The following is a 72,089-nucleotide window of genomic DNA, read 5'->3' on the forward strand; positions in this document are numbered from 1 at the left end:
AAAGGATGGTTTTGGTGATTGCTGATAACTGGTTTTAGGGGGTGTTAAGTTGTCATTGAGCTACCGTTAGGTGATTAAGCTGCTAGTAGCGATCAGGTTGATTAGAAATTGAGCGGATAGGTTTCAATAAAGTGGTGTACTAAGAGGTATAGGGAAAATTTTCAAAAAGGTGGGACCTTAATACCAGTGAGAAGATCTGGATACCAAGGATGTAGTGACGAACAACACATTCTTAGAGATATATTGAAAATATGGTTAAAATGCAACAAAATGGTAAATAAGGTTAAGCTTGGGATTCTCAAACCTGGAAGTGGTCAATTCCAGTACAATTCAATCCTTAGAATTTCATATCTTAGAGAAATTCATATCTCTGGATTGAAAATTCTTGTTAAACAAAAACTCGAAATCAGGTAGTCTCTAGTCGACATTTCCAAAGTCAGAGTCAGAGTCAACTTCGAGTTCCATCTTAAACCCAAGAGACACAAAGTGTATAATCAGATTAGATGCATAATTGGAACCTAGCCGGCATAACTTTGGCTCTCATTACTCCTAAAGTTTCCCGAAGTCTAGGTCTCGACAAATTCTCGGTCTCGGCATTGGGAACCCTTGCATTTGATCTATTCAAAAGAAGACAAAAATTAAGTTTTGCACCAGACAGAAAATATATGTAGCTTTGGCATTTAAATCTCGAGTTAACTAGTTAATTGATTAACCTTGCGTGCCTCCATTAGAAAACATCCTATACTACAGTTCAAATCGTACATCCTCCATAAAACTGCATCGTAACTGCAGCAGAATATGAATAATAGAACCTTAGTCTCCTATCTAATCAAACAATTACTCCTAATCATCATGTGCTGCTCGGAACATATGTACGTATATCAAGATATGTCCAACTGTGCGACGGGTCATACATATCCGAGAGAGTGAGTGAGTGAGAATGAAGGAGCAAAAAAAGAGATAAAATTTAATTTCCTGTGAAATCCTTAAATTCCTGCACATGCTTTTCATATTTAATTTATAGATTTTTCACTTAAAAGAATGTCCATAAAATGATTTGAAGTGTGAGAGATCCGGTATGAGAATAAGATGAAGAAAAATCCTTCGTCATTTAATGCAACATTAAAATTCACCACATCAACTCTCTATGAACGATTTTCACTCACTCTCGTATACCAGACCAAAGCCTTTTTCAAACTTAATCATTTGTGACATTATTTAAATAAATAGTTTTATAATTTACGGGACATCAGACAACCTGTATGGCATGGCACCAACAAAAAATTTTTAAACCCTTTTCATCCGTACATTTTAATTCAGTGGAAGTAAATAAGATGCTCACGAATGCTCCATTTATGGATTTATTTTTCACAAATGAGATAGCAGACGGTATGAATGAAAAAAAAAATTATGGTAAAATCCTGCATTATTTTACATCCTTTTTTTTTGGTCACTCTCTACTTGTGTTTACCCTGTCTCTCTCGTGTCCTGTGAACAGATGACTCTATGAATAAAATTTGCACACGTTTAACATTAAATTTAGAATGAGATACGAGTGATTTTTGGTAAATTGAATTTTCAATTTTTTCATAACGATGGCTTAATTTTATGTGGCATTTAATATGTTTATGCTGTATATTTCAAGCGGAAATGAGTTTAGTTGGTGAAGATTTGAGGATTGTTTTTAAGTTTTGTGGATGCATGTTACTTGAAATGTTGTGGATTATGAGTTTTATTAGATTACATGATAAATTACAATTTAGACACTTTAAAAATTTAAAAATTGTAACAGTTTTCAAAAATTTAAATCTTACAAGCTCATGGTGAAACCAAATTTTAGCAGTTTCTCAATTCAAGTTTTAACGGCTTTCAAAATTTTGAATGTTTTTGAAAATTTATTTATAACGGTTTTCAAAAATTCAAATTTTAACGGTCCCACGGTGTTTTCATGAAATTCTGTGTTTAAGGATTTCAAAAATTTCAATTCAAGGAATTCCATTTTCCAAAATTTTGTTTCGGTTTTCAAAAATTCAAATTTCATTTATTTTTCAAAATTCCATTTTTAACGGTTTTTAAAAATTCAAATATCAATTATTTTCCAAAATTCCTTTCTTAACGGTTTTCGAAAATTCAAATTTCAATTATTTTCCAAAATTCCATTTTTAACGGTTTTCAAAAATTTAAATTTCAATTATTTTCCAAAATTCCATTTTAAAGGTTTTCAACAATTTAAATTTAACGGCTTTCAAAAATTCAAATTTTAGTAATTTTGAAAAATTCGAAAATTCGAAAATTTTTCAAAATCAGCACTCAACTTATTAAATTAACTAACCTCCATTAGTACTAAAAATTGTCATCTAACCTTTTCTAATTGAATGCCTTCCACTAGCTCATAAATTAACAGATTTTGTTCCATTTCCACCTTTCTATTTAATCTTCTCAAACCATCCGTAAAATGTTGAATAACAGCTTATGTCCCCCCAAAAAATGTTGAAAAAAAAGGCCAAAAAAAAGATAGAGAAACTTCCACTTGTTCAAACACATCACAAACACTCAACATTTATTAATTTTCCATGCTTGTCTTTATTCCCCTAATTATCTGTGAAGTGACCTTTTTTAATGTCCTTTATTATGGTAAAGTATGGGTGACTAAGAAGAGTACAATGGAGTAGGACACAAAAAAGGAAGAGAAAGAGCAATGAAGATGCTGACTTTTCATATTCCATTCACCTTCCATTCCATTGTTAATGCCACAATTTATAATGATTTAAAGGTATTTAAGTATATAAGAAGTGCCATTTATTGTCTACGGAATATTATTCATAACTTTCACTTTGATATCCATTTTTTAAAGAAAATGTTGAAAATTCTCGTGTTTTGTTGAGGGATTAAAGCGCAATCCTAGCAAGTGACAAAGAATCAGGAACAGATTTAGCTCCATTTTTCATTCAATATTGATTCTTAAAAATAACGGTCAATTTTATTTTGAATATTAACAGTCAAATTTATTTTGAAAATTGACGGTAGAAAAAAATTTAAATTTCCGAGGAGACCAATTCACGAGTTTTTGTAAATAAAGTAGAAATATCATAATTTAAAACATTTATCCACGATTTTAAGCTTCCAAATCATTCAATTAGCCAGCCACTGGATGGAACGAAGTCAGAGCTTCAAATCCAAGCTCTCTACGATGTCTGGTTGTTGAAATCTCGCAGCTCATCTAGCCAACAAACCTCTCAATGTTGTCCTGTTGACATTCTACTACTTTCTTTGTACATGTTGGGTACGGAAATGAAATATTGTAAATCTTACCAATCCTATTCTGATTGTAGGTTCTGCCACCCTTCAGGCAGGATTTGGATAGCCTTTTAAATATCCCGGCACAGGTCTTAGTCGCCAGCGGTGCATTAAATGGTTACATGGTTCCTGTAGGTTTACGCTTGACATTTGGTCAGCTTCGGTTCCAAACTTCGGCTTCTTTAATTCCCCAAACACACCAAGTCGAACAAAGTGAATTAATAACCGTCATTCCAATAGAAAATACGCTAAAAAACTTTCAACAAGTTCATTGATGTACATAATATTCAGGACACAAAAAAAATCTACACAAAAGAAAAGAAAATTTATTCTTTTTTATATTTTTCTATGTCCACACAAAAAGACCACTGAATAGGAGGATAGCTTTATGTATGTGAGAAGCTCTGAATTGCAATATAAATGGGCTTATTCAATTCATTATATAGCACATTACCTCAATCATATAAAGTACCGAAAATGAAGCCGAAAAGACGTTAAGCAATGCTTGTCATATAATAGAATCGGTAAAGATTTATAATGTCAGCAGAAAAAAAAAATATGACAAAAAAGAGAGCAAGGCAAAGTCCCTTTCTGGTTGTTTTATTTTTTTCTACCCATCAGCAAGCCACTTATCTTTAGAACTTGATACAATATTCTTCGTTTTCTTTTTTATGTATGTGCTGTGCTGTATTATGAGGGGAACGAGTATTATCCATGTACTGAGCTCTGTGTAAACCTTCTTTTGTAAGGATGATTGAGGTATGATGTTGAATATTATACACGTTATTGGTAAATGGGATATTTTAAAAGTGATTCAAAGACTGTTGAGTTGGTGGAGGGTATGGAGAAATGGAAGTGGTCAAAATTTATGGCAATTTTATTTAAGGGATTTTTTAACTATGTTGAATATTGCTTGCTGAAAATTGGAAAAGTTTCCATTTTCATAACTCGACAAAATTTGAATTTTTGAAAATCGTTAGAATTTAAAATTTTGAAATTTCGAAAATTTCAAGATTCAAATCTTCGAAAAATGTCAAGATTTGAATTTTCGAATTATGTCCAGATTTGAATCTTCGAAAAGCATTGAACTTTGATATTTTAAGTTTTCGAAAATTTCAAGATTTAAATTTTCGAAAATCGTTGAATTTTAAAATTTTGAATTTTTGAAATTTCAGATTTTAAATTTTCGAAAACATTAAAATTGTGAATTAATCGAGTCATTGGGTTTTGTATTTTCAAAACAAAAATTTATTTAAATTTCAAAAATCGATTAAAATTTTAATTTACATTCGCATTAAAATTAGAATTTTTGAAATTCTTTAAATTTTGAGTTTTCAAAAACCGATAAATATTTTGCTTAAAATCGTTTGTATTTCATTTTGCGCCTTAATTAGTATTTAATTCAATTAAATTAAATTTAAAGTGTTAAAAAATTTTAAATTTTAAAATTTCTATCTTCGAAAACTTTCAAAAATTTAATATTCGAAAAAATTCTAATTTGAAACTTTCGAAGTTTGAATTTTAAATACCGCATAGATTTGATGCTTCGAATATTAGTAAAATTTGAATTTTCGAAAATCAAAATGGCTTAAAATTTAGAAAACCGTTAAAATTCAAAAATCAAAAAACTGTAATGAATGAATTTGAATTTTTTTTGAGATAAGCCAAATTTGGTCAAAATTAACCATCAAAGCTAAATTATTTCTTTAGTATAAACTCTCATTTTTGACCACAATTTCCCCATCATCCACCAACTACGTGACATCCAAAAATAGTCACATTATTACATTTTAAAAGCAGAGAATAATGCACAAAAAAAGTGTATATTTTCAAAGTTGTAAAACACTTTCTTCCTTCCTCACATATAATTTTTTTCCCATTTAAACCTGAATATTTCTATACATGTCTTCCATGTCATATCATGCTGAGGTAGTAAGTAGTAAAGTGATTGAAACAAGTTATTCACACTCACACACATTATCGAACATGACAAAAGTATATTTGCTTAGGATGATGGAAATTATTGAAGGACATAATATTAAATAAGTATCTTACTTCGCATATCATATTTGGGTGAGTCAACCCTCGATAATATGCAGCAAGCAGGAAAGAAAAGTGTTCAATAATAGAGAATTGAGTTATGGAAGTAACAAAGAACACGTATAAGACTCTCTTTTTTGCTTTATTAGCAGAAATTTCCACATCATCCTACATATCGCCCCATTCATTACATGATATACCTTATAACATGATGTAGGTACTTACAATAGATGAGAATGAGAAGCAATAAAGTCAGTAAAGGAAAAAAAAAGGTGAAATTTATGTAATTTTATGTTTAACATGAGTCTTTTATTCCATTTTCCTGTAAGGATATTGCCATAAACAGATTTTTGCATCGATGGCATAAATGTTATGTATCAAAAAAAAAAGTGTGTACTTGGAACTGGAGAGAGGAAATCTGTTTGAGGAAATTCATACCAAACGTGTTTTTAATCAGTTATATTTTATACACTATAGAATAAAAAACTTTATCTATTCAATTCACAGGGCTTGGTTTGTGGTAAACGTGCGACTTGTTCCATTCATACATACAACAAGCTGCAAAAAAGTCCATAAATTTTATCTCTCCTGTGGAGAAAAATTGAAAAACTTTCTTTTAAAATGTGCTGAATATATTAGAAAAAAGAGTTGTGATGATGGTTGCTGGCAATAATTCCTAAGACTACATACTGGATTTTTTGAAAATGTATATTAGACTTTAAATTTTTAAAAACCGTTGAAATTTGAATTTTTGAAAATCGTTGACGTTTGAATTTTTGAAAATTGTCGGATTTTGAATTTTGAAAACCGTTAAATTTTAAATTTTTTGGAATTCTTCTAGATATAAAGAGTTGCAAAATTATAATTTTCTTAAAAAAATTTGAATTTTTGAAAACCGTTAAAATTTGAACTTTTGAAAATGATTGATTTGAATTTTTAACAGTTATATAGAACTGAATTCACTATATAGCTACATAAACATCCAATAAAAATGCGCCCATAACATCCCTTAACTTCAAAATCATCAATTAAGCAACTTCATTCAAACTTTTCAATATGAAAATTCAATTTTCAGGTCGTATCATAAAATGTTTTCTTCACAGCGGTTTCATTCATTTCCTCACACTTTTCAATTTTCAAAGACGACCGAGAAAGAGAGCAAAAAAAAAATTGTGAGTATGTGCAAAAAGCATAAAAGCTTTTGATTCCTTGCCAAATATAATTTACATAAACTTCTCTATATCCACTCAACATGCTTGTACACACAAAAAAAAACCATAAGTCTGACAATTTTTCACCTTTTTATCTTAATGGATATATACATAAAGTTGATGTAGCAACAACAATGAACAAAAGGAATGAACAACAATTGCATTAGATTTTTATCTTAATTATTCCATCTCACTTTCATACTTACTTATTTGCTTTTACCACACTTTTCCTATACCATTCTACCTATCTACACTTTTATGTACACAGGAAACATCTCCGTGTACAAAAATTGGATAATTGAATTACATTTGGCCAAGCATGAGATTCCCATTGTGAGTATGCTATGGTAGCAGTTTCAATTTCACTAAGATGAAATGAAGAAAATTTCTTTATTCTCTTTACTGTTTTGTGTGTGTTCAACTAAAGGATGCCGAAGGAGCCACCATATAAATTCATTAATGGGGAGAAAAAAAAAGGAAAGTGGATTAAATGATCAAATGTGTTTATGTGGATATGCTCACGGTTGCTAAATAGTTTTCTGTGAATTCTTGCTGATTAAGCAGTAAAGGAGGTTGTCGTGGGTAGGATGATAGGCGCATGGTAGTTATTTAGTTGAATATGGCTTGATTTCAACAAATGTCAATGGTTAAAGCATCAGTTGCTGTGTTTAAGGCAATAAGGCTACTTTCTTAAAAGACAATGAGCATACTCTTCTAAATGAGCGTCTTCATCAAGTCTTCATGAGTATACTCAATCAAAATAATTGACCATACTCCTTTGGGTTGCTCTTGTTTGGATTTATGGCTCAATACTCCACATTTTACTAAATTAAGATACTAAAAATTGCATTTTTGAAGTTTATTAGTAAATAAGAACTGATCAAGTACGCTAGACGTTGTGCTAATTTATCATTATTGCTTGACATATGGCTGCAAATCTGTTTTGACACGTAACTACCCGATCGGCACAAATTGAAATGTTGCCACCACGGCGACGACTCGGTCGTATACTTAAAGCCAAGTGGCTGCCACTTGGCGAGAACAACCGAAACAGAGATACAGCAAAATAATCCTTTAGAGGACAAAAATACGTTAGAACTAGACGTTGACTAGACATCAACTAGTTACAACGTATTTTTGTCCACTCGAGATCGGGTTTTTGGGAATCGCTACTAAAGATAGATCCTCAGAATCTTGTAGACAAATGATCCAGAGGATTAACAATCGAAGTAAGTTTTGCTGAAAGAAATTGCTGAAAAGACGAGGTCAGAAAGACATTAAGCGATAATATGGTTGAATTGGTCACTCACTTCGGAAACGAAACACTAAATATGGTGTCGTAAATGGAATGGATACAAAAACTTGTTTTACGGATCTTGTTTGGAACACACAAGACCAAATGCGTCCTGATGCTTCACTAGCAACAGGATGTAGAAGGTTAATGCGATAATCTTATTTAGATGTAAAATCATAATTTGTGTAAGGTTTGTGATTCGGCAAGCAATAAAGTCAGATAGAAAGCCTCAGGATAAGCCTTTTACAGCAACCTAGACTCCAAGTTCTAAATCAGATCATGGTTTCAATAAGATTTCATAGTTAATTCCATTTCTTAAATTGCAATCCAATATTATTCCCTCAAATACAGACAAACCTTCATCAAACATCCACAATCACCCTTAAAATTCATGCTCAAAAAACTTTTACACTTTTCTATAATCATATATCAATTCTTAATGTTAGTTCTCTACATTCTACTTGAATAGTTTCTCTGTCTATGTCTTACCGAATCTACCAAGAAAGAAGCTCTTAATTTAATAAATTTCTACGAAAAAAGGAAAATTAATTTGCTACTTTTACCATTTACTTGAAGTAAACTAAAGGAGCAAACAGTTGTAAAAGAAGAACTTCTTAAATAAAGGTCAATTTTCATGATGATGTTGATGTTTTTTGCACTTAGTAAAGTCAATGAGTTCACCTCAATTGTAATTGAATTAAGTGAGTCCACATGTAAATGGCACAAAACTTTTCTGTGGCTTTTCTATTCAAGATGATTCAATGCAGTCAATGCAATACTTTAGTTCCGACATTTTAATGTAAATATATTCTGATTGCTCTATTCTGCATCGATTGATTTGATTCATCTTGCAAATACTTTTGAGATATTTATTCTGTATTTGAATTTTGAATTCAGATTGTCTTGCGATGTTAAAAGATTTTGAATTGAATTGGAAACTGTGTCTTGACTTCCGGCATGAACAGGAATATGAAATTGGCATGAATACTTAGAATTTAAAACTAAATCAAAATTTAAATGAATACAAAAACATTAGGAAATTAAAAAAATTTAAATTTACCTGAATCTCATTTTAAGTTTATTAAATTTAAAAACGTTAAATACCGAAGAATTTGCAATAAAATTATTAGTTCTCATCAGATTAAGATCAAAGAAAATTCTATTTTAAAATGTCATCAAAAATTACAAATTTTTTCAAAGTCAAACCAAAATCAACAAAAACTGACGAAGAAGTTTTAAAATCACCGAAAATTCGAGATTGTCAAGTAGAAATAAAGGATATTAAGCATCAATTTGGTAACAATGAGCTGAAATTATTTGAAGAAATTTCATTAAATGAAAGGAAAAGTAGCAAAAAGGGAAAGCGTTTTTGTAAGTATTGTGGAAAAGAATTCATTTTTGAAGAAAATTTAAGGAGACATATGAAGAATGTTCATCCAACTGAATTTAATCTTTTAAACTGTGAAATATGCAATGGACGATTTTTTAGAAAGCAATATTTGGAAGTTCACATGAAGAAGAAGCATCCTGATGGACAAATTGACCAATTTGAGTGCGATTTTGATGGAAAGATTTTTAAAACAAAAAGTATACTTCATAAACACATGGGATGTCATTTTCCATTGATTGAATGTAAAATTTGTCATAAAATGCTAAAATATTTTTACATGAAATCTCATTTAAAATACTTCCATGCTACTGGCAAAAACTTCAATTGTAAAATTTGTGAAAAAAAATTTAAATCTAAAGTTCATTTAAATAATCACGAAAAAATTCATGGCAAACAATTTAAATGTGAATTATGCAATAAGATGTTTGTAAATAACACAAAATTCAACCAGCATAAGAATACTATTCATGAAAATCCAGGAAGCTTCGAATGTGAAATTTGTGGAAAGAAATGCAATGAAAAGTCGAATTTGAAAAACCATCAAATAACACACAATAAAAATCGTCCGAAATCACTTCAATGTCACCGATGTGATCATGCAACTGATAATAAATATAGTTTGAAAAAACATGAAAATTTTCACAAAAACCAAGACAAAAAGTTTTCATCGATGAAAAATCCACTTAAATGTGAAAAGTGTCCAAAATTTTTCAGAGATAAAGATCCTTTAAGTAAACACATGTGGAGTGTACATCCAAAAGAATCATTTCAATGCGACTTGTGTGCGAAATTCATCAAGACAAAGAAAAGTTTAGTTTGTCATATCAATGTTCATATTAGAAAAATTACAAAAAGATCGCAATAAGGTTTTTTAACTTAAGGCCTTCTCACCTTGAATTAAGAAATTATTATTAATTGAATTAAGAAGACAAATAAAGACTAATTATTAAAAATTTATTTTCTATTCTTTAAATTCAGTTTTAAATCTTGTTTTCAAAAAAATAGCTTAATTAATCAAATTTTTTGGTCAATTTTTGGTTAAAACTCTACTTTAATCTATTTACGATCATCGATGCAACTATTCCATAACTCCAATATATCGCAGAACGAAATTAACAAAGACATTGAAAAAAAAATCGATCCTGGATCTTTTGTTTACTTTTACTGGATCTTTTCAGATTGCTTTGTACATTTTAAAAGTTTTTGTAATTCTACTTTACTGTGTAATTCTACTTTACTAAGTCTCAAATCTCTAATTAAAGTTACAATATTTTTATGAATGATCAAAAGTTCACAAAAAGTTTAAGTCTACCTGAAAATCTCATTTAAAGTTTTTAAAACGTAAATGTATAAGATGCATTGAAAATTGTTTTTAACATCAATCAACATCAGTATAGCATCAAGAAAAGTTTAACTTAACAATGCCAGCAAGAATTACAGACTTCTTTAAAGTCAAACCAAAATCATCGAAATTTGAAGAAATCCGAGACTGTCAAGTTATTTTGAAGGATATTAAGCATCAACTTGGTAACAATGACTTGAAATTATTTGAAGAAATTTCAATAAACGAAAGGAAAAGCTGCAAAAAAGGAAAGAATATTTGCAAGTTTTGTGGAAAAGAATTATTTTCGAAATTTTGTTTAAAGCATCCAACTGAATTTGATCTCTTTAACTGTGAAATATGCAATCTACGATTTTTCAAAAAACAATCTTTGGAAGTTCACATGATTAAGAAACATCCTGATGGACAAATTGATCAATTTGAATGTGATTTTGATGGAAAGATTTTTAAAACAAAAAGTAAACTTTATACTCACATGGGATGTCATCTTCCATTGATTGAATGTAAAATTTGTCATAAAATGCTAAAATTTAGGTCAATTGATTCTCATATGACAAATTTTCATGTATTTGAGAATCAATTCCAATGTAAAATTTGTGATAAACAATTTAAATCCAAACGTTATTTAAGTGTACACGAAAAAATTCATGACAAGCAATTTGAATGTGAAATATGTAACAAAATGTTTTCAATCAACTCACATCTTGGCCATCATAAGAAAACTATTCATGAAAATCCAGGAAGCTTAGAATGTGAAATTTGTGGAAAGAAATTCAATGAAAACAGAATTTAAAAATTCATCAAAAAACACACAATAAAAATCGTCCGAAATCACTTCAATGTCATCGATGTGATTATGCGACTGATAATAAGTCTCATTTCAAATTCCATCAAAAATTTCACGAACGTCAAGACAAAAAGTTTGCAACAATGAAAAATCCACTTAAATGTGAAAAGTGTCCAAAATTTTTCAGAGATAAAGATACTTTAAGTAAACACATGTGGAGTGTACATCCAAAAGAATCATTTCAATGCGATTTGTGTGCAAAATTCATCAAAACTAAGTTTAATTTAATTAGGCATATCAGGAATCATCTTCGTAAGATTGCAAACGTTTAAGAACAAAAATTAAAATCAAAAAGTGTAAAATTGAATAAAAAAAAATAAATTAAGAATTAAATTTCAACAAGTTATTCATTACTATTATTAATATTGCTGTGATTTCTACTACCACCATAGTTTCCTAATAGTTTCAAAATTTACCTTTAATTTTATTTTCAACATCATTCAATGATCTAATGAAAAAGTAGCATTGCATGATTCTTTTAGGTCCGTTATGTCAATAAATCATTTTCAGACAACATCGTTGCTCTTGTTCCTATTTTTTAAGCATTATTTTACCTAAAATTAAGAACAACTTAATTAAACATATTGACTACCACATCCGCATGACTAAAAAAGTTTGAAAAAATAATCAGTAAAATAAAAAAACTAAGGAATAATAAAAATATTTTAATTTTTTAAAAACTTGAGACAAAAAATTTATTTATTCTTGTGCTGTAGAAAAACTAGAAACTTTCAAATTTAGAGAATATTACAAATTTATTATGGTTTTTTTAACATTAAGGAAAGGATGCAAATAAATAACAAAAAGCAGCAACAAAAAAAAAATTCCAAACTTTTTTTTGTAAAATTTAAAAAATAAATGAAAATTGAAAGAAAAATTAAAAATTCTCTAACTTTCCCCACACGTCAATCAAAAAACGCGACCTTTCCTATCAACTTTTAACTTCTTTTATTTTAAATAGTAAGCAATATATACGGAACCGCATTTATTAAGTTTGAAATGCTTATGGAACAATCCAAAATCTCATTAAAATAAGCCCGAGTAGACTACTTACTTCCTTCGCTGGCCTTAGTTGGCATTTGAAGCTGGCTCTATTGCTGGTTGCCAACATTTCATTTATTGATCAAAGGTTCAGTAGGAGATAAAAAATACTGGCGTTATACTTGTATGCCGCGACACACAGGTTGACCATCACTGGACTAGATCCTAGTTATTAATTAAACATGATATCAAGTTACTTACTTATCAAATGATGTCAAAGATATAGAATCATATGAACACAAATGATCGAACATGAATCCCACCATCAGATTGATTTTTCCAGAAGCTAAAGATATTTTATGTTCTTAGATTGGACGGAAACTGTAAATCAGGCAATATAAGAAAAAAATTATTGATTTACAGTGTTTAAACAGCTTATGAAGGACTGGTCATGTTATTAGGAAGACCTGTGAATGTCAATCGACTTTGCAGTTGCCCGGAGATCATTAAAAACCTGGAATTTGATGGAATCTTTCGATTCAAAATTGCTCTTAAGTAAAGTAAATATGTTAGACTAGAATGTGAAGACTCAAAAAGGATAAAATAAATCAAAAAAATTTAAATTTTCTTATTTTGTTGTGAATTTTTATTTCATTTTTCTATTAAATGTTAATATTTCTGATTTTTATTTAAGTTTACAGCCTTATGCTAATTATTTGCAGTCTTACCAATATGATTATTGATATGTTTGACTAAATGAGACTTGATTTTGAAGAATTTTGCACACAAATCGCATTGAAATGCTTCTTTTGGATGAACTTGTCGCATATGATCGTATAAAGTTCTTTTATCTTTGCAAAATTTTGGACATTGTTCACATTTAAGTGGATTTTTCATCGATGCAACTTTTGCATCTTGACGTTCGTGAAATTTTTGATGTATTTTTAAAGAATTCTTATTATCAGTTGCATGATCACATCGGTGACATTGAAGTGATTTAGAACGATTTTTTTGGTGAATCTTTTGATGTAATTTTAAATTCGACTTTTCATTGAATTTTTTACCACAAATTTCACATTCGAAGCTTCCTGGATTTTCATGAACTTTCTTCATATGACAGTTAAGGTATGAGTTTGTTGTAAACATTCTGTTGCATATTTCACATTTAAATTTTTTGTCATGAATTTTTTTATGAACGCTTAAAAAATTTTTAGATTTAAATTGTTTGTCACAAACTTTGCAATTGAAGTTATTGCCAGTTGCATGGAAGTTTCTTAAATGAGAATTCATGCAAAAATATTTAAGCATTTTATGACAAATTTGACATTCAACTAATGCAAGGTGGCAACCCATGTGAGTATAAAGTTTACTTTTTGTTTTAAAAATCTTTCCATCAAAATCGCACTCAAACTTCTCAATTTGTCCATCAGGATGTTTTTTCTTCATGTGAACTTCCAAAGATTGTTTTTTGAAAAATCTTCGATTGCATATTTTACAGTTGAAGTGATCAAATTCCGAAGAATGAATATTCTTCATGTGTCGCTTTAAACAATCTTTCGAAGAAAATTTCTTGCCACAAAACTTGCAAATATTCTTTCCTTTTTTGCAGCTTTTCCTTTCATTTAATGAAATTTCTTCAAATAACTTCAGCTCATTGTTACCAAATTGATGCTTAATATCCTTTAGAATCACTTGACAAACTCGAATTTCCGATGGTATTGCTTCGTCTTCTTCAATTTTCGATGATTTTGGTTTGACTTTAAAGAAGTTTGTTATTTTTGCTGACATTATTAAGTTTTTTTAATTAGTTACTGATGATGACTGATTATGAAATAAAATTTGAATAAAATTAAGAGAATTTTATATGTTTAAGATTTAAAAACTTCTTTTGAGATTTTTCTTAGGTTAGGTAAATTAGCTAATATTTGAAGCATTTATAAGCTTTATAGTGTCAGTTAAATAGTTTCAGAATTGTACAGAATTATTAAAAATAATCTCAAATAAAGTTTATTAAATTTAAGGCATAAATTAGATTTAAATTTCTTTTTAATTACAAATATCATCGTAAAGTCAAGTGACAGTTTAACTAAAAAATGTCAAGAAAAATAACAAACTTTTTTAAAATCGAAGCAAAAACATCAAAAGTTGAGGAAGAAGCTCCAAGGTCACCAAAAATTAAAGAATGTCAAGTGATTTTGAAGGATATTAAGCATCAATTTGGCAACAATCAGCTGAAATTGTTTGAAGAAGCTTCATTAAACGAAAGGAAAAGCTGCAAAAAAGGAAAGAATATTTGCAAGTTTTGTGGAAAAAAATGTAATTCGAAATATTATTTAAAGCAGCACATGAAGAATATTCATCCGACTGAATTTGATCTCATTAACTGTGAAATATGCAATGGACGATTTTTCAAAAAACAATCTTTGGAAGTTCACATGAAGAAGAAACATCCAGATGGACAAATTGATCAATTTGAGTGCGATTTTGATGGAAAGATTTTTAAAAGAAAAGGTGAACTTTTTCAACACATGAGCTGTCATCTTCCATTGGTTGAATGTCAAATTTGTCATAAAATGTTTAAATTTAGGTGCATGAATTCTCATTTAAGAAGCTTTCATGCAACTGAGAAGCAATTCCAATGTAAAATTTGTGACAAACAATTTAAATCCAAAAAACTTTTAAGCACCCACGAAAAAATTCATAACAAGCAATTTAAATGTGAAATATGCGACAAAATGTTTAAAGTCAACTCAGAACTTAACAGTCATAAGAAAACTATTCATGAAAATCCAGGAAGCTTCGAATGTGAAATTTGTGGAAAGAAATTCAATCGGGCAGATCATTTAAAAAGTCATCAAAAAACACACCAAAAAAATCGCCAGAAATCATTTCAATGTCACCGATGTGATCATGCAACTGATAATAAGTCTCATTTCAAAGGACATCAAAAATTTCACGAAAATAAAGACAAAAAGTTTTCATCAATAAAAAATCCACTAAAATGTGAAAAATGTCCAACATTTTGCAAAGATAAAAAAAGTTTATATAAGCACATGTGGAATGTCCATCTAAAAGAATCATTTCAATGCGATTTGTGTGCAAAATTCATTAAAGAAAAGAAGCATTTAGTCAATCATATCAATAATCATATTCGTAAGAATGCAAACAAATAGAAAAACATTGAAATAAAATGTTTAAGATTAAAATAGGTTTAAAAAGTAATAAGGAACAAATAAAGAACAAACAAATAAATTTATTTTTAAATTAGCAAATTTTAAAGTCTTTTTCATTCATGTTGTTCAGGTTAAAGGCAACTAAAATTCTTGTTCTTAATATTTATTGTCAACTCTACTGATGACTGTCATTCAATAAAACCTAAAAAGCACGATTCAGTAGAATCTCATTAACCGACTCATAATAATAAGATCTTGTAAAATACAAAACAATTCCTAATAAATTTATAAACGTATAAAGAATTTAATCATTTAACGGTTATTCAAAATTCAAATTTTTCAACGGTTTGATTTAAATTTTTTCAAAGCATCGCTTTAAATTTTTTTTCATTTTTTTGTATTAAAGAATTTAATCGAATTGATAACGTTGATTCGAAAAAATTTGAAAATATTTCGAAATTTTTCAGAAAAAAACGCCATTTGATTTAAAAATGTTAGTTTTTCACAAAGCATTTAAATCAAGCTTTAAAATGCTTTTTTAATAATTTGTTGTGCTAAATTTATCAGCCTAAAGTTAAAGTTTTCATTAATTAAAAACATACATCCGAGATTGTTCATTTTTTTTTGGACAATCGATACATTCGAAATTAACTTCCGAAAATTGGCACATTACAGAGTTAGATGAACTTCGAAACTAGTTTAAGCTAGAGCTCTCTACGATGTCTAATTGCCGAGATCTCGTACCTTTTCAAGCCATCTAGCCAGTCAGCTAAACAACGTGTATTATTAAGCACAAAAACAATAAATAAAGTAAATCAGCACTTTTGAAATCAGAGATGAAAAGTGATAAATCATCCACCATTAAAATTCGTCTCTCAATTCACATCCAAACACAAAGAAAATCGCAACCAAAAACTGCATTTTCCTCAACAAAACTGACTAATTAGCAATAAATTCAACAAAAAAGATTTCACAAATAGTATCCACTTGTGTACAGTGAGCTGTTTAATATTATTATAATTCTTTATCTCCTTTCACTTAATTAATGTTCCTTTTCTAATTAGATGCCCGTCGTCGACAATGATACATTGTCGTAACTGAGAAGATGAGGACGGAAAGCGCAAAAAAAAGAGAACAAAATAACATTGGGCAGTCAAAAAAATATCTTCGTATAAGTAATGAGATGAGGAACGGATGGATGATGGCGGTGAATAATGGGATGTAAATTTTTCTTACAAGGAGCATTTTTAATAACACTTTTTTAACTGTAACAAATTATACCTTGTTAATTTGATTAATATCTTTTCCAAGTCCTCCTTTTTCCTTACCATCTCTTATTGCGTGTTACTTCGCGTACTCCTCTAATGAGCCCCAGTGCGGAAGAACCTCAAAAGGTTTTTTGTTTTTATTTGAATTTAGTATGAATTATTGCTTATTATTAATGCAGAGTTATTGAAGGGAGGTTGTGGACGGAACGCATTTTTTGAATTCATTAGAAGGTTTAAACGTTGAGACTATGGCTGAATTACTTAGCTATTTTAGAATTTAGATTCTGTAGCATTTCAATCTACTATGGGCGCGTGAGGTGATACTTTCAGGTGGTCCGTATTGTCAATATTCCATTCTAAGGAATGTCTGTAACTCTTGTCCCTATTTCTACCGAAACACTTCAAATCCTAATTGTTCCTTGATTTAAAGTTAGTCAGAAGGCAATCACTTGATCTTGACATTAAGGAATCGAACTATCCGTTGCTGTTCGAATAAATGGGAAATCGCACTAGGGCACATTGATGCATTTATCCTAACTGATCAAATAGACTACTTTTATAATATCGCAGAGGTCTTTCTGAACCATGAAAATAGCTCTTTGCCTGTTAAGGCTACAGTTCGTCGAAAGCTGGGTCTGTCTTTAATAACTTCTGCAAATCGAACTATCTAAAACTTCGGAAAAATGTACAAATTTGAATATGTCTGGGGAGATTTGAAACCACGACTTTCGGGTTACTATACAAAATTTGAGTCAATCACTTTACCTATTTGACCACTAAGGCACTTACCTGATTAATGTAATTTTAACTGTCGACCAACTTAAAATTCATTCAAACTCTTCATCAGGTAGAGTCAGAAGAACAACCATAAACACCGCAGTCATCTGACATAGTCACTCCAGACATCCCAAACATCCTTCACATTTGTTTTTCAACACTAAAAAAATCCACGAAGAAGAATTTAAATTGGGATTTTTTTAACATCATTTTCCTCAACGGCCTCATCTACTCCTTTCGTCTAGGTCATTAAGAAAACATTTCTCGTACAAAAAAAAAATATTCATGTTTACGACGACAGAACGAAGGCATTAGGATGGAGGAAAAGGAGTGAAATGAAAAGTGTAAGCACACAAAATAAAAACCGCATTTTAAATCTATGAATTATTGTTATGTAAATTTATATTTCATTTTTCAAACGACTACACAGCATGTAGTAGGGCAGTGGTGGGCAACCTTTGGATTAAGCTTCGCGGCTGATCGTGTTACTAAGCTTCGATTGAAATCACAAACGGCATGCGATACATGATAAAGTTGCAAAACAGGCATCTGGTACAGGCAAAAACCGTACAATTTCTTGATAATTTGTTTGGTTTTTGTAAGAAACCTCATACGCATTATTAAGAAATTGTACGGTTTTTGTCTGTGACCGGTCCCTATTTTGTAAGGAAAATCACACACATTTTTAAGAAATTGTATGGTTTTTGTCTGTGCCAGGTGCCTATTATGTACGAAAAACCGTATAGATTATCAAGAAATTGTACGGTTTTTGTGTGTGACATGTGCCTATTTTGTAAGGAAAACCATGCATATTATCAAGGAATTCTATGGTTTTTGTCTTTGACGTTACACTATTGTACCTCGACACACATGTTGCCCACCACTTGGGATATAGCATACAGCATCGGGAAAAGAATTACAACAAGCTAATGAAAAAAACGAGAGAAAAATTCTCTCAAGCGCCGCGTGTGTTCATAAGAAAAAATTGATGAAATCGTCATAGATGAGGAATAAGAATATATTTCATCAGAATTTTAATGTCACGATTGCTAAATATACAGCATGTTGAGCACACAAATATTCTCTACACGCATCGTGAACGAGAAAAATTGAAAATTTTATTTATTGTAAATTGTAATTGCTCATTTCTGTGTACATAGACATTAAAAAAAAAGTGTATTTGATAGCATAATGTTAATGCTCGTAAACATAATAGAGAAATAGAAGCATAAAAAAAAATCAGTGAATTATGACTTTTTGACATCCCTGATGTAACTCGAATATCATTTACAAAAGAAATAATTTTTTTTTGAAGAGAACAACTCAGTGCCGAGTCTTTTCCAGTTACACAGAAATGAAAAAAAGGAGGAAAGAAGAAAAATGTAATTTTTCTTCAGCGACGTAAGGAAGAAAATTAAAAGGAAATGTGGCATGAAAATTGCTAAAATACCATCATATTTCAAGTGAATTTTTTTCTCTTTTCTTCTCGTTCCATTACAGAAAAGAAGTCCATCAAGGAGTTGTGCTGAGTAAATTGTGAAAGATGTTATATATATTTGAAAAAGGTAGGGCTTGTTAAGAGTCATGAAGTGTACTTATTTATTTTCATTTAACCCAGCTAATAAGTTGTTGGATTTTCAGATGAGAAATCATTTTCTGGTTGTTGCTACATCTATTGATACACGTTGAAGTGCTGTCTAAAAGACAACAAAGCGAACAGTTTAATTAAAACTTGTCCAATCAACGTCCATACAACCTTAGAAATCACCTTTTAGTTCATGTTTTCCTGCGTTTTTCATTTGATAATTGCATAAACTGCTACAGAATTTCTCAAACTGTATATTGTCTTGAGAACTATTAGTCAACGTATGTACAACATTTCAATGTTCGCCGATCAATTAAAGATCATTCGTGAGCTTAATTCAGTCTATTTAAGCCTAAGCTCATAGCTTAGCTCCACAGATCAATTGTGATCCATTGCCTCTCTCAGATAGCGTTTAAAACTGGCTCTATCGCTTACTTCTGTCTGCCAAATACCAATACAAATATTCACACAATTTTGTGTGAATATGAAAGCAATACTGTCTTTATCGACAGATTCCTTCCAAGAATTCTGTGGTCATCTACGAGCTCTTTTACTATCTGCCAAAACTTATATGAAAGTTGCAAAAAATCATAAGAAGTATAAGTACCTTGATAGCTCAACTGGCAAGACGTAGAACATTACAATTGATATTGAATATGAATTTTCGAGTTCGAATCCCATCGTAAGTCTATTGATTTTCAAACATTTAGTTCAGTTTAGTTCATGGAGACTCTTAAAGTACAACAGATAACGCACCGAAACAGGCATTCGGCGAGATAATACGGAAAATAGTGTTTTTAGTCAGCGCCTTGAACACAGTAACTAGGCAAAGATCGCTTTAAGGTACCGTAGCAGCCTTTTTGTACCATGAAAGCATGCTTTTTGCTCGTTAAGGAAACAGAGTTGTAGCACGCCGACTAGAGAACACTGTTTAGGACTTTTCAAGTCGTGTGGTTTTCGAGAATGACATCAATGTATTGTAATATTTTGAACATTGGATGTGAGAGCTGATGTGAACAAGGTTGGTTCTCGAGCGTAAAAACCGTTATATTTCGGTCATTTGACCATCGTCCAGACGTCGAGACGAATAATTTTACACCATCCCGGGGCTCTTTGTAAGATTGCTGCAATACACAATCCAATCGAAAAACAAATGTTCAACAAAATTCAATCTAAACTCAAAGCAGTCTTCAATCCACTGGGAAGACAAAGCAAACCTTTATAAAAAAAAACTACAATAGAACTTAAATGTCTCACTAATAGACATTTAAAGAATGATTTTCCATTTCACTATTCACCATCAAGTAGCATTCTTTCCACTACTTTACTCTCTCTTTGAAAACGGTAACTTCCAATTGACATCCGAAGATTGCAAAAAATTATTTCTACCAACAAAAAAATTCTTAAAAAAGAGACGATGAAGAAGTTTTGTCGAAAAAAAGGAAGAAGGAAGAAAAAAAAACTTTTCTGCTTGAGTTGAGAAATGATATTATTTATTTTTGAGGCAGAGTAAATGCCCAAGCATAATACCTCACATTGCTATTTTCCCAAAAAAAATAACCCCCTTCATCTCTGTCCTTTTAAATGACTTCGACGACAATTTTCTTCCTGCTGACTTTCAGTCGTGAGCAGAATTTGAGAGTCAATTAAATGAATGTAAAAGTGAACTTTTGTCGGTGTTTGATGCTTCAGTGACTTCTCGTCTCTACTGTTTCTGCTCATTTGCATTTGTACAAATTAGTTTCCTTAGAAGATCTTTTATTTTTTTTTGTACTGTTACTTAAGACCACCTGCCGTTTTATGAGCATCACTCGCACATTTCCCATAGACAAATTAAAGTAAATTGCAAGACATTTTTCTTATAAGTATTTGAACGTGAAATTACTAAATGGAAATTACTTTGCAAGTTTTACTTTTTCTCACTCTGTTTTGAGGGGTGTTGATTGTTGATGTCACAGGTTATGGCTAGGGGGACAGGAGACTGAATTTAGGTGTTTAAGACTAATTGTAGATTCGGTTAAATTAGGATAGATGTGGTCAGAATTGGTAAGAGGTTGGGAGTCCCGATTCCAAAAAAAGTGGAGGAGGTGCCACATTAGAGTCCTGCCAATTCTGGATGTGGTCACTGGTGACGGATGAAAGAACGAAAGCTTGCATAATTTTGAAAAGTAACGGTCAAAAAATATTTGAAAACTTACAATCAAAAAATATTTAAAAAAAAATTAACGATCAAAAGTTATTTGAAAATTAACGGTCAAAAACCATTTAAAAAATAACGGTAAGTAAATATTTAAAAATTATCAGTCAAAAAATATTTGAAAAATAACAGTCATAAAATATTTAAAAAATAACTATCAACATTTTTTGAAAAATTAACGTTTTAAAAATATTTGAAAAATTAACGGTCAAAAAATATTTAAAATTGAGGTATATTAGGCATAGACCCCTCAAAATTCCCATTCCCCATGTCCATCACATCCAAACGATCCCCAACAAAAACACAATAAATGTGGAAAATTAACTGACATTACGAAGGCATTAACTAAAGTATTCAGGAAGATTCTTAAAATAATATTTTGTATAGAATTTTTCCACGTCAGTTCGAGTCATACTCGGCACAATTCAGTCAGGTGAAATGAGAAAAATAATAAAAAAAAAAGATATTTTTGACAAATAAATGGCATGAACATCTGTAGCGAACAGATACAAAACCATATGTCAAAAAGGACCGCTATTAACAAGGAAAAATTTTCACTTCTACATTTATCGCCTGTATTTCTATTCTTTCGTTTTACGGTGGAAATTTTGTGGATGAATGTTAGGGGATTCTGGTTGTATTTTGACGAGTTGGCTGAGATGTTGTGTGATTGTGGAGACCTAAGATGATATAGATTGTAAAGGAGAACTTGGACGACTAAAGAACTCTTGGAATGAAGCTATCGGTAGAGACAGTGTTGCACTTGTGTATTGGTAATTGACAGACGAATGCCAGCGAAACAATCAGCTGATTTATGGTTAATTTTGTACTCAACCTGCACTTACCTTCTTTTGTAGCCAATAGCTTACAACACCCTTGACAAACCCCAATTAATTCTTTTGATAGAACCAGCCTTAGACTCCACCTATGAGGCAATGTATCACAATTGATCTGGACGACCAGTGAAGGAAGTACGTAAGATGAGATTGGAGTATTGGATCGACTGTTATGAAGTTGAAAAACCAATATGTTTAGGCATGAAAATAATAATTTTTTTTTTTGAAAAAAAAACAAATATGTAAAGCTATACAGTTGAATTTAATCATCAATTTTAAGGTTTCGAACCTGTCTTATATTGCATATATTTAACATTTCTCAATCTTCACATGACAATCTAGCTTGCTGAATGTTATATTAAAGAAAAATCACACTATTGACCTTCCTTCTTTTATTGGCACCAAATGGAAGTCGCCTATTTTTGGCTGTCATATGGATTCTGGAGTTAATTAACAAGGTTTACTTACTTACTTACTTCCTTGGATGGGGCGCACGGGGACCCATTGACGCGTTTAACTTAAAAACAGCCTTACAGCAACCTTAAAAGCTCCATACCGAAGCCTTCTTCATTTTTGTCATTTACTACTCAAAATTCACCAATATTTCTAGAATTTCGTAACAATCTCCACAACCCTACCTCCAAATGCATTTCCAACTTGCCTCACTCCAATAGTTGAGGTGTGAAAATTATCTCCGAATAACACACAAAAAAAAAGTAGAAGTAACAACAGCTGAATGGAAGATTTTTCATCTCGAATCGGTTTCATAGATGACAGCATAAAAAGTAGCAAATTTTCACAGTTGTCAGCAAACTCACCTTATTGTTCTGACACATGTTTTTTTGTTCCTCGTCTATGTTTGACTTCTATGCAGGTGTTGGCACACGATAACATGCGATTAGATTGAAGTTTTATTTTTTCATGTTTTTAATAATAAAAAAAAAATTTGTCTTGACTGGAAAATGTCGAAGTTGTGTCTTGTCTGTCTTTAGAAATCGGAAAGAGGGTTCTCCTTACATCCAATATATGAACGAAAAGCATCTGTAACATATGTTGACGTGTTTTTGTTCCAAAAAAAAAAATAAAGGAAATAAAGGAGGATTCTGCAATCTCTGTCTTAGACACGATTAATACTGACAATGATAAAATTTTGTGTGTCAAGTCGATAGATAAATGCATGTATAAGACTCCTTTACTTTTGTGACTATAAATTTTACATGAAAATTGCAGTGACAGGTATTTATAATCAAGTGAGTGGATTTTCATTCTTAGATATAACACAAATTGCAGTAATGGGCATGTGCTTGAATGATGTGTGGTGGTTTTGAGGTGGAAGAAAGGATGAAGAGTTTTGAAGACTTTGGAGCTTTGTAAAGACTTGAAGATAGAAATAAAATGTTTTAATTACTAATTTAAAGCAAATCATAGGTTCAAATCCTAATGTGAAGCTATGGAGAACTTTGAATTTGAATGCATAGCTAGAACAAGGTTCAAATCCGAATTCACTGCAGAGAGAATAAGCTCATCATTTAAGATAGAGCTTGAAAGAAGGTTCAAATCCTAATGTTTAGTGAGGACAAGATTCAAACTCTCAAAAAAGAACTCAAGAATAGGGTTTAATACCATTACATACAAGGGAAGGTTTCAGATTCCAGTTCAAAGCTTAAGTGATAAGACGGTCAAATCTAGTGTCCTTGACTCTTTCTGTGCTATCTCATTTCGGATTCGTATTGCATTTAAATCAACGTAGGACATTTATTCATTTCCAGAAGGCATGCAGCATATAAATAGTTCAAAGTCCTATCCCAGGTCGACCTAAAGCTACAATTACGCATGTCTAGGAACGGAATTTTGTCAATTTTTACTTTATGCGCTTTTCAGGATATCCTAAGTATAGTTAAGTACGTTAGCATGAATACTTATGAATATAATAACTTTAACAAGAATCCCAATCGCATCCTAAGGTACACTGATCTACTAATCTAATCTACTGCATCACTACTAAACAAACCCCATCATCACAAATGAATACGACAATAATATTCCTTCCTCCCTCTCCCCCCATCCACTTTGCAGATGCAGAGAAAAAATAAAGGAACGGATGAAAAAATGCATTCATCTTTGTAATCTCCCTTCCGCAACAATTTATTTTTGCGCTACGTTCTGACACTGTGATTGTTGTGCACTGCATGTAAAAAAAATAATATTTTTGTTAAAGGAATTTCTTTTTTTTTGTTTGCTGTTCATTTTCTCTGCTCCGTTGATTATATCCTTTTCCGATTCAAATTTTCTTACTTTTGTCTTTAAAAAAATTGTTATTCTTTTCCCGGAGTGAAATTTTGGTGAATTTTTATTAAAATTTTTGGCAAAAAATGGCATAAATTAAGATAGCATTAGACAGCAAATTACTCGAAGGATTTGAACCTTTGACCTAATAGTTTATATTTGATCATTATTTATTAAGATTTAATCATTATTCAAATTTGGCAAAATGCAATACTAAAGAGGAAGTAAATGTTTAATTCCTTATGACATTGACACAAACATTTTAAAGGACTAGGCTAGTGGCGCTCAACCATTTCAGAATAACAAGCCAGAACTTCGATAGAGATAGTATTGCATTAGGTCTTGGTAATTGGCAGATGGAAGCCGGCGATTGAGCCAGCGATAGAACCAGCTTTAGACGTAATCTGAGGAAGGTCATGGATCACAATTGATCTATGTATGGCCAGCGATGTTACTTACAGCAAATTAAAACTTCATAATTCGGTAAATGATTCTTTAATAGTTCTCTGTCCGTTGGTTGACGTAAAGATAACACTTAAGTGTTTGTCGATGTGATCCTATGTGACACAAAGTAGATGAAGGTATCCATATGAAGTCCAATAGAACTTATACAAGTTGACAGTCTTTATCTACTTTCTGTAGACTGGAAGTTTATATTGGTGCAATTTCTTGATGAAGTGACAAAAAGTAAATAATACTTACTTTCTTACTTCGCTGGTCGTACAGATCAGTTGTGATTCATGACCTCCCACAGGAGTCGGCTGAAGCTGGTTCTATCGCTGGCTTCCACTTGCCAATTTAAGCTATAAAAGACTCTTATATTTGATTCTGATCAAGTAAACGATGTTCCTTGATTTCAGGGCTGATAACAGCCAGGTTATGTTGCTTACCAGTTTGTCGATGGCCCCTCCGCCTGCTGCCGCCTTCTGGAGATAAAAGCCGTGATTTGGCGGACTTTCGCCGATTGATTCTGTATTCATACTATCTCTTCTGAACCCCTTAATGCCAAAAAAATCAAAAATGCACATCCAGTAAATTAAATCATTCAATTTCTTCAAAAACTCCCAAATCATTTCTCATTGGGTCACAAAAATCACCATCATCACGGGCATCATCTCCTCAACAAGCTAAACTGACTTTTTTTTTTCATTTGAACAACAAAGAAGTATTTTTGGATGGTCAAGCAATGAGGAAGGTAAGATTTATTTCTTTACTCTCAAAGATAATCTGTTGCAATTTTTATACAGCACAAAAAAAACTTTGTCTTCTTTCAGATGATGATGATCACACAAAAGAATAAAGAAAGTTTTTTAATATCCCGTTGTGGTTACTTCTTTTTTTTTACTTTACAGGATGATGAGTCTTAGGGCACTTTAAAATTGAAAAATCATATCAGAAGCAAAGTTTTTGATTTAAAATGAAATTTTACTGCCGCAAGCAATTAAGAATGTGTTTATGGCATTATAATGGATTTTAATTCCTCATCATTCACACCTTAAAGTGCTATCTAACCTTTTAATGCTTCACTTTTTAGTTTTTTGGGGTAAAACTTTTCATCCCTTAATATTTCTTTCAATCTACTTCCATAAATATATTAACTGAATGAAAAATCCTTTTGGGTGAATCTCGGCCTTCCCTTCCATTCACTTCTGGTCACTTTTTACTACCATCAATTGTAATAGGATAGATTGGATGTGATAACAAAAAGTGATGGAAAATTGATACAGGAAACCTTTTAGGTGAAAAACAAAGAAATGGAGAAGAAAAAGTTTTCTTTCCTTCCATCCTGAAAATCAAACTAAGGAAAAGTTCTTAGTTGTAGTCTGAGTTAGGAGAAGTTAGGAATATCTCATATAAGTTTCTCAAGATTTAGAGCGCATTTGATAATTTGGAAGAGAATTGGCAAGACTGTTGGATTCAGTGGAATCCGGACTGTAATAGAGACGTCTTATCGAGTCTGGACTCCCAAGGTCCTGCAAACTCTAATTTAAAGCTGAAAAATGTATAAAACTGTAGAATAAATTTCAGTAGCCGGAACATTTGCAACAAATTTTGACAAAACTCAAATCTATTTAGAAGTTTTTGGTGCTATGATAAAAAGCTTCTTCATGGATGCAAGTGGTGCCTGAGCAGAGATGGAATCTAGGATATCGAGTCATATATGTAAATCTGTCAAACTAACAGTGCAAGAGTAAGGCATCTATAATGTGGGTTCGATTCTCACCAGAGACAATCTCTCAGTTTTTATATAGAGTGCTGTCGATACGACAAGATTTTTCATAATTCGAATTATATTACAATAAGCAATTTAAACTAGCCCGGACGGCCATCGAGGTAAGTGCTTGACTAATTTGGCAAAAATTATTCTAAGTTGGCTGTCCGAATAATACTAATCGGCAAATCGATCCAAAATGTGGCACCAGGTCAGCATGATCACTTGGTATCGAAAATTGGCAAGTGGAAGCCATCGAAAGTGCAAGCTTCAGGCGACTCCTGTGGGAGGTCATGGATCGCAATTGATTTGTATGACCAGCATAGTAGGTCAGGATTTAAACCTAGTCCGGTTAAATCAGAGACCATGACAGTCTCCGGTGGTCGGACTTTTGATAGCTTAACCAATTTGTGCTATCCGAGCTCCTTAATACCTAAAATATTAATCAATTGGAACAATCGTAAAGAACATCGAGTCCAAACTGTCTCACCAACAACTCCCAAATTCATCTAGATTAAAGCAATTTCCCAAAATAAGAACTTGCATCCCTCCATATTCTCTCATAACTCACGTTCTTAAAATTGTTATTGCTTTCAATTTGCAGCAATTTCATTTCAATTTTTGTTTCGTTAAAGAGGAAAAACTTTTTAATGGGAAAATTGTTACGTTCAACAATAATACGAGAGATATATGAAGGGAAACAATCGGATATATGAGGATAGAAAAAGGCATACGTATTGTTGTTGGTAAGGTAAAGATATTTTCATAATTGATTAAACCTTAATTTATCATGTTTGCAGTCATAGAAAATATTGAATACGTGTTTATTCCTTTTCATAATACAAACTTTTTCCGCTTATTTTCTTCATCCACATTCAGCATCTCACTAGTATTTTCAAAAGAGTGAGGGAGAGGCCGATGTAGATATGTATCATATTTGACCAGAATAGATACTTGTCCATCGAACGTGCTACAGTATGTTGTTGATATTATTATTGTTGATAGTTATGGGACAACAGTTTTTGGGATATATCAGAAACAATAATATACGATAAATCTAATCTCAAATCATTAGTAACATGTTTCAATCTTCAAGCTACACTTTTGCATCATCATCATCAACATCATCATCGTCATCGTCTATATTCCACAATACACATTTTCTGTCTTCATATTGTCTTATGTATATACAATTTTATATGCCAACATGCTAGATAGAGATTGAAAATGAAAACGAAAAGTCATCACTTTTTATGTGTGTGCAATGAAAATTAAATATTGAAAAAGGAGCTAAAAGGTACGTTCTCACAGATGCGACTGGTTTGAAATGGAAAAGTTTGATCCATAGTTAGGAGATGAATGAGGGATGAATCAGGTGAGTTTGGAGATAAAGCGCATTTCAATGTGGGTTTGAATTGATGTACTTACTTACTTCGCTGGCCGTACAGATCAATTGTGATCTATGGCCTCCATCAGATATCGTCTGAAACTGGCACTATTGTAGGCTTCCGCTGGTCAATTTCTAATACTAAATACAACACTGTCTCTGCCGCCAGATTCCTTCGATTGACATATTGAACTATATTAGTCGTTAAATGGGTCATTTTGCACTAAGAATTCGAAGTGGCTCGGTGGCGGAATGGTTTTATACTCCGATACTACCTATTTATTGAGATACCGACCAAGCGGTCATGGATTCGAGACTCGGCAGGGGCAATTTTATCATCTGTTCTTTTTCGAATCATATTCAGTACAAACGCGACTCACAATCTCCCTTTGTAGGCATACGAAATACAATATGCTCAATGGTGTCATCAAACAAGTCATTTTGATCCAACTAAAAACTGTAGGGTTCCTTAGTGCAGTGGCTTGTCACACTCTTACTCGTTAAACAATCATTAGCCGCAAAACGCTCTAGTGCAACTACAGATACAGATGAGTAGGTTTAAGCCCTCGAGCGGCATCATTCGACGACTAGGATTTTTCCTCATAAAAATGAGGTAGAAAGGCGCCATTGCGGTGCCGTCATGGTAACTTTGCGTCTTACCGTTAATATGTCGACGCAGCGGTTCTTTAGCGGACACGATGTGCTACTCGGGTTAGGGCGGACTAATCACAACCTTATCCACTCAAAAATATGCCAGTTTAGTAAAATAACCTCAAATCCACAACAACAAACAGACCCATCGCCAAAAATCAAGCAATAACACATCAACCCCACTCCAAAAAAATTACCACAACACAAATAAAAGTCATGTGTCAGTTGATTTTCATCGACACATCAAAAAATGAAAGTTATTCGGTGATGTACCCAAAAAACCACAACGAACATTAAATTCAATTATGATCCAAAAAATGGATATAACATACAAACAGATTTCAATGTCGTAAAATATGGAAAATGTCATAAATGAATGTGAAATTTGTATCCAAAAAATATATATTCGCATTAGATATTGGTCCTATCCCACACTTCAAAATAAGCTTAACATGAAAAACAGGTGTTTGATATTATATTTTTGATAATGCCCGTCCTACTGCCTCCTATGGGACATAAACATTGTGGAAATATGTTGACCAAAAAACATGAAAATTTTCTGCCGCATCAACAATAACATGAAGCTTCTGTTGTCTCCTGAAAATTTACTCTGTGCATGCATGCTATTGCAGTTCCATTTACCGATGTTAAAAACAATTGAAAATTAATTTGAAACATTTTACATAGAAATAGTTTTAAAAAATTGTAAAAAAATCCTCAATCGGAAACTGAGTCTTTACTGTCCCGTACACAGATTTTATTAATGGCCCATCCATCCAGTTGACTTCATTTCTAGGGATATCCCTTTTTTATATATTGTTGCGTGAATGATATTTGCATAATTAAATTATATTATGTACATATCCCATGGACATGAAATTCTGATACTATAACTCCACTTAGTTCCATTTCATTGCACAATCAGACGTGGAAATATTTTTTACTCTACGGCACTCATCTCATGGATACGATCCGTGGAAAATTGAAATTAAATATCTGCTAAATCAATTTAAATTATTTGTAACGTTGATCTGTCTGTAAAGTCGTGGATTGTAATCGCTGCTGTATATATATCAAGTATTATATTGTTCAATGGAGGAAAAGTCAAAAATTTGCATAATATGCAACATTTTATGCTGCATCTACTTTTTTGTAAACATCTATAATCCACAAAACACACGAACGATTTAGTTTACAGAATGTTAAATTGAATTTTGCATGACTTTTTTTATTTTCGGGGGTAATGCACACAATTTTCGGGTTGTATGTAATTTGTGTAATTGCAATTTTCCGTGTAATTAAACTCAATTACCTAGATTTCAACAATGTTCGATGCATGGTCAATCAATTTTACTGTTGGATGCAAGAATATTGAAGGTTTATGTTGTTTACTGATTGTTCCTTGTGATGAGTTTTTGTTGGATTTTGACGAGGAACTGAAATTGATGAGAAATTGAATCAAAATAACGTGAAGTTGATCACGAATGGCGTGAAGTTAGCTCTGGATGACGTGAAGTTAACTCTAGATGACGTGAAGTTGACTCTAGACGACGTGAAGTTGACTCTGGATGGTATGAAATTGACTTTGAACGACGTGAAGTTGACTCTAAATGGCGCGAAGTTGACTCTGAATGACGTGAAGTTGACTCTAAATGGCGCGAGGTTGACTGTGTACGACGTGAAGTTGACTCAGGACGACGTGAAGCTGACTCTGGATGGCGTGAAGTTGACTCTGAACGACGTGAAGTTGACTCTGAACGACGTGAAGTTGACTCAGGACGATGTGAAGTTGACTTTGAATGGCGTGAAGTTGACTCTGGATGACGTGAAGTTGACTCTGGATAACGTGAAGTTGACTCTGAATGGCGTGAAATTGACTCTGAATGACATGAAGTTGACTCTGGACCACGTGAAGTTGACTCTGGACGAATGGCGTGAAGTTGACTCTGGATGACGTGAAGTTGACTCTGGATAACGTGAAGTTGACTCTGAATGACGTGAAGTTGACTATGGACAGCGAGAAATTTACTCTAAATGGCGTTAAGTTGACTCTGGACGATTTGAAGTTGACCCTGGATAGCGTGAACTTGACTCTGAATAGAGTGAAGTTGACTCTGAATGGCGTGAAGTTGGCTCTCAGTTAAGTGAAATCGACTCTAAAACACGATATTTACTCTAAAAACCTGTATCTTTACCTGATTTACTCCTAAAATTCACTCTAAAAAGTAAATTTGACTATGAAATTCCTAAATTCTCCAACAACATTCTGACAAACTTCCCATAATGACCATAACAAGAAGAATATTGAAAATTATTGCTATCTGTGGGTAAGAAAATTAAATTTTGCAACCTACAATACATGCAGTCAGTCTACATATCCACATAACGATGATGTTAAAATTTTGCTGAAAAAGAAAATTGAATTTTCACTAGAATAAAAGGTAAATGCATTTAATGCTAATGCTGATCTAAATCTGTAAAATGCAATTAATTTTAATGATTCGTCGTGTTGACAGGTCAATTAATTTTCACATACAAGCTGCACATGCATTTATTTTGTGAATAATTTTTTTTTTCTCCTTTATTTATAATTTTTTTTTTATGATTTTTTTCCTCATTTTATGATAGATTTTTTCACAATTATTTCACCTTAAAATTATTGTATTATGTCGTTGTGATTCTGCCGATGTTGGTCGCAAGGGATCCGTTTGATGAATTAATTTAATTAATTAATTTTCTTTCCATTTACAATAAAATTAGTTTTTTTATGCTTTTTTTAACTATAAATAATCAATTTAACTCTTTCGTAATAATTTTCTTGTTTTTCATTTCTTTAAATTACAATTAATTCATAATATTGAGGCAGAATGTTTTTTATTTAAATTTTTTTAATTTTTTTCGATGTTTAGGAGGGTTTAGGGATTGAGTAGTAGATTAGTATTGTGGTTTGAGCTGTGGTTTGATGACCAACTCAATGCATTTTTAGGTTTGTGAAGATTACTGTTAGTTTGGCATTTCTGGGGTCTGGTTTTCATGTCACATAGCAAATTAGGCTTGATTTGAGCAACTTTACTTAAGAAACAGATGCTCTTCATATTGTACATGCCTGTATATGTTATATAAACTGGTCTTAAAGCTGATTCTTAGTGAAACAGCCAAGCAAGGCATAAAACAATGACTAGATTTAGCTCTTTGGATCAATAATTTTGACCAGAGTTTACGGCGGTCAGTTATAAATGATTTTTAACGTGAATCCTTTTGTTCTTTGCTGCTGTGTACAGAGATCAAAATGTTTGATATTTGGATGTCAACAAATGTTCAGAATCTTACTACAACATAATTTCTAGGAATTTTGTAAACTAGCGCTTCCCATTACATAGTCCAATTAAGACTCGGTATTTCACGAAAATCTTCTTGGCCACATGTCAAGATGCTCCTACCAACTGATATTTGGATGTTACCATTGGGGTTAAAATGCTAATTCCAGAATTCCCATTTTACAGCCGTGAAATTTTACACAAATTGGAAATTCGGGAACTCGTTCAAATGGGAACAGGATTGCAAGACCTTCAAGGAAAGTCGAATTGGAAGGCCCCGTCTTGAGAATTCTATCGAGACTTGGTCAATAATGCTTGTCTTACAACTACAGCAACTCCAATCACTAGTCAAAATATTCATCAAATCTCAAAATCCACAAAAACCAGCCAATCATCATCTCAATCCTTTGCCCCATCTAATATTAATAGCTCATCTCATTCACTGACAAAACACATTAATAAAGATTTTTTTTTCTTCTTTTTTTAAATACATCTCATCCCATTATTCCCCGGGTGTGTTTAGTAAATAGTGGAAAATTGCACACACAAAAAAAAAATTAAGTAGCCATACTTACATTAATAAATTCCAGGCTGAGAAACTAGGCGGTATCGGCGGTATTTATATGAAATACCGCGGTATTTGGCGGTATTTCCAATCACCAGTTGAAATCTTTTTAATTGACCGAGATCAAACCACAAAATCATACCAATCATCATCTCAATCCTTTGCCCCATCTAATATTAATAGCTCATCTCATTCACTGACAAAACACATTAATAAAGATTTTTTTTTCTTCTTTTTTTAAATACATCTCATCCCATTATTCCCCGGGTGTGTTTAGTAAATAGTGGAAAATTGCACACACAAAAAATTTTTGATCAAATTTAAGTAGCCATACTTACATTAATAAATTAATTCAATTAAAATGTGATTTATGAAATTAACGATGCGTTAAAACTTTGCGTAAATAATTCATAAATAAAAGCACTTAGATTTTTTGAAATAATATGACTAGTTGCTATCTTATTCACATTTATGGCTTATAGACTGAACACACCCGTTAATAATTATTTATGTTCCACATAATAAATCATCATACTGCTTTTTCTTCTCCTTATTTCCCATCACACGTTCTTTAAGAAAAAAAAATTATAAAGAATTAAAAGAAATTTCCTTTGCATCTTTCAATTTTGTGCAGAAATGCATTTAATACATATGTCATGTGATGTGTATGTATGAAGAAAACGAAGCAAATCTTGGCAAAATATGAGAAACGACATATCCGATATTAACTCATCAGCATTTAGTGTCCATTTAATTTTACTAATAGGATGAAATAGATTATTCACAATTATATCGTTTATGTCATTCGTATTGTTATTTTATTCATTCATTTTCTTGATATTTCTCTTCTTTTCTTGTGAATTTAGGAGAAGGTTTATTGGATATTTTACTTTTGAATGGTCTTTTGGTCAAGGGATGGATATTGGTTGGTGTTTTGGTATATTTGATTGACATATTAGTGATTTAAATACGAATTATAGCCTACATGATTTAAATTAGCTTTGTATAGCGTTGTGAAGCAGAGTAATAGTCACAAAGTGCTATGGCATCTAAACTTTCCTATATCAATTAGACAATCTAGGTTCGAATCTCAACTAAAGATTTAGATCTGGAAGATTTTCGAATCATAAAGATCTTGAAAATCTTTGATGCTTAAATTTTCTGAATAAAGGTTTATTATGCTGAATAGGTTCTTTAGTAGTTAAAAGCTGAATCCCCTAAACTTGAAATAGGATCTAAGATTTGGTTTTAGTGGAAAAAGGTTTGGAATAGGATCTAAGAATTTGTAGGATTTTGTAGAAAATTAGAGACAAAATATTGTAAATAAATACAGGATTTATTTGATTTTATTCGAACTCTTGTTCCAAAAACTGAAATTTGGGTGAACATCTACTTCTAAACCTCTACCTAAGGTCTAAGCTACATCTGCCTTGTAGATATATGCTAAGGCATCTGCCTTGTCGATATGCTTATGTCAGTATAAGCCAATCTCTTTTGTATAACAAACACTCTTAGGGAAGTAAGCTACAACCAAAACCGCACACGTCATGCATTTCAAGGCATTTCCAAATAAATTTGACAGCAGACAGGTTGCCCAAAACTGGGCTAGTTTGTACTCCAAATAAATTTGACAAACGAACCATACCAATGTCATATTCCTATATATGAGCTGTTATATGTAAGCTATTGAACTAATTCGCTATATTATGAGCAATAATCACCTATAGATCAACATACTTTAGTACCATCCACAATCCTAACCAAAAAACTATTCAAAAGATCTACCATCCCTTGACCATCCACATTAAAACATCTTCAACTCTATCATTATTCTCATCACATATGAAAAGATCGTTATGTTTATTTAATAGAAAATGAATTGTGTTGAGAAGAATTTTTTTTTGGCAATGAAAATTTTGTTCATCATATGTATCTGGGTTGGAGGTAATTTAAGATGGCCTTAATGCCATTTTTCCTTATCATATTTGTGTGTGCTCTTCTTTGGGTTCTCCTTAATATTCCATTAAATTATTTATTCATTCTATGTACAAATTATTGTCCTTATAAACATGAATGAATGAATGAGATTTGATGAATGTATAATTTTTTTATTTTGTGTGTGTTTCCTTTTTAGTATCTACGTATCTGTGACTTGTGTATATATAATTTATGTATAAGAAATACTATTTGCAAGGTCGTTGTTCGCATCCTCCATTGCGCACATTCGCATAAATTTTTATTTATATAAATTTTTTTTATCATTTCTCACATCAACATCGTTTTTTTGTGTTTCTTATGGCTATAAATAACTTTACATATACATATATATTTTAGGGGGGTCATTTGGAAATGATGTCTATTATCTTGGGGGGAGTCAAAAGGGATTAAGTGGCTTGGTGGCTTAGGAAGTTAAGCTTCTTGGCATAACCGAGGGAACATCTAGTTAACTCGTTGTTTTTAAAGATAGAATGGTTATACAAATGCATCAGCGCCCCGGGGTAATGTATAATTGTACATCAATGGGGTCCTGGTGTCCTGGTGGATTAGGTAGGCTTCTTCTTTTTAACCGAGGAAAAAGCTGGTTTTACTCTCGTTGCTTTTTTAAAATTGAATTACTATACAAAAAATACAGCGCCCCGGGGCAATGTCTAATTGTACACCCATTGCAGGGCTTATCGGATTAGGTAGGCTTCTTGACAAATCCGGGAGAAAAGATTAGCTTAGTTTTGTTGCTTTTAAAGATAGAGTTGCTATATAAAATGCTAAAGCGCCCCGGAGTAATGCCTAATCTTACACCATTGGAGACCTTAGTGGATTTGGTAAGCTTTAAGGATTTGGTAGACAAATCCGGGAAGAAATTTTGGTTTACTCTAGTAGTTTTTAAATATAGAATTGTTATACAAAATGTTATAGCGCCCCGAGGTAATGCCCAATTTTACACCATTTTTCGGTCTTGATGAGCATGTTTTTTAATTATTTCTAGATCTCATCGTCACAGCGTATGCGTAGCCACGCTTATTTATTAGAATCATAACCAAATAACATGGTTTAGAGTCATTCAATTCAGTTCCCCCATGTCAACCCAGCCATCATGTATAAATCATTCAAACGTGAACCTATCATGGCCACAAGAACAAAATTTGGCTTCCAAACATTGAATTTCAATAATAGACATCATTTCCGCACAATTCTCCCACTAATTTCTTCACATATTATCCTTAATATCGTCCCTTTAGCACATCAACATTAACATTATTATTATCCTTAAACTGACTAAAATAATTTTGATAATTATTAAATGAAAAGTGCATAAGCATATTCCAAAACATTGTCATATCATTTGATGTATATAATGGTTTATTAAAACCACTAAGTAATGACTGTAATGGATGCGGCAGTTCATGACTACTTGAATTCATAATTTTTACGTCATCATCGCTCATGCTCCTCGTCTCAACGTCATCATTTATATTTTTCTTATTCTTCAAACTTAAATCTAATACATACATTTGTTCTGTCTCGTGTGATGGTGTCTGTTGATGTGACTGTTGTGACTGTTCCATTAGACGATAATGCTGATGATTTTGATGATGATTAGTCTCATGTTCAACTGATGTTTTTATTGTAAATGACTGATGACGATGATTAATGGGTAAATGTAAGTTTGACTGTTGTCCTTCTTGTTGTTCCATTTGTCCTCGAATGTTACGTCGTGTTCGTGATTTGATTGGCATATTTGGATTCATTGATCTACATTTTTTACTTGACATGTGCGATGAGAATGTGCCTGAATGTGAGAAACGTTTGCCGCAACTTGGACAACCTATATGGATGGACAATCAAAAATTATATAATTTAGTATGCGGATACTTTACTTAATAAGCATAAATACTTACAGAATGGCTTTTCACCACTGTGAATGCGCTATAATAAAATAAAAAAAAGTCATTGAAATTTTTTGCATCAATCATCAAAATTCACATCAACCTTACCAAATGCTCCTTCAAATGATGCTTAAATTTAAATGCCTTTCCACATTCCTCGCATTTAAAACGCCTCAAATCTGTCGATTGATCGTGTGAAATCATGTGACGCTGTAGGCGATAAACATTTGCAAATAATTTATTGCAAATTTTACACTGTAAAGTAAATTGAAGAAGAAAATAATCATAAATGACATGATGAATACTTTTTCGCATGCGAAATGAGATGCAAGGAGAAAAAAATCTTTGATGTAATTTTTTATGTATGAAGAGTTTTGGATTGAGTGACACTCAGAGTCAGATTTTATGAGTATGCGGTTATACTGATTAATGATTTGTGAGATAATTTGGGGCAATTGTGAAGTGGGTAAGTGATTTAGGTTTAGAGAGCTTCATACTGCTTTACACTAACTCTGAGAATTCGAGTTCAAATCCTTAATAAAGTAAAATGACTATTTTGGGACTTTTAAGCACTTAGAAGTGAAAGGAACAAGATTTATTGAGGTTATAAGGCAGAATTCACAGTCCAACATAGACAGTTGACTATATAAAAACCGATCCGACTCTTTAATTTGTCATTTAAACCTGCATTTAACCAAATACAGCTAATTTCCAGAGTTTCCCTTATTCCTTACTTCTCTGGACATATGGATCAATTATATTTCATTAGAATCTGTAAAATGGCACCAAATGGTGACTCTATAGATGAATTATGCTTGTTAACTACAGATATCAAGTCCCAACACTGTCTAAAATATGCCAAGATATTTTATGTTTTTTAAAGTAATGATCAGAAACCTTAATGAGATTTGCAGCATCCGGGCTATTTTTCCGAATACACAAATAGTATGCTCATGAATATGCTCACAAAACTGAGTGTACTCAACTAAATTGATTTGAGTAACAGTCACTTCGGTACATAATTATTGCAACACCGATCTGATCATTTCGAATCATAAATCATTGAGTATGCTGAAGGCAATGTCTGAATTGATTGAGTATAGGTTTGAGCGAGAAATCTGGCGAATCCTCCCTCGTAAATCCCATTTACGCGCAGCTAGCGTCTATAATCTTTGTCTGCTCATTTAGGATCTGTGTGTTTTTGGACTAAAAGCACCAAAACGTTCAACAAAATTCCACTTTTAAGCAGGTCTAAAAGCTGACTTGGATTTTGCATAAAAATACCGACTTAATTTGGTTTGACTTCATACAAAATTCGAGTCAAATCAAGCTTTGTTTTTAATGAAATTCACGTCCATACCTAGCTAAACATACTCAAATCATCCCTAAATCTGCATCCAACTTGCCCCTCACCTTCAATTTCTTCCCTTCAAAAATCTCATCCAATTTTATTTATTTTTACTTCTATCCAAACATATAAAAAAAAATCTAAAACGTCCCATCATCTTGACGTGCAAAGCCAGAGGCAATGATCAGAGGTGGTCATTGGAAATATATTGAGATGTAAAAAAGAAATGAATTTGAGGGCCTTATCACAATTTTATGCGTACTGCCTCATACATATGTTAAAAAAACATTTTTGTAAGGAAAGGGACAGCAGCCGATACAGTCGGTGTGTCATCTGAACATAAAAATGAAAATTTCAAATATAAGGACATCCAAAAATATGTGAAACATTAAAGTTTATGGCCCAACAATATTATTTCATATGCATGTGTCTCACTCATATCATTCCTATATGGACATGGCATAAGGGATGACAGAAGTAATATTGAGTGGACCGTCTTTTATTTTTCATATTCAAGAACCCAAGATTGTCTTCTTTTTTACGTTTTTATCGATTTTCCTTCAGAAAATACGGCAAAAAACATTGAGGAATGGAATGAGTAAGGATGGGTAAAAAAAAAGTTTTTCACTCCACTTGACCCCCTCGAGCAACATCCACACACTTTATGAAATATACAGCGATTCATTTTCCCATGAATTTTCATACTTTTTTGTCTATTTCCATTATTTACTTTTATTAAATTTTTTCTGTTGAATGCAAAACATGGTTCAAGGTTCTCTTACGGATTCCTTCTTTTTATTCTTATTTATCCTATACAAAATATAAAAAGTTTTTCTTATGAGACAGAATAAAAAAGGATAAAATCAACGCAATATTGTTTACATACGAACAGCAGACAAAAAGTTCATTAGCTTCTTTTATAAAATCGAATTTCTTGTTTTTTTTTGCGCTGAATCTTCAGTTGCTGCTGTATTATTTTAAAGATTTAAATTGGATTAGATTGGAGAAAAAAGGGGGAAAGAATCGAGGGTTGGAAGTATTGCACCTTGATGAGCAATTGTGAAATTGGATTATATGTAGATTGGAAAGGATTATGTTTCATTGGAAGGATAATCGACGGCTTTTTACTGGATGAGAAGGTATTGAAGGGTTTTGAGTCAGAGATAATATGGATTTTGAAAGGATTTAAGGTAATGTTGTCCAAACTTTGTTGTGCCAAGGTACACCTGGTGGTATAAATACGAACATCAATCGATTCATGGCCTTTTTAATAAAATTCGGCACACTTTAGGTCATGATTTTAACATTGCTTTAAATTGAACCATTTTGATTATTTGAAGACATTTAAGCCAAAAACTGAAGGCTTTATGTATCTAAAGCTCATGAAATAAAACTGAACCTAATAGTTCGGTCCTTGGTAATTACTATGTGTAGATATGGAAGATTTAGAGTTATAGCTCTGTAACTTGGTGGCAAGCGATTAAATCAGTTTTGATGACAACTGATATGTAAACCTGACTAGCACAGAGAATAAATTTCATTTTTACCGTAGAAATTGCTCAAAATCAGTCGTCAAAGAGCTAGATAGGCACCCTCACGTCTTATAATCAACGCGTAGACAAAACGCGATAAAATTTTGTTGAAGATGACGCTGTTTTCAAAATGGTACGCGAATTCCCGGGAACGGGATTTCACGATTCCCGAAATTTCACGCTGGAATCCCTATATATATTGACGCAAGCCGTTCAGATCGATTGAGTTTTCATCTTTTTTGCCAAAAATAAATCCTTAGAAACAATATTTTCAGCATTGCGAATTCCATTAATTGCAGTTTACTGCTAAACCAGCGAAGATTTTACTTTATAACGTTATGTTTGGTACAAATTCAAAGCAAGGTAGATTTGGCCCTAAAAGTCATTTTTAATGCAATATATCTTCAATATATAAACCAAAAGATTAAGGTTGGAGTCAAAAATTGATTTTCTTAATCTACTTAATTATTAAGTCAAGACAAGTAACTAGTAAAAACTTAAAAAATCCCAATTTCCAATCCTTGCACCAAAAACAATTCAAATAGAAAAATCCCTCCATGAGAAAAAGTAACACAAAGAACGAGTTTAATTGCAGAGTATTGAAATAAAGTTGTGGAATTTTTTTACTACTTTTAATTCCCATATTTTTCAAACAGCATAACACATAAAGTAAAAAGAAAACTTTTTGTACTTAATTCATGAATATTCAACGAAGTGGTAAAAGATGCACGGCAAGATAAGAAGAAAAATTTAATTCCTTTACCACTTTGAGATTTAATTGAAAAATTTTCTTTTTTTCTCCATTGCATTTTAAAAAAAATTTAATTAAATTTCCTCAATAAAGCACAGCGGACTTTAAAGAAAAAAAAGGAAGGCGAAACTCACCATCGTTGCATTTGAAATGTGCATAAGTTCATGCTTCTCCAGCAAATCTCGTGTAAGAAATGACGAGGTACAATGAGAGCATGCGTGACCATAACCACTATACATATTATTATTTAAATTATTTGGTGAGCTACTTGAAGAACGCCCATCACCGCTATCGTGTGATATACCTGATGCCGGTGATGATGATGATGCTAATGATGCTGTGTATGACGATAGGTTGAGTATTGATTGTGGATGAGTTAAATTTTCATCGTGATGGAATGATAGTAATTTTGATGGTGACATCCTTCTTTGGTATGACGTCAATGTCCTCTCACAGTTGATTATTATGACGTATGTTAAGTTCTTCTATGCCTTATCAAGTGTAGGCAGTGAGGAAAAAATTATCGATTTTCTGCTCGACTTCTTCTTCTCGTTCGCAAATTCAATAAAGTCGACAGCAACAACAATGATATTGTGTAATAGAAAAATGAAAATTGAGTCTGTAAAGGAATAAGAAGCAACAATCAGTATAAAAATTAATGGTGATGTATTTGATGTAATTTAATTATTTTTTCTTTCATTGCAGTGAATTCGAATTGAAGTGCTTTACTCAATGTGATGAATGCAAATAAAAAATGGGGAAATTAAAACATGTGAGATGATGTGCAAGTGACTGCCAGATGCATTTGATTACAGGTTTTTTATTCTCACTCTCGTGAAGATGATGATTATTATTGAGGAGGAAAAGAAGGAAGGAAATTAAATTTTGATTTTATTTGGTTGCTATATGGATTTATTTAGGCTGAGAACTTAGGGAATTTAGCGTGTTTTGAAGATTTTTGGGTAGGTTTTAGATTTTAACTTCTTAAAAAGCTTCAATAGTTTGTCTAAATTAAAGATATTAGATGAATTTTAGAAGCACGCAAGCAGAGTTGAGACGACTCCTTTGGAATCGGACTCCGTTTGAATTCCAAATCTACCGGAAAAATTAAAGTCCGTTTTAAGTCGTACTCTAAAGGAAACCCCAACTGGAATAGGACACCAAAATGTAGTCCTGTCAACTCTGCGTCAAAGTTATTATTATACTTTCCCTTATCCACGCGGAAGTTTGTTTTACATAAATCGGTTAAGCAATTTGGTTTCTTGTTGAACAACCATGCCTGCCTGGAGCCGTTTTTTGGACAAACAGCCGACTTATGCTATTCAGGTTTTGTGTTTGTCATTGTCAACTAACAAATGCGCTACGTATTGTTTTATGAATGTAAGATATGAATGTAAGACGATTAATAATTCTAGGTTAGGAAAGACAGGGAAAACCCCCACTTTATCACCAACTTCACTGCAATTCCAACAAATTCTTGAAAAATTCGAAACATCAATATTCAAAAGAATATCTCAAAAATTAATGAACATCCAACAAACAACTCATCAACACCAAGACTAATTAGTTACAAAAAAGTAAAAAGTTCTTCATTAATCATCCCAACCTTCCACGAATTAGCTCTCAATAAGTAGAAAATCGCGTCAAAATATGGAAATATCAAATTAAAATATTTTTAGAGAATGAAAACCGAAACTTTTTTTTCTAAAAATATTTTCTTCGCGTGATTTATTGCCATGAACTTGATTACGAATGAATTTAGCATGTATATATTTCGAGAGTGGAACTATGGATATTCATGAAAATCTGGCAGATTTAGTAGTTCCATGAATCATTTTTTCTTGAGAAAACACACATTGAGGAAAAATTATTAAAAAATTAATTTTTGGAATTAAAAAATCTCTTGAAATATTTTCCATATCAGCACATTAATCTTTAGCATTTTAATCATTGCCAGTTAATAATTTCGTTGTCGGCATTGCACACGGAAACAAAAAAAGTAATAATCATTTTTAAATGGCATCAAAAATACACATCGTTACCGCTGTGTATGGCTTTTTAAAATTAGTTTTACGATTGTTTTTATAAATAAATTTTTCTTTTTCCGCCGTGCGCTAAATGGATGCTGTCATCAGGTAACATTCACGAGAAATCATTTCTTTTTTCCAACTCACTTTCTCATTTTCATTTCACGTTTTTTTTTTTTTTAATTCATTTCTCATTTTATATATTGTGTATACATTTAATTTTGACTCACACACATCGTTTTTCACGCATTATCTTGATTGTGGAGAAAGATGATCATGAGCTAGAGATTTTCTGTTTGTCCATTTGTTCGGTTGTCCGTCAAACTGTTCTACAGTTTTTTTCGTTAGTCCGTCAACCTGTCCGACCATCAGTCAATCGGACAGTTTGTCCTTCAATTTGTTCAACTCAGTATGTCCGTCAATCTGTTCGCAAGTCTGTCCGCCAATCTGTCCGACTCAGTTTTTCCGTCAGTCTGTCCGACTCAGTCTGTTCGTCATTCTGTCTGCAGTCTTTCAGTTAAGTTGTCCGTCAGTTTTTCCGCTAGTCTGTCCGGCAGTCTATCCGTCGGTTTGTCCGTCAGTCTGCCAGACTCAGTTTTTCCGTCAGTTTGTCAGTCTGTTCTTTAGCTAGTGCGACTCAGTTTGTCCGACAATATATTCATTTCTGATTAGTCTGACAGTTTGTCCGACTCAGATTGTCGGTCGATCTGTCCGACTCAGACTGTCCGTCGGTCTATCCGTCAGTTTGTCCAACTTAGACTGGCCGTAGGTCTGTCCGTCGGTCTGTCGGACTAAAACTGTTTGTCAATATGTCCGACTCAGACAGTCCGATTCAATTTGCCCGAAAGTTTGTCCGTCATTCTGTCAATTTTTCGTAATTTTATCAGTATGTCCGTCAAACTGTCCGACAGTCTGCCCATTTTTCATTACTCCTTCAATCCGACCATCAATCTGTCCGTCGGCCTCGTGTTCGAGATTCAAAAAGCAAGAATTCTCTCAATAAATATCTTCAAAACACATTAATATCTTATATCCAATTAAAATGCACTCTCTACCCACATACACTCAATAATTTCCTTCCTTTATCTGTCTCCCGTGCTATAAATACAATATATTGTATTTGATATTTTGATAAAATAGAAATAATATATGGGTTGGAGGTAAAAATGCACAATTTAAACGATATGTATTAAAATCACAAATGTTTACATTACAATGATGCTCTATTTACACAGAAAGAATTTTAAAACGCGGAGTGAAATTTTCACTCTACACATTTCGATTTCATTGTAATCGCAAATCGTAATATTGAATCAATTTCAATCTTGTTTTATATGAAATAAAATTAAATAAAAATTCCATTCAATTTGTTTTGGAATTTTTCTCTCATTTGACTTGATTGTTAAGGTGTCGATTCTAAAAGGGGAGCGAAGAAATTTCATTTTTATTTAAATGAGGAATATATTTAAAGTCTATACAGTGCATATGTCAGATCTGATTTGGAAGATAAAAATTTGCAGAAATTTATTGACTTGAATAATTTTTTACTTTGTGGGTGTGTGTAGAGATGTGGGAAGTAAGGTGAATGAGCTTAGCTTAAGTCAATCATATGTCAAATAATTGATAATGTTTATAAATTTTTAAGGTTTTGATCTAGATTTCGGATTACTTTTTATGAATGTTTATGATTTTAGTGGAATTTGTTTATTATTGATAGACGATGAGTCTAATGGTGGTGGTATTTGGATGTACTAATAGATTATTTTGGGAGTTCTAACTACAATGTTGCCAAGTGTATTGTGTAGCCATGCATACTTCACTAGTGGGTCCAATTGTCCACCTTATAGTAGCTTTTAAAGACAGATTAGTGAATAACACAGACACAAGTCGGAATTGGCATCAATTTAAACGTAAACTAGACCCAAATTGGATTCTAATAGAACACCTTGTTGGCTCTTTGCGTGTGTTATTAATTTTTTGGGAGCAATGTGCCTTGGGGGAATATAAATATTAGTTCTTGCTAACATTTTCTCGATTATACCTTAGTTATTTCCTCCAGTTTGTAAGATTAACGTATAATATGCCCAGGGGAAATACTTCTAACAGACACATATCCAATAAATCAGCATCTAGCAAATCAACTTTCCAAATGGCCCTTCCTGAGCGTCACAATGCGGTGAAATGAATTTTAGTATTAAAATGGATCGAAATCAACCGTCATTTTGCTTTTAGAGCAACTTCGTATTTAATTGGTAATACATTGACACTTCTGAATGGTAAATCAGCAGTCATTGTGTCGTCAGGACAGCTGTTTGCCTTAGCATCAATACGATGACTCAAGACAAGTCTAAGTGAACAGCAAAGCTAGAAGTAGACTTTGATTTTGTATGGAAAACTCTGTTTGAGTCGATTTGAGTTGAATCGACTCCATTTAGAATCTGATTCGACTTCAAGCTCTAGCAAATCACATTGTGCTGCTCGGGCTTTTCCATGACACCATTCCCAAACACCAAATATATCAACTAAATTATCCATTTAATGTCAAAATAAATTCACATCCTCACAACTGCAAAATATCTCAAATTTATTGACATCTTCAATCAAATTTTGTAATGACAACTTAAAAACCCAACAAAAAAAAAATTACCTCAAAAATTAACTCACATTTTTTATCAACCTGCTTTATTTTGACATCAAAAATTGCTCACCGTAAAATTTAATATTATTTATGTCCAATGTGGGATTAATTTTTTTATTAAAAAATAAATGAAAATCCACCGGTAAGAAAATATTCATCTTGAGTGAATTATGAGCCTTATTTCGCAAATATTTGTATTGAGAAGCTCGCTTATGAGTAGCAAAATAATTAATGTATGAATGCACAGCATGAAATGCTTAGGTTTATTATATGGATTTGAAAATTATAGGAATTGTTTATTAAAGGATTGTGATGAAATATTTGAACTAATTATATATAATTAATTTTAATGAACTCAATTGACATAAAATATTTTGTGATTAATTGAGATTGTAGAGTTGTTGAGGTGGATTTTGTAGGGATATTGTAGGCATTGGGGAAGCTAGGGAAGTGATAAGGGGTAATTATATGTCAAATATTAATTATTAAACTTTAAAAACCAAGATAGTTTAAATTTTGAATTTAATGAAGTATTGAAGAAGATGTTGAGGATGCTACTTGATACCTTACCACACCCAACTTCTCAGGAGCAAATCTAGAGTGACGAGAGGGGGGGGTGGTGGATGGGTGTTGCTTGCATGAATCAGAAGTATTTTATTGGGGTTTGAGTCTTTTGTTGGAACAATCAAAAAAAATTGAAGAATTATTCCAAAAAAAAGGGGAAGGAGATTTTGAACAAGACCCTGCAACCCTCCCGATTCTCTTTTTACCTTTTGGATACTCCTCCTGACTTTAAAGCAGTGATGGACAACCTTTTATTATTCATGACACCTTTACATAATAAGCCTCGTTCAAAACCTCACACGACGTCTAGTTCATGACATTTCAAAAAATGTTGGCAGTACACTAATGTGCAGTGGCACACAGGTTGCCCAACTCTCCCTTAAAGTATCAAATTGATCATTTAATCATACTATAATTAGAAATATTAACACATAATTAATGAAATTTCCAATTTAAAATCACTTCCCAATTCACTAGCTATACAGCAAATTGTCTCTACATCCATGCCTAATATCCAGCTCCAAAATACAAAACCCAACATCCTTATCATCCAAACGTCACACACCCCAAAAAGCCACCAAACGTAAAAAATCCGTTCAATAAAAAATCATTAAATTTTCATTACATCTAAAATAACTTATCACCTATCCATACATAAGCAGCAAGCTCAAATTTTTCGCAATCTAAATGACAATAGAAAAGCATAAAAGCAGCCTCGCATAAATTCGATAATTAATTTATTAGTTTATTGAATTAATAGCTGAAGCAATAATTCTTTATATATACAATCATGTAGTAATTTTTTTATGCATGTATTCCTCATTGTTTGTGCTATTGTATGTTTAAGTGATATAAACAAATTCGCGCACATTCTCCTTTCACACTTCGGGGTTAATGGAAATTTCAATAAACCCATAATTTTTCATTCGCTCATACTCTCTAAATTATAGCTTGTGTTATTGTTGCTACTCTTTCATTCCATTTGAATTCGTTGTTTTCTTTCTCATTCTTGTGGCGCTTATGTGAGATGAGGAATGAAAATGATTTTTAATTCTTTTTTTTTGTGTGGAAAGTTGATGAGATTTGTGTTGCTAAGACGCATTGTGAGATTGAGTTTTTGTTGCTTGGGAATATCATATGGCTGTGATTGATTTGTTATGATATGAGGCGATTGTTTGATTAAATCAATAAGGTCATTGTGATAGAGCTGAAAGAAATAAGATGAAATGAAGTCCATACATGATAGGGTTGGGCAAATATTCGAATATATTCGAATATATTCGCATATGAACAAAAAAATATTCGAATATATTCGAATGCATATTCGAATATGCATTATTCAAAAAAAATTCGGTTGCATTTGATTTATTCAAAGAGTAATTTCTTATCGCATTTGTGTATTAATTTTACAAAAGTTGGTCAATATCCTTTTTTTGCTTATTTTTCGAGAAGCAAATGTTTAGTTAATTTTGTTAAAACATGTATCTATGACTCGGAATAATGCTTATGAAAGAATGATGAGGCATTAATGCGATTTTTTAAGTTCTAATTTTTTACCTAAAATAAGCTGGAAATTTTTGATGAACTTTTGTGAAATTACATACTTCACAAATGTAATTGAAATTACTCTTTGAAGTCATTGTTGAATTTTTTGAATAATGCATATTCGAATATGCATTCGAATATATTCGCATAAAATATTCGAATATTTGTATTCGAATATATTCGAATACGATTCTGCCCAACCCTAATACATGATAATGTAGTCTTTTGTTCAGTGGTGAGCAACCTATGTGCCTCTAAAAAACGCTTTTAATGTCATGAATTGTGTCCCGTGTACAATTGTGGTTGAGGCTTAATGTCAAGTTGTGCTGCGAAGAATTAAAGGATGCCTTCCACTGCTCTAGTTTGTTGTTTCGTCACCGCATTGATGTCAAGGAATAGTAGTACCCTAACAGAATCATGATGATTATTTTTGGTCTATTTTGATGACTAAAACCAAATTTTGTCTCAAAATTGTGTAATTGAAGCTGTTGTTAGAAATATTGCTGCTTTAAGGATCTGGCAACAGGCAAATAATTCTATGTATTGAGGGATAATAATTTCTTAGACAATTTTAAACATTATTGCAATAAAATTAGTAATTTCTTTTCCATTTTTTTCCTGAAAATATTATTAATAAAGTCCGTTCATGCACAAAATTGATGCAATTGAATGTTTGAGAATTTTTGTCTCGAAAACTAGCAAAATTGAAGAATTGGTTCCAAAAAAGAACACGAACCTTAATCCCAAATGATTCTTGGATACGCAACTAGGTAGCTTGTTTCGGGTGTTCTCTAGAAGAATCTTCAGTCATAGTCGATCCGCATAGCCAACGATACATGTATATAAATAAAAACTATATTCCTGAATAACATGTTTAGTCGCTATGGCCAACCTACATCACCATGTCGACGACAAAATGTGAGAATGCTCTAACGATACTCTTATGGCTATTTATGATGACAGTCATCCTTTAAACTAAGCGTACAAACAGTCAAATTGACTAAATAGACTTAAACTGGCAAAATCCAAGTAGTAGTCAATCATCAAGCATCATCTAAGAAGGAAATGAGTCAATAATTGATCTGTACAGCCAGAAATTCAAGTAGTATAGCAATCATAGCATATTCCTAGTCCTCAACTTTCATTTAGTCAGAATTTTCAAATTTTCCGAACTCAAAATTCAATTTTTTATATTTTTTTGCAGAAATTACCCCAAAAACTCCCAAAATGAACATCAATCCTCCCCCTTACCACCAACAAATCAAGCTAAACAAAAATAATAATTTTAATGAAAATTTTTGCAATAACAATCACCGAGATTGTTCACCATGAATTCTCATCATAAGAAGCAATTTGAGTTCAATGATTCCTTTCAAATTCATTCGGCATAGCAGCCAAAAGCAAGCAGCCAAAAAAAGGGAGAGGAAATAAAAGTTATTGACAATATCATCATGATTATTATTGTTATTCATCTTCACTCCCTTTTCCTTTATACAGCAAAAAGTGTTGAGATTGGTTAATGTAATTAATCCACATGCACATAACAATTTCAATTAGCTCATGAAACCCTCCCCGTCCTTACAGTCAATAAAATCCCTAAATTTTTGTATTTTTATCGCTTACGCTTGATGTAACCGCAACCGAAATAAGAGAAAGAATCCCCAAATACGCGAAATTGTTGGAATTAAAATTTCCTTTTTTTTTATTTCCGACAATAAAAAGGTTTAACGAAGTATGCACTCAAAAGCCGCTTAGTTCTATTCAGAAAAGGTGTTTTAAATGCCATAATTGGATTAGCTGTACTGTCTCACCATCCTCGAGTAAATACCCCATCCATATACACATATCTGCTGTGTTACAACACAAGCCAGCAGTGCCAGTGAGGAACGGCAAGCTCTTATTTTTTAACACAAATTATCAATGCTTCTGTGAATTTCAATGGAAGTTCTAGCAACCATGGATGAAACATTAAAAAAGCAACAGCAAAAAGGAATGCGAAAATTGGCTGTGAAGTGAAATTGTGTGGCATGCAAAATGCGCGAACTGGAAATTTTCTCATTCCTTGTAAAATTTATTTGAAAAGAGAATTTTTTGTGAACAGTAATAAATGCACAGGCATAGGAATGAAAGGAAGACAATTTTTTTTATTTGAGGAATTCGCTAAAGTTTATTTATTTTAAATTTTTTTAAGACAGGAAAAAGTTTTGAGAAGCAAAAAAAAAGAGTTTTATGGATGTGGATTGAGAGAGATGAGGAAGCACTTTGGGTTGGTAATTGAGGTTAAGTTTGTGAATCTGAGGATTTTATGATTTATATGTGACGTGATTCTAGCTTAGCAATAACGTACAGATGCACCTAGACCTATTTCTATACTTTAACCTCACTTCCCTGCTTCAATTCAAATTTTCAATGCTATTGGCCCGAAAAGTCATTAACTGGGTAATGTCCTTACCGTCAACTAGTTATAAGGTACACAATATATGGGATAAATTAGCTCACAAAACGATAAATTGGTATTTTTAAGTCTCGAATCCAACGTAGCTAGTATGCAGTAATAATGTTTGAGTACCCTACCCTAACGTGCAAAGAGCATACTCTAAAGAGCTAGCTCTCCTTAAATATACTAATTGAGCTTGCTCACCTCACCCTGCTCTTAAAAGAACGTTCTTAAGGAAACTTGGTGAAAAACAGTAAATCATGAAATTCAATCAATACGGACATGAAATTTGTACAAACTAGGTGACAAAGCCAGCAATAGAGTCAGTTAGAAGGTCTTTTGTTGTAACTAGGGTTGGGCAGAATCGAATATATTCGAATATTTGCCCAATCCTATTTGTAACTTAACCTACAATTAGCAACATATCCCTAACAGGCAAAGTGTCAGCTTTTAGGTAAAAGATTTGTCTTTATGTACCATGAAAACATGACCATTGCCGGTTAAGGATCGTTACAGACTGTAATTAACAGTAGGTCATCAAGTAAGCTTCAAGGCAAATTAACTTACAATATTGTATCTTTCTCGAGTGGACTGAAATACGTTAAACTAAACATCAACTGAATATTCATTTGCCATTGACTAGTTCTAAAGTATTATTGTCACACGGATTTGGTAAAACTATTCAATCTATATTATAAAATGCGCTTAAAGACAACCAATAAAAATCCTCCCTTTAACATATCCATTCTCAAACTCTTCCTCATCTCCAAAAGAATTTATATTGCACGACTTCTCAAAAATTAATTCACATCATTTTCCAGCACAAAGTAAAACAAAAATGTTATAAAAATGCTTATTGTCTTGCTGAAACATTCAGCAGTAATAGAACAAAAAAAGAATTCCTGTTAGACATGAATATTTACATACACATCCTAACAGCATCAAGGTACTTGTTCTCTTTATTTCTGTTTACTTCTTTAACTTTCAAGCGACTTCTAAAAAAGATCAAACACGAGTTGCTGAACAAAAAAAAACAAGAAAAAAAATGGAAGTAAGTAAGCAAGAAGAGGATAATGAAGTTCGTTTTAACGTCTAGATGATGCTTGTTTTGTTACATTAAACAAATGAACTTTTTTTTTTCAGTGCCAGGGAAAATAAATTCATATACAAATCTACTTTGATGTGAGTAGGAACAAGGAGGAGGAGGAGAGAAGCTATGTGAAATAATATTTGTACATCTTTTTCTTTGCAATAATTTTTTTTTATGACTTCCACTCCTTATTTAATAATTTTTTTTTTTTCAAACGTTAACATCAAATGGAATCAGCGTATTGTGGGAGGTTAAAAGTAAAGTAAGTAAGTATCTCATACTGAGATTTTTTTTCAATTTAAGTAATTGACAATATCCTTTAATTAATCACACACACTTAACGTTAAAACCTCAGATCGCAACCCCTATAGGTTGTATTGATGCTGCTTTTTCCTTTTTATTTAAATGAATGCACAATCATTGACTGTATGGCATTCATCCCTTACAGAAAATTTATAATTTCATCATAAATTCACCTCCCTCGCACATGTCATACTTTTTATTGTGTGTGGATTTTTGGAAATGGAAATGGAAATGAGGTTAGCATGTTGATGTAATGTCTGTTTGTCGGATTGATACATTTTGGAGGATTTGAGCAGTTTTAGGAATTGAAAATTAAATTTTGAATAATTTTTGACCGTTAATTTTTGAATATTTATTTTTAGAACATTGATATGGATCCGTTCACTTATTACGTTACGCAAAAAGCCAATTTCTAGACCAAAATCCTAGACCCCTTCTCCTAAAAAGCGAACTTAATAAGTGAACGGCCCCTATTCTGTCTGCCGACTTGCTGCTTTATCCAGAATTCTAGCATTTTTGGAAATTTGAAACATTTATTTTGAATACTGTTTGGCCGTTATTTTTCAAAATTTTTTGGTCGTTATTTGATAGTGTAGCCAACGATAGTTTGCGAACCGGTACATGACATAGAACATTTGCTACCGAATCTGGCTCTACGCGAGTGCCACATCGGTCTGTGTAAGGCTTTACGCCGTGTGTCTTGTGAGGAATTTAAATCTATTTTGACTGTTATTTTTCAAATCTATTTTAACCGTTATTTTTTGACTCTATGCACTCTCGAAGTCGACTTGCATTTTATAGGGAGTCGAGTTGACTGAAGTCGAATTTTAGATACCAAATCTGAGTAAATTTCGAGCTAAGTTTGAATAACATTTCAATTTCCAATAATTCATCACAAAGCGCCTTAGTCACTCAATTCCCACAAAATCCCTACTTTCCAGTCCATTTATACTTCTTCCTATTTTTTTCAATACATTATAGAGAGAAGTCAGTATCATACTGAATAATAACAACAACAATCAATTTAATAAATTTCACTACTAAAGATGTGTCATAATGCTTCACAATTGCTAGAGTAAATGTGGTAAACAAGAACATTCTTAATATACATATGACAGTATTAGTTTTTATTTCTACAAGAAATACATCTTATTGTGGGGTTTGCGATGGGATTATGAACTTACATTTGCATCAATTTACGTTCCTTATTTGATGTATTAGAAAGATTTTGTAGTAAAATTGAAAATTGTGAGGGAAAATTAATTTTGAGGATTTAAAATGAGTAGTTTTGAGAATTGTTAAGTGAATGTGATTGATATGGAGTAAGTAGGGACAAGTTGGAACGTCTGGAAGTGAATTTTATTGCAAAATTTTGAATAAATTTGATGAAAATTGAGGTTGAGAGTTTGAAATGATTTGATTCTTAACAATTATAGTTTAACTTGACTGGATCTTGATTAGGAACTGTTTAAGGTTGTCGACTTGGATTCGCAATTGATATTTATCAAAATAAAGCATGTTTAAAGCTCAAAACTCAAAATTTTGTCCGAAAATTCAACCAAAAAATCCTTAAGATTAATTTAAAATCCAATAAATTCCAATTTTCCCAAATTCCAATTCCATAAATCCTCATCCACACCTCAAGACCCTCCATCCACATCCATAAAAGTCAGTCACATCAATTTTCCCATAAATTCAACTCCACAAAAAAGAATTCCCGACTAGACAGTAAATTAATTTAACTAATAGATTTATTCAACATGTTTAAATTGCCTGAATATTTTTCTATGACTGAGAAGTGATCAACAGCCATATGTTTAACTTGATAGTCATTTATAAAAAACCTCATGATTACAGATCATTCAAAATTTATAAAAAAATTTAAATATTTAACTCAATTTAAAAAAAATGACATCACAATTTTTATTCTAAATTTTTTCATTTTTTTGTATACACAGTAGCAATATCCATTCATACATCTGTACACCGCATCCATCTCTCTGTACACCGCATCCATCTCTCTAAATACAAAAAATCATAAATCTCGTTCCTGTTTGCAATATAAAACTTTTTTTTTCCTTTTCATCTTTTGCCGAAAAAAAAAGTGTATAAAAAGTAATATTTTTCTGATGTGTTTTTATATTTTTCCTGTACCGGTCTCTTTTACTCTTTTCTCAACAAAAAAAGCAATGCTTAAAGTCTTTGTACTTGATTGAAAGTCATCAGCGCATTAGAATTTGATTAACAAATTAACGGTTAATTGGTTTTTGAAAATTAACGATTTGAATTTTTTAGAACAAAATTCCACGTGTTTTTTTGCATATTTAATTTTAAAATCATTAATTTAAGCATTTTACTTCATTTTAAGCTACTAAACTGATCAATAATCCAAATACTCAATGGCACAGACCTAATGCTTCAAATCCGAGCTCTCTACAATGTCTAATTCCTAAGATTCCACACCTCAACCAATCACCTAACCTCCCAGCCAATCAAAATGCAACAAATTCCACAATTTTCCTCAAAAACTCGCTAAAAACAGCAGAAATGAGCATGTGAAAAATAAAAACACACATAGAATTTCCATCCAAAGTCGGTCGAAAGAAGAAAGAGTTGTGATGAATAAAAAAAGATGAGAAACGACACAGGAACACGTCATAAAAAATATTTATTCATAAAAAACAAGAAGAGAACTGATGAAAAATATTAAAAAGTGAGTCGTCATCAGGATGTATGTGAATGTTTGATTATTAAATAACATCCCAGTAATATAAAGAAGGGAGAAAAATGTAATTACGAAAATTTTGTGAATGAAAAAAAAGGTCTCTGTTTTGTTGCAATGTACAGAGACTAGGTAGGGGAGGTATATGGAAGTTAGTAGGATTAAATTGCATAGAAGTTGATGAGGATTTTGGATGAAAAAGTCAAATTTAGTTAATAGAATGTTAGAGTTGACTTGGAATTCTGGATTTTAAGGTTTAGAATTATAGAATTTGTCATTGGATAGACAAAAGAGCTGCGAATTATCAAATTTGATTCTAAATTAGCTAAAATATGATATCAGGTTTCTTAAACTTTTGTCACAGAGCTGAAACAGATTTAGGCAGCAAAAGCGAAAGATTGACGAAATCAAGTCTATTTGATCATTGCTAATATCATTCAAGGCATTTACTTGAATATCACAATCACATCAACTCCTAACTTGTGCATTGAAAATCCAGCCGAAGACCGGATTGACTCGGATTTATTGCCAGATTTGACACAATGTTAGAATAACGCTGAATTATTCTGGATTTTGGATCAATTAACGAACTTGTGCTATTCAGGATTATTCGATCATTGCTTGTGTCATTCAGAGTACCTCTTTATCTTGCCGTGGACGTCGAACAACGTCGTTTTGCCGAAATAAATCATTGTTTCGTCTTATGAAAAATAAACCGTCCCTAAAACTTGACTAACTTCCCCTATCGCCACATATTGAAATGTTGCCACCACGGCGACGAGGTGGCAGTATACTTAGAACCAAGTGGCAGCCACTATTCAAATCCGGTTGTTTTTGCCAAGTGTGCCGATCGGGTTCATCTACATAGCTACACCAAGCACCCATCTTTAAAAATGTTACACCTGCCACACCTGACCATGATTCTGCATCAAAATATCAAAAATTGCAGCTAGATTAAATTCTTTTATGAATTTAGCATCATCAATGAACGATGAGCATTCATCAAAACTCCTAACTACCTCCCTAATCCACAGCAATAAGACTCTTATCATCTCATCGTACATCCAGAAGACAGAAATTAAATAAAAATCTCTCCACAATAAAAAAAGGGATTTTTACACATAAAAAAATATGAAAATGTCCATCTAATTAGTGTTAATAAAGTAAAAAAAGGATAGAAATCCTCAAAAAATTTTAGATTCAATTTAACATTTTTTTCTGAGGGTTGAAATGAATATTTTTTTAATTTAAAAACATTCACAACCCATTTTTTGCGAATCATCAAATCACTTTCACCCTTCCCTTGAGTCGTCGACCATAATCTAGTCATTTTAACCCCCATCAAATGGCTTTTCAGCACAAAACCACAATCACAATTCACTTAAAAAGTCATTTTTATTCTCAAAACTCCATCCATGAATTTATGACAGCCATCAATAAAATAAAAAAATAACATGCGGAATTTCCTCGATGTAGAATGAGAATGTTAAGGTAGAATTTTCCAAAAATAAACGCAATAAACACGAGTAAAAACGCACTTCCCTCAGTTTGTATTATGCACCGCATGTTGAAATTACTATGTGTGACTTTTTTTTATAGTAAATGAATGAATACAGCATCAATACAGCACAACGACAGTCATAAAAATAAATAAAATAGAATTTTTTTTCCCCCGGTGTGTTTAAAAAAAAAGGGAAAGTTGAATGAATCATCAATATAGATATTGGAAGTGACGCGGAGTCCGATGATGTTATATGCATACGATTACTCATCTCATAGTCATAGACTTGAAACAAAATTGCGTAAACAAAAAGAAAAATTGATTTTCAGAGGTGTGCAATTTATCAAACGAGACAAATTTGAGGAAAAAAAAATATTGACATAGATGAAAAATTTATTGAGACGGACTGAAACTGAACACCGCAAATGAAATGATGTGAATCGCGGTCGCACGCAGATGTGGAGTTGGGAATGTTTTGATTATTGAGATTTGAATGAATCTTAGCTCAAAGAGAATGATTTGAATTGTTTTTGATTTTTATATTGAATTTGGACGATTTTTATGTTCAAAATTTGATTAGACTCTTGCTTAGTTCCTAGTTCTGTTTAAAGGACAACTTCTTATGGCTTCTTATCTAATTTTACATAATGATTTCAACAATTTTAATGAATTGTTGTAGTTTGTGGTGAAATTTGATTGATTTAATTTGACTTCAGCTTTGATTAACAATTTTCCCCCTTAAAAATGTTTAAACTTAAATGTTTCAAGAGTATAAATACTGGATAAATACAGAAAGAAAGTATAAGTTGTTATACTCGAGTATTTTGAGATTTTCAGGAAATATGAGCACACTTTTCGGTAATATGATAATGAAAATTGAATTCCGGTTTAAAATCTTAGGAATTTGAAGACTTTAACGACAGAATTGTACCTAATTCTTTATTGTGATAGTATAATTTGACTTTGTATCAAGCTAGTCAATTTAAAAAAACTTAATTCACACTTTTAATCTACAATTATTGAAATTAATAATTTTATCTTTGTTTACTTTTTGTACTAAAACTTTAAACTTTAGAAATCTTTACTTTTAACAATTGGAAAACCAATAAATTTCAACCAAACAAAAAGACAGTTAATATTCTGTTGTATCGAATTAAACTAATATTGTGCAATTCTATAGAAAGTCTAATAAAGTTTGAAAGTCGACTTTTATTCATAAATCTGTTGCATTGATTGTTTAGCAATAAATAGCAATCAAAATCGGACATTATAAAGAAAATAAGTGCATTTTAATGGATTATAACTAGTTATTGTCAAGTTGATGACTAGTTACAGCATAATTTTGTTCAATCGGAATATTGTTGATATATATTTAATGCAACTTAATTCCTTTTGTTAATCTAGTTCAAAACTAACTTTTATTTACACAGTTTCTGTTTATTCTCCAATTCGACCAACTGCTTAGTATTGTCATCTGACGACTTAACATTTTGATTAATTGTCACATTAAAATAATTGAAATTTGTTAGAATGAATTGAAATTTACTTAATAATCTATTGAACTAATTTAGAAACTAACTAGTTTACCAGCTTAATGCACAACTAGACCTATTAACTCTAAAGTAAGCAATCTTAAAATTGAAAGTTCCAGAAAGCAATTATTCCTTAATTTTTAAAACAATCATTCAATTTAGAACTCTCAAATTCAAAAGAGTTGCAAAATATTGAAAATTGAATTTTCGAAACTCAAAACCGAATCAAAATATTGAAAATTCCCGTCCATCAAACTCAAATCCTACCCAAACACCATCCCCGAAGTCCACATCTGTCTCACGCAGTAGATAAAATAAAAGAATCAATCGGAACTAAGAAGAAAAAAAAAACATTTATTTTTTTTGTTCGTTTCACATAAATTATACAACACAAAGAATATTTATAAGATAGTGAAGTAAATCCACTTCAAACGCGTTGCTGCAAGCCAACATCAATTCATCACACAAGTTGTACAATATACTTACATTGTATTTCTCGAATGAAATTCTTTCACGACGAAAATTTTGCCACCAAAATACACAACAAACTTTTTTTTTAAATCTTTTTAAATTGTTTAAGGTATTTTTTTTTTTTGTAAATTTCACGTCACTCGGAACGGCTTTTTAAAATATTTTCAAAACCTGATTTATCTTCTCTTATCAATCAATTCTGTGTTTATATATTTATATCATGTTCAGCTTAAGTTTTTCAACATTTAATATCAAATTATTCACTTTATAATCTTTGCCTTGATTTTTTTTTATTTCTTTTTTAAATTTTCCTTGCGAATGAAAATTTCTTCAGCACATTTTTGCTGTCAAACGGCACAAAATACACTGAAACACATCAAACAAAAATAGATCCGGCTGCTGAAGAAATGAAAGAAAAGAAAACGATGAGTTAAAGAAGAAAAAAAAAGCAGGAAAAAAAGCAGTCACGAGAAAATTTGAGAGGAAAAACTCACGAGAGTTCGGGAAAAATCATAATGATCAGCATCTCTAGCCGAGAGAGAAATTGTAGTGGGGATGAATATTTTCCTCAATTTTCTACATTTTCTACATCCTCCCACTCCGCATGTAGGATACTACTGCGCACTACAAATTGCCATTTGACGCGCATGGTAGGGATGAAAAGCGACTCTAATCGCTCTCAAATAAATTAAAGAGTTTTCCATGGGCATTCTACCCTTCCCTTCTTGCCTTTTGCCAAAAAAAAAAAAATATTTCGATCGCACCAAGACTTTTTTCCACCTACCCAAACGCACATAGACGAAAATTTTTGTACACAAAAGAAGAATATCAAAAGGTGGAGTTTAGATACACGCTGTGTTGTGCTCCTCTCCTTGCACATGGGACTTTAAGATGTTTCTTTTTGCTTTTGGGCTCCACAAGACAAACATCATCATCACCATCATCATGTATTGTCCTCAACAATACAATGAGGTATCAAAAAAAAAAAAAATCAAAAACCTTGGCAATAAAAAAATTGAAATTTTGTGGCAAAATGAGCAAATATAAAATATGTGTGTGGATGGGATTGTGATGAAGGTACTTGTTAAAGCCAACTTTTGTGCTGGTCGACTTTATGAGATTTTCTGATTTTTCTAATTGCAATTCTTTTTTGTTGGATTTGAATCTTTTGAATTGAAGTTTGTTGAGTCGGAATTTCGGTGTTTTGATGTCTGTGATCATCTTATGTTTGTTGGATATGATTTAGTTTTTTGTTGAATGATGTTGTTGATTTACAGTTGAATTGATTTGGTTTTGACCGTAAAAAGTGTTGGGATTTGTTGGGGCTTATTGGTTTTGGGAATATTCAATGGGATATTGTCATGGAATTTAATGTTTTGAGTGAGAAATTTGAAGATTTAGGTCTTAAATTCTTTGATATTTGCAGTTTTTGATTAAGTTTATCGATATTCAATCTTATCAACAAGAATTCCAAAGATATCAAATTTAAGAAATCTGGAAGAAATCAAAAAATTTAGCGATTTAAAGCAGTTTTGACTAATTTATTAGTTTATTGAAAATACCAAATGTGAGTATGATTTTCAGGTTTCAGGATTCTGACTAAAGAATGTAATTATAACCTAAGTGACACAAATGAACGACGTTTTACTTCATAAGGCTGACATTTGGATTCCAAGTGGTAATTAAAGGATGTGAAATTATGCAAATGATTGCGTTAACATTAGGGTTTCTGGAAGCGGTTTTCCAAAAACCGCAAAACCGCACTTTTTGACCTTAAAATGCGGTTTTTAAAAAACCGCGGTTTTGAATGAAAAAACCGCAGTTTTAGAACTTTGTATGGAAAAAATTCGTTTAAATCCACAAAATGTAAATTTTTGAAGATAAATTCGAAAATTAATAAAAAATTTCTATTCACTTGAAAAGCTGGACTAAAATCTTGCAAAATTTTAGGAAAAACTTTAATTTTACAAGTTTTTACAACAAATAATTTTTTTGACTATTTTACCAACCATTTTGGAACTGAATCTAAATAAAATGGAGGAAAATAGAAAGATTCAATACTATTATGCATAAAACTCCAAATTTAAATTTTTTAAAAAATTTCATACATTTGTATGAAAATTGAAAACCGCAAAAAACCGCAAAACCGCGGTTTTTGAAATTGTGAAAAACCGCGAAACCGCGGTTTTGGAAAAACGCGGTTTTTCAGAAACCCTAGTTAACATGTCAGCATCACGACGACTTCACACTAATATTTTTCATTCTTCGGCTATTTAGTAATTATTAAAGTATTATTCTTGAGTATGAGCACTCATTGGTTCTTTTAGCTTGTATTTAAGGATGACGGCTTTATAGACTTACACATAATAACCAGAAAGGCAGTATTATACTTGGAATCGAGAATTGGCAAGCGGTTGTCAACGATAAAGCTTGTTTTAGATGACATCTGTGGAAGGTAATGAATCAAATTTGATCTTTATGGCTAACGAAGTATGTAAGTAAGAGTTTTAGCACTCATAAGCATATTCAGCTTTTAAAAACACGGAAACGCTTCTTAATGACAATAAAATCAAATTGGTCACTTGGTAAATAGCTAGATCAGTCTTAAAAATTATCAATCTCAAATCTAGAACAAATCAATCTCAAATCTAGCAGAAGTAGCCGTTTTAGCCCGGAACAGAGACTTATTCAATCGCTTTATTAATGCCCTACGATTCACAGTGGATCAATAGGAACCAATCATCATCATCATCATGAAATCTAGAACATTGTGAACTTCAGAAAATTACGAAACCTAAATAAAATTGGATTTTAATGCTGAAACATTAATATTGAAATCCAAACAGATTGTAGCTTGTTGAAAAAGTTCAGGGAATTCCTTCAATGCTTATTCTAAAATAAATCGATAAAAATTATGCTAAATTCAAATGTTTGAAACCTTAAAAAAGTATGTTACCAGACACAAAAATCCGAAAGAAGCCAAAAAGAAAAAAATCCAATACCTTAACACAAAAGACTCCAAACATTCCAACCAAAAAATGATTAAATTCATCCAGGATCAATATATCATATCCATTCACCAAAAAAATATATATAAAAATAATTTTCAATAGAAAAGATTGCTTTTGTCATATCTCGACTTCCTCGTCTCTATATAATTTCCTTAATGTATGTCAAATATTCTTCTCCGACTTACAAATTCATGTATAAAATTATACTTATGTAGATATGAAGTACATAAAGCATATTACATAGAAAAATATGTATCATATCATATGAATCTACTCAAGACAGTTATTGATATCAAATGCTTACATTGTGGTCACTTTAAAGCCCTTCTTCATCCTCATATCCTTAAAATAGATGACCAAGATTTTCAGTCATGAAATTCCGAATTTTGCCTCAAGGAGGTCACATGGAGAACAACAAGAATTTTTTTCTTGTTTGCTGTACGATGAAGGATTTTTTGTGCATTTTTGGGAAAATGCAACTTAATAAAACACTTTGTCTGGTTGGTCGGATGACTATCGTTGAGATCTCGTTAATCAGACAATGAAGATAGTCCAAATAAGACTTCTTAGATCAGTTTTACTGAGTTTTTGGCTAATCATAAAGTCTTAAATCTTGTAATCATTCCTAAAGTCGATAATTAATGATTTTAATTTCAAATTTCATTTGAAAACATTCCTGAAGTTGGCTACGAATGAAAGATTTGAACTGGGAAATATACCTGAAGTTGGCTTCGAATGAAGGATTTGAACTGAAAAACATACCTGAAGTTGGCTGCGAATGAAAAATTTGAACCACTCTTGAAGTTGGCTACAAATGAGAGATTTTAAGTGGAAAATAAACCTGAAGTTGGCTACGAATTATAGATTTGAACTTCAAAATTCGAATTTTGAACAACCGTTATAAATATTATTTCTTTATTGATTAATCCCAATCTCAATAAAATCATGTTTTTATTAAGAATTTTGAATGAATTCACATAGTTATCAAAAATGCGCTAAACCCACTTGATAGAAACGAGCACTTTTCTGCATTTTTTCATTCCCCATTCATTCCATCACAAGACGGAAAATCCGTCAATCAATCAAAGTCTCCTTTCTGCGGCTTTCTATGTAGCCCAGGAAGAGATTTGCTGAAAGAATGCGGTTTTATATCAGAAAAGGAGTGGATCAAAGTAGGTCTTTGAAAAAATAAAATAAATAAAAAAAATAATTTTTTTTAAAGTTTCAAGAATAGAGAATTTATAGTCATCAAGTCATCTCCATCGTCATCCTGGGTATCCGAATTTTTTAAAACATCCGCAAGAAAGCCTTAAGAATAAAAAAAAGTTAATTCATCAAGGAAGGCTAACAAAAAAGGAACCTTTTGATAGCTTTGGGTATTTATTTCCATTTTTATGCTCCAACAGATTTATTTTATATTTTAACTCATCAGGAAAGGAAGAAGAAGGCACAGAAGAGAAGGGAAAATTAAATAATAGGGGATTTACTTTGCCTCCTCACACCAAAGAGCTTGAGAAAAATTTTTCGTGTAAGTCGTCCAAGCCATTAAACATTTTTTGGAAAGCAAGTTATAAGAAAGTTGGTAAACTCCAACCACATCCACAACTACACACATATAATATAAGGAATAATAAACAATAGAGGCAAATGACGGAAGGAGAAGTAAAGGACATAGAATCCCGAAAAAGAATCAAGATGTCTTTGAAATCGTCGTGTTGTAGCTTAAGGTTAATTAAATGCTTTTTTTTGGATGCTGATTGGGGTTGTTTGTGGATGATGTCAATTGAATATAATGGGATTTCGAGACTGTGACTTCTTGTTTGTGGGTTTAGGTTGTTTTATGGTGTGATGGTTGATGTCTTTGGTTATTGATGGCTTTGAATGATTCTCAAGCTAATCTCGAACCATGAGTTCGAATCATAGCTAAGAAACTGCGCTCAAAATTGACTAGAATTTGATTCAGAGTTTTAGACGACTTTAGACAAAACCCAAGTCGACTTCAACCTGCATATACGAAATATGTAAAGTCCTTTAAATTTTAATAACAATTAATTCAGTCTACAGACCTGTTACACAAGCTAGGAAAGTAAACGATATAGAAACACTCACAAATCCGGTCTACTTGACTCAGGTATGAGACCGAATTTCATCAAATTTGGCCTAGTACTAGAGCTAAGCTAGTCTGTGACCTTATTTTCGGTCATTTCTACACTGTATACTTTTCGGGAAGGCTCTGTTTTGAAGCCATATGGAGTTCGTCTAATTGGAGATTATAGACAAAAACTCAAAAAGCACCACGTGTTTGCAAGGGTACCGCTTCGTCCACACTGTTAGATGCATGACACAAAGTTGCCCTGACTGCACCATGATGCTTAATTTTGACCCCTTTTTCCGTTAAAAGTGCGGTTTGAGACATCGCGATGCCCACGAAATGAACTTATCCTTGATTTAAGCCGTGTCCTTAAACTTACGCTTTCTCGATACCAGGACAGGGACCGGAAATCCCGTCCCGAGTCCCAAAAACCTATGTATATTTAGCATCTCGCTTAGTCTAAGTCAATGACTTTTAAAGTTCCTAATCATAGAATAGCTTCCCTGACAATACTAACAATCCATATTTAAGATCCTAGCATTAGGTAAGAAATCATGAACTGAATCTTATCTAAAACCAGCCTAAATCCCAAGACATTATCCACAAACATCCCCCAATAATGCTTAAGACAATGGAAAATGGGTATTTTACTTAATGATTTTCGACATTTTTCTTCCCATCTTATTTTTTGTCTCCCAACAATACATAACAACATAATACATACATATATATAAAGCAAGACACGAATGCCTGATAAGGACTCTCTCCACCGAAGCTTTAATCAATTACTCGGATCGTTGGACCTGCCAAATGATAAAATCAAGGAAATGAATTCATACGACAACCATAAGAAATGGGAAATTTTATGTTCTCATTGTCTAATGAAAGTCCATCAATCACCAAGTTCTTATCTCAAACGACTTAAAATATCACCAACAAAAGAGACTTTACGTGGTTTAGAAGTATCATTAAGAACATATTCCATTGAATGGTTACGTGACTTTATGAATCAACGCAATTGCCTTGATATATTTGTAAATATCATCAATATTGGTAATTTGTCATCGGAAAATTTTCAAATTGCATTGCAATGCTTAAGAGCGATGCTGTACTCGACGACGGGCTTTATAATTGTAATTAATCATCCAATGCTACTCGAGAGCCTCGTAGCTAATCTTGATAATGTATCGATAAAAAATCAAACATTAATTTTGCAACTGTTGGCCTTTACATGTAAAAAGTCACCGGATGGATGGACGAAAATTTTAAAAATTCTTAAAATTGATGATGCAATGAGACAATTAATGGATTTTCTCACAATAAAATGCATCGATAATGGACGAATTTTGGCAACTTTAAATCTCATTAGAACCATACTCGAATGTACGACAGACATGAATTATCGAATTTATTTACAATATGCATTTCATGATATTGGATTTGATGATCGAATTGAACGTTTGATGTTGAATGAATCGAATTTGATTTTGGACGTTATCGATGAGATTACCGCAGTCAAGTCAATGATAATTAATGTTAATCAATTAATTAAGGAACGCGATTGTATCAAGACATTAAATGAGAAGTTGGATTTGAAGGATGAGAAGATACGAAATTTAGAGATGAAAATTGGGGAAATGGAAAAGCAATTAATTAATTACGTAAGTTAAGTAGATGGAATTGATGATAATAATAATTTTTGCTTAGGTTCTTTTGATTTTGATTTTTGATAATTTTACTTGTGTGAAGATTTGTTGAATTTTTTGGAAGTTGATGAGGGTAGAAATGGAATTTTTAGAGTCAATTTTAAAATAACTCGGAGAATATATTCATAAGATTCTAAAAATAGGTCAAAGTGATAAGCTTTAGACTATTTGTAACTAACTTGAATAGCACAAAATGGTTAATCGATCAAGAATCTGGTTCCATGAAGCCGTAACTCTGATTTGGTACCAGATTTGGTTTTAAATCAATCTCAAAACCAAACCGGCGTTACCTTGACATGGTGATAGATTTAAACCGAATCTGGAACCAAATCAGAATCACATAGGTCTGATGATCCGAATTTGGGATTGATTAATCGATTTGTGTTATTCGGGTACATACTATTATGAAAGATGGCAGATTAACTTCATTTAACTGCCTAAAAGACTACATAGTTGAGTCAAATCCACTTAAGGCCACTTGATTGAGTTGCTTTCAAGCTAGTATCAGACAGTACCGAAAACATAAGTACTAAAAATTACTCCTGAGTGGACCTAATTCTTTTTTAACAGACTAGTTAATGTCAAGTTGATGTCTACTAAGGACAACTTTTCACAATTTTTAAATATTAATCGTGATTTTAATGATTGTGTCTGATTCTTGCCTTTAGTCCAACTTTTAAATGTAATGTGCCTTTTAAGCCAGCTAACGATAAAGCCAGCTTCAGACGCCAACTAAGAAAGGTCATGGATCACAGTGGATCTGTTTCTGTCAAAGCAAAGTTTGGGAACCTATTGATTTGGAACCTTCAAAATATAGGTCGTCTAGCCTTAAAATCAGAATTGACGCTTGAATCAGTTCAAAATTAACACATTAAACTAGAGCTGGCAGTTTTTCATTTTAGAGTCGAGACCCCACAGTAGTCAAACTTTAAAGTCCGACACCAGGAGTGTTACCAACTCTGAATTAAGCATTTGTTTTCAATTCATACGAAAATTCGGTTCCTCTAAAAATTCTCAAATTTCCAACAAATCTTCACCTAAGTATCCACCCAAAAAGTATTCTCAAATTCCTTTTAATACACAAATTATTAAGGACAAAAAGAGAAACAGAAACACAGAAAAAAAATTTATTCATCGAATTACTAGCATTGAAGTCTATAAAAATCACTTCCACTCATTCATCCAATGGATTTAGTATGAAAAAAAAAGAAATAAGCCAAAAAGAAATGTTTTAATCAAATTAATTCACCAAAAAAAAATTTATGTCCTTTATGCCGCGCTCGTTTCACTGAGCATAAGAAAAATTGGGGAAAATGAAGAAAATGAGAATAATGAAAATAATCTTTTTTTTTTTCTTCCTCTTCCTTCTTCCTTCATTCTTGCCTTTTTATCAAAAAAAAAACGCTTCACATCCATACATATGTCGACTTAATAAATGCAATAGAAAAGAAATCAGGAAGTGGAAAAGAAAGATGGTCTAAAAGAGCTGTCGGATGAATTCAAAGTGGATAAAAATCCGGATGTGAGCAGTAAGACGGAAATATCAGGCATGTCTAAAGCACCATGTGCTCCGCCACCTCCACCTACAATCTTCAGTCCATTACTACTGCCGATTAAGAAGAAATTTGTTACAAAATCAAAAATGCCAACATTACATTGGTCAATTTTACGACCAAATCGAATACGCGGAACCATATTTAGTGATATTGATGACGATTCTATCCGCATGACTATAAACTTCAATCATTTTGATGATAAATTTCGTATTGTTGACACACAACAGAAACAGCAACGCGGAATGGAACGAAAATTTATGTCAAATTACATTACGCTCCTTGAATCCAATCGGCAACGTAATGTCTCAATATTATTAAGAAAATTAAATTTGAATGCTGACGTGGTCGTACAAATCATCAATGACTATAATATTAATCAGTTAAAACATGAGAATGTTGAATTGTTAACAAAATTGGCGCCAAAAGATGAAGAAATATCCATGTATCGGCAATATATCGATGAACATAAGGACATTGTACAACTTAGTGACGAGGATAAATTTCTTTTAAAACTTTCACTCGTCGAACGATTATCAGTCAAGTTGAATGTTATGGAATTTATGGGAAATTTCAATGATCGAGTTGAGTCGTTGGTTGGTAAAATTTGTGCTATTTCATCCGCATCATTATCTCTAAAGAGTTCAAAAAAGTTTAAAGGCATAATCGAGATTATTTTGACATTTGGAAACTATATGAATGTAAATAAATCAAGTGGTATTGCTTATGGATTTCATATGAGGGGAACATTAGAGAAATTAAATGACATAAGATCAAATGATAAGAAGCAATCACTCTTACAATATATTGTAACTGATGTCATTGCTCAGCATTTTTCAGGACTTTTATCTATCAACACGGAACTATTGTGCATAAAGGCAGCCGCTCGTGTATCAATGAAAAATGTCGCCAATGAAATAACAAATATTCAATGTTGTTGGAATGAAATGAGCGATGAATGTGATTTGTCATTGACTAAAGCATTGACAACATTCAAAGAGTCTTCGTACGGTGCATTCAACAAGTTGATAAATGAATTTGAGCAAGCACAAAACAATTATAATGACTGTATGGCATATTTTGGTGAATGTGATTCAACAATCGATTCCGATGAATTCTTTACAATTGTTGAGAAATTTGTTGCTCAATTTACAGCTATTGTTGGCAAGGTCAAGTCTTCATGAAAATGTCAAAAAACCCTTTTTTTCTTCATTATTTTTTGGACTAAATTTACAGCAGATCCAATTTTTGTCATTAAATTTACTCACTCTATTGTCAAATGTCTTTTGTGTCCTTCCACAAATAAACATAACCTCAAAAAAAATAATACTTTAAAATTTCTATCCTTAACATCAAATTCCAATTTCATAATGAATTTAATTGCTTTTTTGTGCTTCTTCTTCATCGTCGTATTTAGTTCAGCTTAAAATATTATAATTTTGAAATTTTCGGTTCCATGGAAGGACATGAGGAGTGCTTTATTTTTGAGGGGGGTTGAGTGGATGTTATGTGATGGGTTTTTAGTTGTTTTGTGTTTTGGGGATGGAAGTGGATAGGTAGAGGAGTGGTAAAGTGTATTGGTACTTTATGGTTACAATTTTAGTGATAAGTAGTCTCTGGATCGAATCCTGGAAATATACTTTTTCATTGTTGGGTTCTACACATTGTAATCATGTTGCAATGTCAACTAGCATTGCTAGGTCATGTTCCTAGGCCAATACTATTGCTTGGTTATGTTCCTATGTCAGTGACAAAGGTAAGTCATGTTCCTTTGTCAGTCGGCGTAGCTGAAACATGTTTCTATGTCATTAGTAGAGCTTGGCCATGTCCCTTTGACAATGTTGAAATTAGGTCATGTTTCTATGCCACTGGCCTAGCTTTAGGAGTCTTCCTTTATCAGCGGCATAGCTTGGTCATGTTCCTATAACAGTTGCGGAGCTAGGTCATGTTCCTGTATCAGTTGAGGTAGTTAGGTCAAGTTCCTGTATCAGTTGAGGTAATTAGGTCATGTTCCAATGTCAGTGTCAATTCTTGGTCATGTTCTCCTATGTAAGTGTCCTAGCCAGATCAAGTTGCTATGTCAGTGGCTTAACCAGGTCAATTCCCTACATTTATGGCGAAGTTAGATGTTATTCCGAATAGGCCTGTGGATGCTCCATTGGTAAAGGTATTTAAATCCAACTTTTTAGATGGCAAGAGATCGCGTGGCAGGCCAAAGAACTCATGGAAGGAAGCTGTCGATAGAGATAGTGTCACACTTGGAATTGGAAATTGGCAAGCGGTAGACAGCGATAGAGCCAGCTTCAGGAACCTACTGAGGGAGGCCATGGATCACACTTGATCTGTACGGTCAGCGAAGTAAGTAAGTAAGTAGATGTTATTCCTATGTCAGCGGCATAGCTAGGTCATGTTCCTAAGTCAGAACCTAAACAAATTCCACTTCAAATGATCAGAAAAGGAATATTAGGTAAATAATCTTGTCCAATATGGCAGAGGAGGAGGAATCTTGTCCAAATCCTCCCAAAAGTCCACTCCCCCTTTACCATCCGCTCCAAAACATCCAAATAGTCCCCAAATTTCGAACAAAAATAAACTCATATAAGCATGAACATTTTGTGGGTGTGGGGGGGATATGAATGAATTTAATACTTTTTAGAGACTCACTAAAAACTGTAATTCGTGTGGATGAGTATGAGAGATGTTTGAACTTAGAAAATGAAAATTCTTTCACGACTTGAAATACACAACTTTTAGCATTGTAAAATTGAATGTCTTGTAATCTTCATGATGATAAAATTGAAAATTTTCTAGTTTTTCGGGTTGAGCTTAATACTTTTTATTGCCAACTGCCTCATAAAACGTTATTATAGTCATTTAATTTTCGGGTTTTTTTTTTATTCTTGATTCGGATAAATCCTCTCTCTCCTTCATTTGACACTACCACTGTCTTATACTCCCACAAAAAAATGTTGTCATTTTGAACTAAGACTGCAACCCTTCCCTTTTTTGTTTTGTGTACAATACACGAATTTAAAGTTAAGACAATTTTTTTATAATTGTTGATTTATTGGAAATTGAAGGGATTGGTGGTTATTTTGGCTGATTGACTAGGTAAATTTGATATTCGGAGATGGGACGAGGTCAGTAGACATATAACAGTATTAGGAGACAGAACAGAGATCTAGATAAAGCGCAAGGACGCGATAAATGATAAAAACATGAGATGGGACCACATCAGCAGACTAAATAGAGATACTAAAGTGGACATGGGTGCCAGATTGGACAAGAATACTAATCTAGACAGGAAGTACACTAGAGACGGGATATAGACATGATACGAGACCAAAAATTTAGACTGTACCAGAATAAGTGAAAGAACAGAACTTGAACTAAAGGAGGCAGCTGCAAAGAACCATCATGGGACAGGAACGCAAATTGAGGTAAAAGGACAAAAGGCTAAACGGAGATGTAAGTCAGGATAGAATTATGAAACAGAATAAAGATGTTAGAGATCATGCACTTGAATATGAAACGGAGCAAGAACATAAAATGGGGCGGGGACACTAAAGGGAACTTATTCAGTAGATGAGGCACAGGGACGTAGCCAGATAGTTTGACACCCATATCTTCCTCTCCTGAATACAACCTTGTTTAAACAGATTTATGAACGATATCAATAAGCCCTGTTCAGTAATAAAAACAGCGTCTATTTCACCAATTCATAACAACAATGCAAAAATACTGAACATTATCATTCGAAGGATAGAGCCGACTTTAGGCGTTCTTACAATAAGCCCACGTGCGCTTCAGTCAAGGAAATCAGTAAAGTAAGTAATCCCAAAATGACTCACTAAAATTACTTAAATTTTAACCCATTCAACATACAACAAAGGTAGAATCTGTGGATGTTACATTATATGATGAATAATGAAACATAAATTATTCACCCTCATTTATTTTTATTCGACCATGCATACAGCATGCACATCTACATCAACTATAAATAAATAAATTTTCTATCCTTAAAAGAATTGCCAAATCAATAGACACGCACACTTACGCAGTCGATTTTTTGGAAATAAAGGATTTTTTTTTTGCAATAAATAATCACCCTCGACTGTTTATGGATGTGCAATTTTTTAGCTCAACAGTCGGTCCTGTGTGTATATGTCTTTTGTCAGGTAGAAGGAAGATTCAATCTTATTTTAACTGCTTTTATATTACAATGTTAAACCTATTAAACTCTCAGACTCACGTCTTCATCTGGACTATTTGACTAAATTCCTTTTTAAATATAAAAAAGTCTCTTGCCATGAACAACAATATATTCATTCCTGTGTGTCGAATAATAAGATTAAGTATAATAAATTTTATATCGAATAAATTCGTGCTTCATTCAACATTGTTATAAAAGGGCGCATGGTGCTCATAAATCCTGATGAGAGGTGTATTCATCGAATGTAATAATTTTTTTTGAGAATATGAATTTTTGCATCTCCACCCACTAACAATTTTTTCCCTTTATATTTCCATATTCTTACCGTATAGATGCTTATTATATTGTGTACAAAATACTATCCGTCGATCCCTCATCACTGAAAGAATTTTTTTCATTGTTTTCTTTTTTTTTATCGATGCAACAAGGATGTTTATCCGTTTATGGATATTTATTAAAATATTGTGATGCAAAGGGATTTGTATGGAAATGATGTCTGTAATTAGGAATTTGATTTCTTGATTTGAATTTATGCCTTTTCCAATCCTCACGCTGATCTTCAGAACGTAGTGATGAGTAACTTTTTGTTTTTCGCGTTATTCTTTGGTAGTGGAACCGAAAACACATATAGCATATAGTTCATGACAATTCCAATAATGTTTGGCAAGGTACAGGTTGTCCAGCGCTACCACAACAATTTATAACAAAATTATGAACCGAAATTTGTACCTAAGCAGAACTGTTCACCTTTCCCTCAATCCGTAGACTGTTATGTGATTTCCAACCGTTCCTTTATCAAGCCACTACAGCAATACTTTAATCTCGTCTCTACAGTCCTTAATTCAATCAATTAAGCTGTGTTTTTCTTCTGTTCTTCTGTTTTCTGCATTATTATTCTGTCTATCCTATGCAACAGAAGCATCTATTGTGGTCAGGTTCTTGGGTTTGTTCTAGCTATATTAGAATTAATGGAAATTTACCCTAGATGGCCTAAATGGCAAAGAACATTAGAATTTTATCTGTATTGCGATTTTCAATCAAATTTTGGATGGAACTGTATTTAGCTTCATATAAGTGTTATTAAGATATGCGTGGATCAAGGCCAATTTACCAAAGGAAACCAGGGATTTAAAGCCAAGCCCCTAACTTCTTTTTGGACGAACTCTTTAATTTATTAGGGTTTTTGTATGCAAGCTATTCAGATCATTGAGATTCAGAGCTGCGGAAGGGCATTTCACGGCTAATGATTGTTTAACAAGCGAGGATTCGCCAGAACACTGCACTCAGTCGACCCACAGTTTATAGTGGAATCAGAATCCACTCCTTTATTAACGCTTTTGCCAACTTATTGTATTTAGGCAACAAAAGAAGGCAATGGCTAGCGTGTTTCTACTGCATATGATTCGAAAAAGGACAGGATAAAATGTTTCTCTTGTCGAGTCTCGAACCCATAACCGCTTGATCGGTATCACAAGATTAAGTACCGAATCATCAAAACCACTCCTCCAGCATGCCACTTTGACTTACATTCAGAAATAAGCCTGGAAATCATGATATGTAGCTAATAGATGCAGATAAATGAAACATCAAACATCATTCATGAACGACCCCGATTCCATCTACGGGAAGTGAAGAAATAAGCGTTTTCTAATGCCTTCAAGGGCCTTTGTACATACCTCAATCTTTTTACGTTTATTTTCATTCTCAATATTTTTTATCATACTCAATATCTATTCTTTTTGATTAAAAACCAAGAAAAAAACCGCCTTACACTGAGTCAGGCGCCTTCTTCCAATTCATAAAAAACGTAGAAATAATAATAACAGAAAAATTTCATTTCTTTTCGATATTATATTTCTGGATATATATATATATACAGTATATATATTTATGTATATCCAATTTGTAGCTTACCGTTTCTTATTCAACATTCTTGTGATGGCATCAAAAAATAAATAATTCCTTGAGCTTCACAAAATATATATATAATAATGATGATGATCTCAGGGTAGAAGGACGGAATACCTCATCGCTTATGCAATTGCTTACCAGACGAAAAGAAATCGACAGTGAGGATGAACATGAGCAAACTATAAAAATACATTAACCGAATAAATGCTTTATGAAAATAATAATAAATTCCATATTTAACCTTAAGGCAAATAAATTGGAAAATGTAGCAAAAAAAAATACATAGAAATTCAGAGCATAGTGATGAATAAAATAAAGAAATGAGACGTAGAAATTTGTGTTAAGAAGGCGGACACACTGACTTCAAATTCATTCTCATCATATATAAATATATTTCGATAAAAGTAAACGACACACACACCATATTGTTATAGCTATTGTTGTAATTTAGCCTCTAGTTACAATGACTTTACTATGTTCTTTATTTGATTCTCTTACTTTTATGTTAAGCATTACAAATAGTAAATTGCATTTAGCACACGTCTCTTGTTATTTTTTTTTCTTTTCGATCGATGGCTTTTCATCTTTGATGTGATGAA

The 72,089-nt window shown here is 32.2% G+C and overlaps 3 protein-coding genes across 3 annotated transcripts; 2 read left to right on the forward strand and 1 right to left on the reverse strand.

Annotated features, from left to right (window-relative positions):
* Positions 1 to 11,256: 11,256 nt before the first annotated feature.
* On the forward strand, positions 11,257 to 15,575 carry LOC139091649 (zinc finger protein 429-like). Its single transcript, XM_070641796.1, has 2 exons — positions 11,257 to 11,358; positions 14,745 to 15,575. The coding sequence occupies exons 1-2, from the start codon at positions 11,257 to 11,259 to the stop codon at positions 15,573 to 15,575; spliced, it is 933 nt and encodes a 310-aa protein (XP_070497897.1).
* Positions 15,576 to 34,319: 18,744 nt separating this feature from the next.
* LOC139091599 (zinc finger and SCAN domain-containing protein 12-like) lies at positions 34,320 to 57,342 on the reverse strand. The gene is made up of 5 exons (XM_070641745.1): positions 57,017 to 57,342; positions 40,306 to 40,790; positions 36,649 to 36,795; positions 36,553 to 36,580; positions 34,320 to 36,479 (listed from the first exon to the last, which is right to left on the reverse strand). The coding sequence occupies exons 2-5, from the start codon at positions 40,591 to 40,593 to the stop codon at positions 35,875 to 35,877; spliced, it is 1,068 nt and encodes a 355-aa protein (XP_070497846.1). The 5' UTR covers positions 40,594 to 40,790; positions 57,017 to 57,342; the 3' UTR covers positions 34,320 to 35,874.
* Positions 57,343 to 62,850: 5,508 nt separating this feature from the next.
* On the forward strand, positions 62,851 to 66,547 carry LOC139091650 (formin-like protein). The gene is made up of 2 exons (XM_070641797.1): positions 62,851 to 63,765; positions 65,255 to 66,547. Exons 1-2 carry the CDS (start codon positions 62,851 to 62,853, stop codon positions 66,545 to 66,547), a joined length of 2,208 nt encoding a protein of 735 aa, XP_070497898.1.
* Positions 66,548 to 72,089: the final 5,542 nt, after the last annotated feature.

This window comes from Chironomus tepperi, unplaced genomic scaffold (assembly GCF_022539635.2).
Source record: "Chironomus tepperi strain 1889 unplaced genomic scaffold, CSIRO-AGI_Ctep_v1 contig_257, whole genome shotgun sequence".
NCBI lineage: Eukaryota > Metazoa > Arthropoda > Insecta > Diptera > Chironomidae > Chironomus > Chironomus tepperi.

Excerpts from the sequence above, each read along its gene's own strand:
- LOC139091649 (XM_070641796.1), top strand. The coding sequence starts at position 11,257 with ATGTTTTCAATCAACTCACATCTTGGCCATCATAAGAAAACTATTCAT. Across the intron at positions 11,359-14,744 it reads GAAAGAAATTCAATGAAAAC|CACATGAAGAATATTCATCC; the intron begins AGAATTTAAAAA and ends TATTTAAAGCAG.
- LOC139091599 (XM_070641745.1), bottom strand. The coding sequence starts at position 40,593 with ATGTCACCATCAAAATTACTATCATTCCATCACGATGAAAATTTAACT. Across the intron at positions 36,796-40,305 it reads ACATTTCAAATGCAACGATG|TGTAAAATTTGCAATAAATT; the intron begins GTGAGTTTCGCC and ends TTTACTTTACAG. Across the intron at positions 36,480-36,552 it reads CAGTGGTGAAAAGCCATTCT|GTTGTCCAAGTTGCGGCAAA; the intron begins GTAAGTATTTAT and ends CCATCCATATAG.
- LOC139091650 (XM_070641797.1), top strand. The coding sequence starts at position 62,851 with ATGCCTGATAAGGACTCTCTCCACCGAAGCTTTAATCAATTACTCGGA. Across the intron at positions 63,766-65,254 it reads AAAAGCAATTAATTAATTAC|AAAAGAAATCAGGAAGTGGA; the intron begins GTAAGTTAAGTA and ends TAAATGCAATAG.